This window comes from Lissotriton helveticus, chromosome 2_1 (genome assembly GCF_964261635.1).
Source record: "Lissotriton helveticus chromosome 2_1, aLisHel1.1, whole genome shotgun sequence".
In the NCBI taxonomy this organism is placed as follows: Eukaryota; Metazoa; Chordata; class Amphibia; order Caudata; family Salamandridae; genus Lissotriton; species Lissotriton helveticus.
Genome location: NC_136059.1, coordinates 1,235,244,276 through 1,235,316,364, shown reverse-complemented (window position 1 = coordinate 1,235,316,364; position 72,089 = coordinate 1,235,244,276). Strand labels below are relative to the sequence as shown.

Genomic DNA, 72,089 nt, shown 5'->3' with positions numbered 1-72,089 from the left:
TGGCCTTCTAAATATGGGCAAGCCCAATACGCTGCTGGTGCATCAAAAAAAAGGGACGCACCAGCGATACAATGGCCTTGTTTACTCTAGGGCCTCTCAGAAACTTTTTACAATATGAACTTTGTTGTCAAGGCTAGACAATTGGGAGTAAAAGTTCAGCTTTGCCCCATAATGGATCAGATTCTTCCACTCCAGACAAAGCAACAGGTTTCAATTTCACTACTTGAGTATAACTTGACTCACTGCCCTTAAATTGGACTCCTAAGCTAGGATTTTAAGAAGAAGCACCCAATCTAAGATGGTCACCCTGTGAATATGATGAAGTGGAGGACTTCTTAGATGAGAAGAATCCCATCGCAATGCAATTGGATTTGGCGTCCAGGAGGGTGGTTTAATTATTACATATATTTTTCCAGGTTTCTTGTGCTATGTTACCATTTCAGTTTGACTTTCACCCCTTCAATGCTGATGACGGCCGGGAGCCGTCATGGCACACAGTGCTTGTGTGCTGATGACGGCTCCCGGCCGGCATGACTGCACCCACGATCGGAATGTGCCGCACAGGCGCAGAATCGCGCCCGCGCCCAAGGGGTTAATGGTTGATTACCTTTCTATAGGTCACCAAGTCAATAGTCTTGGGCAGCCATGGTAAACTAAGGTCTAAGGATCTGAGTTAGAGGTTGGAGGGTGGTTTAGTCATGTTGAATGACAGAATATAGTGGGATTGTATTTTTACAGACTGTGGTCACGATTCTGAGTTTCGCAGATGGGTTGCTCAGTCACAAACATGAAGCATATCTTGTACACCATACTACAACTGAGTAAATCATTTGGCACATGTAGTAAGGCGAATGGGGTATATAACACACAATGGAGTAATTCTTCCTCCCTACTCTAAAACAGGCTGTTAATTATACTGAAATGCTGTTACCAAATATATCCCTTTGTGCATTCCTCTGTCATGTATTTGGCTATCATTTGACTTCGTAAAAATGATTCAATTAGTCAAAATGAGTTTTCAGTCACAATTTCTTGCATTCAGACCCCTGTCATACTTTTCTCATTGTCTGTCAGCAATCCAGCCACAAAACTGCAGCAAGTCGAAGAAAATATATATTCCTCACTTAAGAGACAGACAAATGTTACGTTTCTCAAAAAACATTCTACTTTTTAACTATGGCATTGTTTCTACGAAATTATTGTTCAGTTCAAGATATTACATGTTAATGTGTAGACAGATCCACAAACATTTTGGCTGATTTTAAGTATCATATGTGTACGGGCGACGATCATGAAGACAATTTTTTTTAAGAAGTAGTTAAAAATACAGGCATGATTTACTTATTCATCACTAAGAGTGAGCCATTACTTAAGTGTGAGAATGTCTTTTCCCAATCAATACTAAACTGCCCTAGATTCATGAGAAACCGTAAATCTGAGGCAGCACCAAAAACGTACGCCTCCCAAGGGGAGGCGCAAGGGAGACACAACGAGGAAAAATATTTTTATTTCTCCTAATTTTTCCTTTTTCTATTTGTGCTGCATTGTACTCACACACAGAAAGAGGAGAAAGCCTCCTGCGATTGTTTTTGTACAAGAAGATTTCCCTTCCTGCACAAAAACAATTATTATTGGTGCAAAGGTGGCTGCGGTGGCGCCTGGCAGACCATTGTGCACCGGCGCAGAAGAAAAGGACAGGAATGCACCGTATCTGATAGATACAGTTCATTCCTTCCCATGTCTTATGCCGTAGGGCAGCACAGCAGGAAGGGCTGTGGCGCTGCCTTACGGGAAAACCTCATAAATGAGGACCTTAGCGTTTGAAGGGTAGGCCTGTAGTACATCAATATTCCAGCTGTTTTTGAAAGACGGACAGCAGGTATTGAAGAACGTGACCCACACTGAGAGTTATTTTACTGTGCATTTAAAGTATGGAACCAAAATGAGAACCCTTCAGGCTCTTTGAAATGTTAAATCGAAGCACCAAACCAATAGGAATCGATTTGATGTATTTACATATGCAAACAAGATGTGGCATACCGGTGTTTGCATATGGTAGTACATGACAGCTAGACATCTTGGCTTGGCCAATCTTAGGGGCACATTTATCAAAAAACCATGCAGTTCAGCAAGCCATCTACGTGATAGGGAAGTGCAGGAATGCGTAGTATTTAACATTATATGGTGCATTTCTGCCTTTTCCCTGCGCTGGCACACAATGTGCCACAAAGCGCCAACGTAGGCACCATTGTAAGCAGGTTTGAAGAGACACTTTCCTGCACAAAAACAATCCTCTGAGGCATTTTCCTCTTTTTAAAGATGCAGCACACATAGATAGAGAAAAAAGTGGGAGAACCTCGCTACACTTCACCTGGGAAGGAGTAGCATTTTGACACATTTCCAGGTTTATCAGTGTTGGTAAATCTGGAAATGTGCCACAATCTATGGATGTATATAAGGTCGCCTTGTGTGGCTTGATATACCTTACTTAGCAGTTGCATCACTCTTGTGCTCCATTGCGTGGGCCTTGTGCCCCAATGCGTGGCGCAAGGGCGACACAACTGCTTGATAAATATGCCCCTAAGTCTGTGGATGAGCGCGTTCTAAAAGTCACTGACAGTTCATGCACATGATAAATACATTTGCAATTTAAAACCATAACTTTCTCACCAATATTGTACTGTTGAGGTTTTGTTGATGGATACCACCTATCTTTTCCTCTGTAAAGAAAAAAGAAATACCCCTCTTGAAACATTGATGATGGAAATCCAGAATACATTTCAAAATAGGATCTAGGTGTAAGAGAACGGTCCAATCACATCACACTAAAGTAAAAGTATGAGTAAAGAAATATTTTGGAACGTTTTTGTTGATTGATGATTGCTTCCCTATTTAGAGCCCTTATATTGATGAATAACTTTGAGAATGTTTTAGACTCTGCTACAGGAGAGAAAGGGCGCTGCAATTTTCAGTTGGGCATTTTTAAATACAATTTTAAGGTAATAATATTTTTACTGTTTATTATAATATGCCTCTGTTTCACACAGCTAATATTTCGATCAGAGTATGCTACTGAAAGTAAGAAATTTAATTTATTGACACACATCAATAGTAAACTATCCCCCACGCTGCCCCTCCCCCGCCTCACCGCCTCACACCACTCCCTCTAGGAGCCGCTACTGCGAAAAACTCGTAATCGTGCCCAGACTTCGTTCAATCAGAATATTCACATGCTGACCAGCAAGTGGCTTCCCGAGGGTTAGAGAACACTTTGTAATGCTACACTGTATTATCAAACTCTTGGCATCTCTATACTTCCTTCTCTTCTCTCATTCACATTTCAAAAATGAAAAACATATAGTGTAGCCAAATTCCTTTAACATGATATACAAAAGATCATTCTGAAACATTCGATTCATTATAAATGCGTGCCCATCCATGAGATCATCTGTTAGAAACAAACAATAATAAAACTTTACCTGAGGAACCCATTGCTTATCCTTGCACGCCACCTACTGGCAAATATTTGTTATTTACTGTTGACTGAACATTTGTAATTTTTGAACTGTTCTTTGTGTCCCAGACATTCTCTTTCCTCTTTTCGTCCTTTTTCCAGTGTTTAATTCTCTGCCCTAGTGTTGAATCTTAAGAGCCTTCTCTAGGGGTTTACACATGCGTGATCGGAGGAGTGAGTTTTAATATTCTAAGGTTAAGAAAGTGTCAAGTTACACTTTCCTTAATTCATTGCTGGTAATGTTATGAGCACATCAAGTCATCAATTTTGCATTTTTTTTACATTAGTTGAACCTGCCAACGTTGCCAAGTGTCTTATAAATTATTGTTTTACTTTTAGTAGTGCTTGATGCATTAGCATGTTTTCATTGTGTTCTATATAGTTTTGCAAAGTGAAACTTGATTTATTGCTAGCTAAACGTTCATCATTCTTTCATGGAACAATCGGGGTGGCCTTGGCACACCTCCACGTTTACTGAAACTGTACAAACGCCATGATATCCATTATTGAAAAACACAGGAATGCTCAGAGGACCAAGGAGATCATAATTAATACTGATGATGCAATGGACATTAATTAAATATAACTGAAAAACTGGCCAGAATAATACGTTTTTACTTAAGTCAAGTGAACCCTAGATGAATTGCACTTAATCAGGCATTAGATTGTTTCTTCAGTTGAACCCTGTTTCATATCTTTTCATTATTGATCAGTATGTATCACCAATATAAAATGAGAGGTGTTATATACCATTTCCAAACATTGGGGGGCATATTCATAAGATTGTGATGCAGCGCAGCAAGGGATCTTGCTGCGCTGCACTGCATGAAAGGGCAGGATTGTGCCATATTTAAAAGCTGTTTTGGCTGCCTAGCGCCATCGCAGGCATTGTTGCACAATGACGCAAGGGTGACTGTTGCTTGCAAGATTGCTTTTGTGCAGGAAGGATCACCAGATTTACGAAGCCGCTCAGGGCCACGCAAAGTGGCCTTGCGTGGCTTCACAAATCGCAGTTTGGGCTTGTGACTTGTGACGCGCTTGCACCGCGTTGCGTGTTGTAAGAGCGACACAACTCCCCTTCTAAATATGCCCCATAAGCATATTTTTGTGATTAATTTGTGTTTCATGCAGGTATCTGCAAAGTTGCTGTGGGTCTCACTGCATTTAAATATATACTGGCTCTTTGATGTTATGTATGCAATTGACTAGTTAATTACGCTTACCCCAAAAGCCGGAACACGCCTCGCTCCCTGAAAGAAAGATATAAAAAATGTATGTTTTAAAATGGGCTCGGCTATTAGGCTGTAGAGTACATATTGCCTTCAAAAGTTTGAAATTGGAAAGATTTACATAACAAAGAAGGGGAGGGTCTTACCAATTTGAAACCATTATGCTAATGTTTAGGTCAAGAATGGAATCAATAAAAAATAATTGGAAAAATAATATTCACAGAATTGATATAAAAGAATTGGTCAATTAATTCAGAGTCCACAAAACAAGAGCATTCACTAAGAACTCTTCTGTAGCCATGAAGTTCTCTCCCAAAAAGGGCATTCAGACAGAGGGGAAACCCTGTGAGCACAGGTAGATTAAATGATTTGCCCAGAATCACTGGATGATGAGGCGAGGCCAAAATTGGAATCTCTGCAACTCTGGCCATTAGGTCATATCTACTATTTAATTTAAATACTTATTATATGTATTTTTTTATATTTATAGAAATTGTTACACATGTGTTTTTTAAATCCAGGTTTATTATTTCTTTTTTAATAAAAATAAACAATAATTATAATAAATGATTTCTTACTGAAACGTGTGTGTGTGTGTGTATGTATGTATATATATGTATAGTACATTTAGAATTAATTTAATTCACATAAAAGATAGATAGATAGATAGATAGATAGATAGATAGATAGATAGATAGATAGATAGATAGATAGATAGATTTAATTTCATTAACATTCATTTATATGGGGTGTTTGATGATTTCCTACCTCCATTGTTTTTTATGTGAGTGTTGGCCATGTGTAGTGCTTCACTTACTCTAATGCTGGTCTGGAGTATATTTAAGCTTGTCTGATACCATTAGAGTTACTAGGGGAATTTGAAGCGGAGTTTGTGAATTTCAGTTGCCTTATTCTTATGTAGATGTTTTAGCATGTCAGTTTCTAAACCCCTCCTTACATTTTCCTAACCCCCTCCCCTAATCCAGTACCCTCTGCCCCTCCCATTTGCTGCTAAAACATAGACCAATGGGTGCGGGGATCTCTGCCATTAGTGTGGAGATCTTCACCGTGAACAAAATAGGTGAGACAGAGGTGAAGATCTCTGGCCATTGATTTGTTAATAGTATTTTGTAGTATGTGTAGCAGTGCTAGTGAATACTGCTTTTCATACTTAAAAATGCCGTTTGTAAATCATACCCTAAGTGCCATTTTTCTACAGCAGAAATCTAGAAAAAAAAACTGAATATGTAGCACTTGTACAGTGGGAAAATAGTTTACTCTTGGAAAAAAGAAAACGTTCCAGGTGTAAATGAGCATAATTGGTGTAATATAATCTAACATAATTACTCATAATTACCTCAAAATTACTTGTAATTATGCCTAATTGTGTGAGAAGCATAATCCAGCATTTAGAGCTAGTTTCTTAGGGCGAAATGCACCTTTGTGTCCAAAATTGATCAGAGGATATATTTTGCACTAATAAAATAGCACTAAATGCTACACGAAATGAACAGTAGTGGCCAGCAGCCTCTCTTAGTTCATTGTTCCTGCGCTCCTGCGATGTGATTTGTTCCTCAAATGAATCCTAATTACTCAAGCTGATGTAAACGCGTAATTTCGCATCACAAAAGTAATGCGTAGTTACTGAATTTACTCTCATTACACCAGTGTAATAAAAATCTCTTCCAGCGCTAGTGCAAATGCACATTTACACTGCATTTTTGTATGCAGAATGTACTGCCTTTTGGAAAATATGTCTGGATACATTTTACATATTGGCGTAGAAGTGTAGCAGATTTCCTGTGGAAGTTCTTGCATCATCTGGGAACCTCTAAAATGTTAGACCCTCATGAAACATATGAGTAACATCAAGGGATCTGATTTCTGACTTGTTATCTTTAGGCTTTTTGAACTGAGCTCTGGGGGCCTCATTTATGAGGAATTGGCATTGGGCAGTGCTGCAAGTCTTGCCGCGCTGCCCTACGCCAATGTTAAAGGGCAGGGAGGCACCGTATTTATGAAATACAGTGCATGCCTGTTCTTTTCCCCTGTGCTAGTGCGGATATGGGAAGTCTGCACAGTCGATGAACTTCCCTCTTCCATCTTCTTCCGCCAAGCCCCACTTAGGCACCACCCCCCTCCATGGCTCTACCGGGGGAGCCGCAGGAGAGCACCAATGAAGTGTAGGCATACACCTGGCTAGCAGTGGTGCCGTAAAGCGGGCCCGTAGTAGGCACCTTTGCATGCTGGTGCAAAGGTGCCTCTGTTGCAGGCAGGATTGTTTTGTGCAGGAAGGGGCACCTTCCTCCACAAAGTCAATCTCAAGAGGTGTTTTCATCTGTCTAGGCGTGTGCTGCAGAATACAGCACACATGGAAAGAGGAAAAAACAAAGAGAAATAAAAATATTGCTTCTGGTTATGCCTGCTCTGGGGAAGCGTAAGGTTTTGGCGCTGCCCCAGGTTTAAGTGATTTAGTAAATCTTGGCAGCGTCCAAATCCTTGGGTGCTGCGTGGAAAAACCCACTGCAATGCCCATGGAATGTCTCCTGTGCTGCTTTGTCTTTCTCCATATATATTCGGCCATGCAAAGCCACGCAAAGTGGTTTTGCGTGGTCTCATAAATATGATTGAGAGGCATGCACGGATGAAGCTTCGAAAAAGGTGACACTCAGCACCACAAGCCTCTCATAAATAAGCCCCAAAGTTCATAGATGCCAAAATAACGCAGACAGTGTTTGAACAACAAAAAAGGTGAGTTTTTTTATTATCAACTTAAATTTACCTACCAATGGTTGACCGGCAGCTGCAGGAAGCCCCTACAATTTAGATAAGGAAAATATCATTAGTATTATCATCACAGGCCCAATGCCTCATGCAATGCAAAATAATTCATTAATACTGAATATCAGAATAAACATTTTAGTGGTATAAGTGCAATATTTATTTACGTTTCAAAAATATCCAAATGTATTTTGGAAAGTGACGTTATTACTGCCATTGAAGTAGCACGGGGACTTTTTGCAAAAATAAAAATAACATTGCAGGAGGTTTGCAAGTCACGGATTATTGCGCAATTATTCTTCAGTTCACTAAACACAACTATTGTAGGATCTATGTTCATACTACATTCGCTAGAAAAAATGAGTTGATTTTCCAGTGCTGATGTCTACAATTAATGCCCAGTGAGGGATATTAGAAACAAAAGGCTGCTGAACAAACTAGCAGCACTTGAAACCGAAAGTGAGACAGGTCTACAAAGTCACCTGAGATTCGTCATAATAATCCATACTTGTAAAGCACGAACATAATACCCTTTAAGGTTATGAGGCGCTGGGGGTCGTTGGGGAGATTAAGGGAGTTTTTGCCTAGAGTCACGTGATGCTGAGGTGAGGCCGGCGCCAGGGATCTAACCGAAACCCCCAGGCTCCAGAGTCAGCCGCTTAGGCCGCTGCACAACACCTCTCCCTCATCATGAAGATATTCTTCACCTTTTAAGCCTATTTTTCGACAATAGTAAACTTTCGTTTGCCACTGAAACTTCTAAGGAATGTGCTGCTCTAGGCTAGAAGTTTAGCTGCATTTTGTAATTGTTCTCAAGTACACCACAGAGCACGATAATATAATATAAAGCAAAATATTAACACATCAAAAACATAACAGGACACAAACAGAAACTGAACCAATGATAAGCCACAGTACAGCATAAAAGCACCACACTTTAACTGCTTAACCGCGGCGCGAATTCCGCCACGGTGCGGCGGTTTCAAAGAGTGGGCAGGGCTGCGTCGGCTACCGAGGTAGTGCTTGCAACGGCCATTGGCCGACGCGCACAGCAAAGGGGTTAAAACCCAGGACAACCTAACAGAATGCATTGGGAAATGCGTGATTCTGTGTATACAGTAGGTGTATTATTGTGGTGCATTGTTGTATTGTGTTTTGTGTTGGCATGCTGGGTAATATCAGAGACTTGTTTAGTTTTGCTAAACCTTGTGGTGTTATTGCTGTATATTTGTTGTGTCGTTTTTACATTGCTTTGTTGTTTATTGTGGTGTGTTACTGTGGTAAAGTGTTGTGGAGTTGGTGTCTCTCAATTGCAATCCATCTGCTTGAATATGCACAAATATTCTTAATCAGAGAGCTCGAGATAGTGGGCGTGCTGTCAGAGAGAGCACGCAAAGGGGGGGGGTACGCTGGGGCCCGAGGTGATGAGTACAGGATTGAAATTGTACTCATCACCCGCTGTGGACCTTGTAGCGTGGGGGTTCCACATGAGCACCCTAAGTCCCTGGTCACCCGAGGGCTTGCAATATCCAAAGCAGAAAAGAGTAAGCTGGTGCTGGTACCCTGGGTGCCTGTGCCCACTGTTAGGGATCTCCTATCCACCAAGACAGATCATTTAGGGCCCAAAGTAGTCTCAGGGATTTTGGTGGAAGGTTGTGGCAGCTCAAGGCTTCTCAGGCTGCAGGTTGAAGGTTGCCTTTATTGCTGTGTTGGCTTGTGCACGACCAGGGTGGTGTACTCTGTGGCACCCAAGAGGACAATTCTTGAGTATCGGCAGTAATGGATCTTACGGCAGGGCAAAGCCACCAAGTTCCACAGTTCTGAGGACTGTATCCCCAAGTGGACGAGGGACTGCACCTTCCTGTACTGCCAAGGTGAGAACCATATAGGTTCACCTGTAATATGGTAGCTACTTGTGGGCTCATGCCCCTGATTTTTGGGATTCGGCTCTGGATTTGTGCCCATCGTTCCTTATGCTAGTCTCTAAGGATGAATAGCCCTCCTGATGACCATTTGGCCAGTCGAGTTCGGTGTCCATAGGATGGTAGACCAGAATCTAGTGAAGGTGGTGCCAGTGCAGCTTGTGTGTAAGGTGCAAGTCTGTAGTGAACTTAAGCTATGATAGATGGGAAATGATATAGTGAAACCCCAAATTCAAATGCATACATTAAGGTCCCACGAGATCCGGCTGGACTATAAAGTGGTGGGATAAAGTAATCCCCCAAGCAAAGAAAGTGAGATTCTGTTGTGAACCAGCCAAGTAAGGATAATGAGTTGTGGATAATCTGTTTACATCCAAAAGACAAGGATCTTAGATCACCATTATCAGAGTCAATAAGGAAATATGCATCATGACATTTTCTTGCAGCAAAGGAGGGAAAGACAAGTCGAAAAATACCTCCATCAGATAAGCCTGTAAATATAAGTATTGATTTGGGGGCTCAGAGAAGTATGAACTTTTGCAAGATCATTTGGCTTATATGAAGGAACCCCTGAACCATGATTGTCACCCTTGCCAAGGCTACAATTAATAACATCACTATCATTGATAAATGCAAGTTCTTGTACAGAAAGTACAGCCTCTGCATTGCTGTAGGTTCAAGGCAACTTAGTTGATATGGCATTGGGTCATGATAAGCGGAGTGAAGACAAAGTTACCTCACCATCGTTACTGAATGTTGGGGGAAATCAACTCGACAATGTTGTCGGCTCTACATTTGTAATCCTGCTTATCCAAGGCACTTTTAAAAGCATCTTGGAAGCCTTGGTTGTGCTAAACACAAATCAACAGTCCCATACTTCCTTACTACAAAACAATAAATATGGAATTACAAAAGGTAAATATTTGCCTACCTACTCTTATAGGGCCGGTACATGAAGTTCAAGAGATCAAACAGGTGGAATAAATGTGAGGGAAGATAAAATAATCACTGTCAGTAAAGCCCAAAGGTAACCTCCAATAATACTAATGAGGAGAAGGGCTCTGTATGTATCTATGACCCGCCTATGCTGGTTAGACTTAGAGTCTAAAATAGAAGATACCAAAAACACCTGCATTATATTAGAAGATAGTTATGGAAAAAAATGCATGGAACGACAAAGAAAATTCAAGCCAAAACCCTACTCAGACAGGTAAGGTAATGGACAGAAAAATAAAGGAGACAAATAAACAACTCCCAGCGCAATTTAGTAATCGAATTAATTTTGATGATGGGGCTTTTGCAAAATTGAAAATTAAAATCCCATCTGCTTCAAAACCATTCCACAAAAGGAAAATGCCAAAAGTTTCAACCCATGCTTCCCAGAAGAACAAAAAGGAAGGTCAGGAATCAAAGTCGGAATAAGTGAAAGATACAACATGTTCAAATTACCCAAAGTATCCCTTGGTGTTTAATATTCTCCACAAAGGGAAAAAACAAGAACACTGTGACCTCTAAGCAGACTTGTTCAATCAAGTTCCTAAATTATTAGACATCGGAACTGCTGACTTCAAAATCTGTGAGATGTTTGACAAATAATGATGGAAGAGAATTAAGTAAAGTTGATGTTATTTCTCTTTTTGCAGTTTATACAATTTGCAAAGCAGAAGAGAGCTTAAACTTCTTGGATTATCAGTGTCACTAAGTTCGGTAATAAAATCACAAAGTGGTTAGCACCAAGGGGCTTTAAGGCATACTGGAGGGTTGGCAGGTAATCAGGTTTGTTTTAACCAAGAGCAGAACTTTTCTTACAATCTTTCTAGGAATGTGAGGCTTTGTGTGTCAATTCACGTTAATACATCTAGAGAGATTCTCAACATCGTGGTTAACAATTAGAGAAATAAATGTAAAAATGAGGGTTAGCCTAGTCCACTAAATATAAGCAATTGTTTCTATCCCCATAGCAAATATGTTGAAACCATTCCCTGGACAAGCCAGGGCTGTCATAGCATACTGAATTATCGAGGAGCATAACATTATATATTTGGAATGTACATGACTATGATCAGTGTGTAATTTGTCTGAATTTCTGGAAAGCTTGGGAGCAAAGTTATTACTCATCTCCACAGAAGTTAGCAAGGGTGCAGTGATTATAGCAGGTGACCTCACTGCTAAAATAGATAATATTAGACTAGATTAATTATTGTATGATAAACTAGAGATGTATAATATTCAAGAGGCACATTTTCCAACTGGGGCCATAGGGAGTGATTCGAATGTTATTGGTGACTGGTTGAGCAGGGGCGGCCTAATAAGTCTGAATGGTCACTCAAACCTTGATAATCTGGCCCTTGCCACTTTTAGCTTTGGCTCTCAGTCACATCCATTTGATTATGTTTTTATCCCCTGCATTAAGTTTAGGCTGTTTAAGGATTTTAAGATGTTACATCATGAAGGGAGTGATCATTGAGTCTTACAGTGGGTTTTGTTACTATAGGAAGCAGTCTTAAGTCAAATAGTTTTACCATTACTAATGGACTTTCCTCATAGATTAAGTACCCGGTGCGTCGCAAAACAGTTGCAAGAACTATAAGGGCCTGATTACGAGTTTGGTGGTCCATAGGATTGCCAAACTCACGGTGGAGGCGCAGTGGCAGTCGGGGACCGGTGAACCAGTTCACTGCCCTCCATATTACGAGTACAGCAGTCGGTGCGCTTTGGGACCGATGTAACCGCCAGTGATCCACGATTCCTGGCTGTGCCGTGGAGGTCTGGGGAAGCAATATACATGGTGGTGCTGCTGCAGCACCGCCATGTATATTACATGTTTCCCCACCATCAGCCTTTTCATGGAGGTGAGTCTGCCATGAAAGACTGGCAGTAGGGAAACAAAGGGTCCAACTGTTGCCCCTGTGCATGAAGGAGGCGCACATGTTGTGTCCTCCTGTGTGCATATATGACTGTTCCTGCACAACCATGCCGGAACATGCATAGCCGGTCCCGCACCGATGCAGTTCTAAGGCTCACTTATAAGCCTTTAAACTGCACCGCCAGGGACCGCCCCATAGCCCGCCTGCCAAACCAAGAAAATATTTGGAGTCTGGTGGGCAGCGGTTGACTTTGGCTGCCTTGGAGCAGGCTGCTGGCCTGGCAGCCCACTCCAAGGCTGGCAAAGTTGTAATCAGGCCACTAGTGAGTTTCAAATCACATTCTCACCTGGTGCTAATTTTAATGCTTTCTCTAATAAACTAGATTGGCTTGTATCCTTAATGTACCATGTACTTAGAGGCCTACATATATTTTTAATTCTAAAGGGTAACACTAGGAATAGTTGGGCAACCAGACATATAGGAGGATAGTTTGATGAAGAGTGTTAAAAGTACAAAAAACGTTTAAGGAAATTACAGTCTCTTTAAAGGACACACTATTTGGAGGATCAAGACACTATTCAGACTGTTGCAAAGACAATGTAAGACGCTGATTACAAATATATATGTATGTTTTTATGATAGAAAATGGAGTGAAATGTTGGAAATCATACAGGATGGGGTTCAGCAAAAAGTTTGGGAGTTTTTGAATAATATAGCAGACGCACACACTTTGCTCCCCACTCATTGAACTGATGAAGAAGATTGGGTGTTACATGTAAAAAAAATACAGCCCGCCTTCTGTAAATGATCAGAGATATGCCTAAATAGCTGATCCAGAGACTCTTGAGATATTTTCTAAAGAACAGATCAAGAATATGATAGCCAGGTTTAAGTTAAGTAGAGTATCCAGTCTGGATAACATCCCAGCAATTGTACTAAAAACCAATAATGAATCTGAAGTATCTATTTCAATGGATAGCTGAAACGGAAATTATTCCGGAGTTTTAGAGGAGCTCTGTGAGAAAACCTGTATTCAAGAAAGTAGATGGCAGAATTACAGGAACCTATAGGCTAATCAGTCTTTTGGATGTGTCAGCAAAAAATTTTTTTTTAATATTGCTCAAAAGGCTAGAAAAAGAGTTCTTAGGCTCATTGGTTTGCACTATAGACTTTACTTGAAAATCTATAGAAATAAACCAAAGATTGTGTGGTTGTTTTGTGGACTCCCCCACGGCGTTTGATACGGTAGACAGGGGAATACTATGGGATAAATTGCGACTTGGAAGGCCCCAAGGCACCTGATGTCCTTGATTCAGGCGTTACATACCACACACTGGACTCATGTAGAGAGGGATCAATGGGTAGGCTAACTAAAACAAATACAAGTTAATAATGGCCTTTGACAAGGCTGTGTGTTAACCGCAATCCTATTTAGCCTATACATAGATAATCTCCTTACACATCTCAATTAAACAAACTCTTTTTCCCCAAAATTGGAAGCAATTCTTGTTCCCAGTTTGATGTATATGGATGACTTCTTCATTCTAGATTATACTTCGGGAAGCCTTCAGAAATCATTTGAGAATTTATTTTGATTAGACAAAAGTCCAAATTTCTGGAAAAAAGTACCCAATTTCAATTGGTATATCAATAATACAAAAATAGAACAAGTTATGTCCTATAAGTATTTAAGGTTGTACTTCACCGCCAGGCTGAATTCGAATGAACATCTACAGGACATAAGATTTAGGGCATTATTACAAATGGTCTGACTGGTGAAGGTTAATAGCATGTATGTGGACCTGTCACTTACAGCACTTTTAAAGGACTTTTTGCACAAAATCTCTCCTTTAGCACTCTAATTATCTGAAATATTATGTATAGCTAAAGGGATATTTTAGTCCCATTGGAAAACATGTGCTTAAAACAAGTTTAAATTTTCCAAAGGCGTCTATGATATAGAGTATTAGATGTGAAGTAAGGTTGTTCTCTTGGGCGTATATGAATTAAAATTCGTTTTTTAAATTATTAAATATTAACACTCGTTTGAATAGTCCTGAAAGAATAACACAGGTATGTTAGATTGAAGTGCAACAAAGCGAGTTAAAATGGGCTCTGGCTCCCAAGACAAAAAGTAAAAAAACTCAAAGATCACATTTTATCTGCAGAGATTTTTGTTAGTTGGGAGCCCTTTGCACATAAGAAGTTACTCCTGGATTCTGACTTATTGGAAAGACAAAGAGTACTTATATCAGAAACCCTCAATCCAAATGAATGTCTTCCCTGGGGTGCTCAGATATGTACTCATATCTGCCAGACCATTTTACTTCATCAGAAATATTTAAAGCCTTAACCTTTAAAAGGTTATTCACATTTTGACAGACAAAATACAGGAAAATAAAGGATACTGTATATACACTTTACAAAGTAAATATACTGTTATCATGTGCTAATTGATTGCCCTTTTCTGTTACTTAAGCATCGAAAATGTTTAGGACCATTATTTTTAAAATATGGTGCATTGTCTTGCCTTCTTGCAATTGATGAAATAGTGAGTTACCGTTACTTAAATGTGATTGTGGGTTTCTGGCAGTTCCTACGATCTCTGAGAAAAATGGTATCTGATGAACTAATATTTTTAATAGTTTTTATGTACTTGTATCATGTAAATTGATGTTTTAATCAGTGTTCATTTTTTGTTCTTGAACAAATTTTAAAACTCCCATCACCCAGCGTTCAACGGCATATGTTGGGTCGTCTCTGGGGCTGTACCACCATTCATCAAGCACCTGAAGATGTGAGGCAGCATGGTAAGACTGGACTTCTGCGGCTGTGATACCTCCACAGTATGTAGATTGAAAGCAGTAGGAAAACAAAGGGTCCCCCCGTTGCCCGTGTGCATGGGGGTGCATGAAGGGAGGGGCACATGTTGTGTCCCCATGTGTGCATGCACCACTGTTCCTGCATGGCGGTGCAGGAACGTGCATAGCTGGTCCCCGCAGCGATGCAGTTCTAAGGCTCACTTATGCTCCTTTAAACTGCACCGCCCCGGGACTGCCACATTTCCTTCAGCGCAGCCTGGATTGTGTCCAGGTAATAATTGCCCAGTAGCAGCATATACACTCTAAAGAATTTCACTGGGAAACCAGTTTAGGCCTGGGGCTTTTCACGGGTGCAGGTCTGGCAGGGCTGCATCCCAGTAGCGTCTCTTCGAAGTAGTGCTGCGGGGCAGTGTGGCGGACGGGGGTGGGGCAGGGTGGGGGGTAGTAAACTCCGGCATAAGGCCGATCGGAATTGAGCAAATAAGTAAATAAATAAATAGAATGAATTACATTGCGCACGCTGCAACGCCAAATCGGCAATGCAGCGTGCAATGTAATTTATTTTATTTATTTATTTACTCAACTCCGGTCGGCCGTATGCCGGAGTTTACTACCTCCCACCCTACCCCTCCCCCACCCTGCCCCACCACCCCGCAGCACTCCCTCGAGGTGCCGCTACTGGTGCATCCAATTCTTATACTGTGAGGGGAACCTCTAGCAACGCCCTAGCTGCGGCTGCCACAGCATTCAGGGGTAGATCATCTAAAAGCTTTGCGACCTGTGAGTCCATCAAAATGGCTCTAGTTGTGTACAGGGCTCGATAAAAGCCAGCAAAGCAATTGACCACCACACTTGGATTGGTAAGCACTGTACCATGTTCGCAAATAAACTTATATTTTAGTACTCAATGCTTGTCTTACATTACCACCCTAAAATTGTACTTTCATGTTACTTTGGTAACAGGGGTTTGTATCAAACACTACCTTACTTACCAACAAAAACACGTAACAGCTTCTGCAAAAAATGTTTTACTTTTTGTGCCTACAGTGTAAAATAAGGAAGATTTGACAGTATGGGCGTTATGACAATAATGTGGGTGCTAAGTTAAGCCACAGTCTTCTGCCTTTAGTTGGTGGTAAATGTCAGCTTCTCCCAAAAACATTTAAGGTAAGTGCCATTTGTTGACATATCTAAAAAAGGGACAAACATAACTCAAAAAAATATACAAAGTAACATGACAAAACAATAACATACACAAAAAAGTGTTGTAACTAGTGAGAGATATTTACTCAGTGTTTTTGTCTGTTATTGTAAAACTTGAATAAGGAATGTAAATACAAAAAAAATACACAAAAAGCACTTAACAAAAAACAGTGGAAGCTGAACATAGCACAACAGCTGCACTCCAATACAATAAAATCACAGTGCACTAAAGCAACATAAAAACACAGCAGCACAAAAAGTACAACAGATTATAATTGCAACATAATACCACACAACAAGTGTACACAAATGTTCTTTCCACACATTACCATCTCCAGACTCCTGAGTAATTGCATAGTTGTAAAATGTTGTTGGTGCAAGCACTGCCTTAAAGTCACCACCACGAACATGAAATGGTGCTAATAAAAAATGTTTTGAGATCTGGCCATAGATTTTAGATTCTGACATGTACATTTCCCAATCTTAACAAAAATCACAATTAAATGTCTCCTTTGTTCTTGATATCCAAAACTTAAAATATTCCTCCTGTGGTATGCGATAGTGTACAATTGTTGCAGCAAATGCAGTAGAAGGAAAGATAAATGTTTATATATGCACATGTTACCTTTGCAGATAACATTTCTAATGTGAACTCAGTACATGGATACATTTTACGCATACACATACACAAGGAAGTCTACAAGTCTTTCTGTGACTAGTTCTGGTGATACCTGTTAATAGAAGTTAGCGGCCTGGTTCAAACATATGAGCAAGCCAAAGCAAACTTTTTTCTGACTTTATCCTTTTGTGGATCGGACTCTAAGGTCCAGATGTGTGACCATTTTCTTGTGATCGCAAACGGGAAATCAGACTATTTCCAACGGCAAAATTGGTCTGCCCCACATGTACAAGCCCTATTTTGTGAGTCTGTAACCTATTACTGACTCTCAAAACAGTGTTTGCAACTTGCTATTAGGAAGGGTTGTGCCAAGGACGTCCCTTCCTAATAGCGACTCGCACTTCAATGTATGATTGTTTTGCAACCACAATTGCCGTCGCAAAACACTCGCACTTTACCACCTACTTAAAGTAGGTGGTAAGCCACTCACAAACTGGAAGAGGGCCCCAGGGGACCCCCTACCCTTTGTGATTGGATGCAAAATAATTTTTTAGGAGCAGGCAATAATCCCACGGACCACTGCCTACTCTTAAAAAATGCAATAGAAACGTTTAATTTATCTTTTTTTTTAATGCATCCCATTTTCCTTTAAGAAAACTGGCTGCATTTAAAAAAAAAAACCTCTTAATTTGAAAAGCAGTCACAGACATGGTGGGCTGCTGACCCCAGCAGACCACCATCCCTGGGAGTGCTAGCCATTCCCAATGGGGTCGCAAATTGCACCTGCCTCATGAATTTTAATGAGGCAGGCAATTTACGCCCCCATTAGGAATGGCAAACAGTGCCTGAGACACTGTTGTACATTACATTTTGCAAGTTGTACATTGCAAGTCGCAAAACAATGCAATTTGCGACTAGCAAATTGTAAGGGCCCTAAGTTCAAAATAATACCAGAAGAACGTTTACTGAGAATGATGTAGAGGTATATAAGAACTGCATTTGGACTTACCACTGGTTGACCAGCTATTCCAGGGACTCCCTACAGACAAAATGAGGGAAATTGAATTACTATTATCACCCCAGGATCAGTGACATGCAAAACTAACAAAAATCAAAGAAGAACCAAAATACCAAATTTAGTTGTCTGAGTATTTTCCAGATGTGCACAGATGTATTCTGGAAAGACACATTGTTCCTATTTCATTACTACTTCAATTTGCTTTCACTCCTGTACTCCTATTTGCCTCGGGCAAAACAAATTGAAGCAAATGTGCAAATTCATACCTCATTGCCTCATTTTCAGGCAAATAAACACATTAGTTTTAGACTGTTCATTTATACCACTTTGGTAGATACATAAGGACATCTACTTATTAAATAATATCACTCGTTTGAATAGTCCTGAAAGAATAACACAGGTATGTTAGATTGAAGCTCAACAAAGTGAGTTAAAATGGGCTCTGGTTCTCAAAACAAAAAGTTAAAAAACTCAAAGATCACATTTTATCTGCAGAGATTTTTGTTAGTTGGGAGCCCTTTGCACATAAGAAGTTACTCCTGGATTCTGACTTATTGGAAAGACAAGGAGTACGTATATTAGAAACCCTCAATCCAATTGACTGTTTTCCCTGGGGTGGTCAGATATGTACTCATATCTGCCAGACCCTTTACTTCATCAGAAATTTTTCAAATTTGTATACCCGGGGGAGGAGCCGCGCCAGCTACCAAGATGGCCGCTTGAGCATCGGATCCGCCGACCGCCACATCCTGACTTGCCATCCGGCACATTATCCTGAGCCCTGTCCCCACCATCGGGTGGGGGACCAGTGCCTGAGCCACCAGGTGAAATTTCGAACAAATTTGGAGCTCCGGTGCTCTTATACTGTCCTCCGAACTTTTTGGGCATCCGGGAAAACGACTGGAACCTAGCGTGTGGCAGCACCCGCACTGGAGTTCACCAACAACGGCGTGTGAGACCGGAAGTGCTCGGTGGCACTGATTACACAGACGTCGAGCTGTGCCGGCGGGGCCTCTGGGTCTCGTTCCTGGACTGGCTTGCGTTGTGCTCTCCATCTGGACGGACCTGCCCGCGCTGGTAGGTCTTGCTTGAACGGCGGAGGGGTTGCCCAGCCTGGAGCGACAATGGTGGCGAAAGGCGACACTGAGAAGCTGCCGCCGAAAACAACGAGGAGCTCCAGAGTGGTTCAGTCCAATAGACTGGAAAAATATAGTTTCTCCAAGGGCTCCCCAGTGGAGGAGAGGCGCATTCAATCGGGTAGCCAGGACGGTGTCCCCTCTGGTGAGGACCAGACGATGAAGGATCTAATGGTGGCGATCACCGAAGTGCAATCCTCCCTTGGCAGGGTGGATTCTAAATTGGACACAGTGACCATCGAGGTGGGCCTCATCCGTGCCGACCTGTCCAAAACATCGGAGAAGGTCAAGTCGCTTGAAATTAAGACAACAAGCCTCACGGACGATGTGTCGGAACTACAGCGGGAGGTGAAAGCCCTGACGGGGTCTCGGATTCAATTCGATAGGAAGCTGGATGAATATGAAGGGCGTGCGAGACGCAACAACGTACGTATCCTTGGGGCACCGGAGAACTCGGAGGGACAGGCCCCGGACCTTTTTGTTGAGGATCTTATCCTGAAACATCTGAAACCCAAAGGCCTCAGTAACTTTTTCACGGTGGAGAGGGCCCACAGAGTTCCTGGTGGACGCCCTAAGACCGGGGTTGCCCCTCGTCCTTTGATCGCACGAATATTGAACTTTTGGGGTCGGGACGCCATTCTGCAGACGGCTAGATCCTCCGGTCCCCTGGCCTTTGAGAACGCTACGCTGCTTTTTTTTCCCTGACTTTACTCAGACGGTCCAGAGGCAGCGACAAAGCTTTATGGCAATCAAAAGGAGACTGAGAGCCTCGGAAATTAGGTACTCTATGCCGTTCCTGGCCCGCCGTCAGGTCGAGCGTGATGATAAAACTTGGTTCTTTGACCACCCTGAGGCTTCGGCGGACTGGCTAGATCTTGTGCAGGGGCCGGCTACGGAGGGAGACACCAGAACGGACAATGAGTAACAGTGACTTTCCATCTGTTGGGGGTGATCTGAACTGGGTGGTGGGGGTGCTGGTCTGATTGGGGCGTACTCTTTTACCATCGATACACTGAATATTTTTGGAGTTATCCTTTTTCCTGTTTTCTCGAATTTTATCGATGGGATTGTTTGCGAGTTGGGATTGTGGAGGTTGGTGGCCTGTTGTCAGGTCCTCCTCCATTTTCTACTTTTAGATTACCTAGTTAGTTTCGGGAGACAGGCTGCTGGTTGGGGATGTGCATATGTTGCATGCAGGGGTGCAGGGTGGGGGGTTGGGATGTTAGTTCTAGTGGTTAGATTGTTTGTTTGTGTTTTGTTTATGACCATTGCATTCCATGGATGTCCCGAAATGCATTTAGACTATCCGGGGATGAGTATGGCTTCCGCTAGGCCGGGTTTGGGTGTGTCCGTCCTTAGCTGGAACGTGAATGGTTTGAGAGATAAGATCAAGCGCGCTATGGTGGGGTAATTAATCAGACGTCGGTCACCAGATGTAGTTTTGGTACAGGAGACCCACCTTCTGGGTAAGCGATGTATGGCTTTACACCGGAGAGTATACAAACTGGTGGCTCATGCCGGTTTCACCTCGGGCTCCAGGGGAGTCGGAATCTTAGTAAAAAACTCCTTTCCGTTAACTATACAAGCTCTTGGTGAGCTATTTGTGATTCATAATAAGGATCCTCCTAAGAAGTTGTGTAGAGAATCTAGAGGGTCTCATGGATGTTTTTCTAAGAAATGTCGGAGTCCGGAGAGGATTGGGGTGGGTAGGAAGGCTTATAAAAATTATTAACGCAAAAAAAGAGTGGGATGACCAGTTCTGGTTAGACCTGAAAGAGGCTAGTGCCGGGAGGGACCCGAGGGGTTTTTGGAATCTAGTTAGGTCAAGAAATAGGCCGGTCGACTCCTTGCTAACTCGTAATATCCCGGAGGAGGCATGGTTTAACCACTTCCTTAAACTGTACTCCTCCTCCCAGGCCGACCTCGGTGGGTTGTTTGTCCCGCCTCAAATGAGCCAGGTTGAGTTTAGTGAAATTCAATCTTTTACACCTAAGGAGGTGGAGAGGGTAATTTCCTCCCTAGTACCCCACAAAGCATCGGGTCCGGATGGGGTACCCAGGGATTTGTTTCGTTTAAATTTGACTGAATGGGGGCTACTCATCTCTTCATTACTCAATGCCTCCTATTGTGGTGCAGTCCTTCCTGACTCATGGATGGGTGCTGAGGTCGTTCCTATCTTTAAGAAGGGGGATAGGGACGACCCTGCACACTACAGGCCTATAAGCCTAATTGATTCATCCCAGAAGGTGGCAGGGAAGGTGGTTCTGGGGAGAATACTCCAGTGGATAGAGGATAAAAAAAATCTTTCAGATCTGCAGGCTAGGTTCAGGTCGGGTACTGGGACTATTGAGCAAACTTTCAGACTGATGCTTCTGTATTGGAAAGTGGTTACCTTGGGCAAAGGCAGTTTATATCTCGCCTTCATTGATCTGCGGACGGCGTTCGATCTTGTCCCCCGGAACCAATTGTGGAAGGTTCTGCTTGATTTAGGAATGCCCATTTATCTGTTATCTTTGGTGATCAAGCTCCATTCGGGGAACTTTGCTCAGGTGAGGTGGGGCAAGCAGGGTGAGAAGACAGTAAAAATACCGGTAAATAGGGGTGTCCGCCAGGGATGTGTGCTTGCCCCCACTCTGTTCTCGTTGTACGTGAACGGAGTGGTGGAACATCTTATGGAAAATCCGTCTGATTCACCATCCCTGGCGGGCAGGAGTGTTCCTACCCTACTTTTTGCCGATGACACCCTGCTCATCTCTAAGTCGCCCATGGGCTTACAAACTCTCCTCGACAGCTTTCAAGTTTTTTTGTGAGAAAGGGGGCCTTCAAATTAATACAGATAAAACCAAATATTTGATCCTTAATCCTCCGAAAAAGCTTGGGAAACCACCACTATTAAATCGGGTACATTTGGAAAGGGTCAAAGAATTTGATTATTTGGGCATCCGTCTGTCAGACACAATGAGGTGGTCAACGCACCTTCAAAAGATGCTGTTGAGCCATAAAAGGGTGGTGGGGGCTCTTCTTAAAGAGCAGCGTTCATCATCCTTTAAACCTATAGCTCCTGTATTGGACATCTACTCAGCCAGAGGAGTTAGTGGGGCACTGTATGGTGCTGAGTTATGGGGTCTGGAGAATTTTGACCAGTTAGCATGCTCAGAATCCAAATTTCTGAAAGATTTGCTGTCCCTCCCTTATAGTACCCCAACCTTACCACTATTTTTGGAATTGGGATGTCGCCCCATTAAAGACCAGGCAAGGCTGCGCCCTTTGCTCCTCTGGGCTCGCCTCTGGAGAGTCCCAGAACTTTCTAGTTATGCAGATGGTCTTAGGGAGATATTAGAACTGCCTGGATGGTCAAAGATTGGGTGGCTATGGGATGTAAAATCACTGCTTGGGGAGTTAGGGCTTTGGGAATCATGGTATTCTAGGACAGCCCCGCCTAAATCTACCCTAAAGAGGATTTATTGGGACTGGCTGTCGGGGAAAAGAAGTTCGAACCCTGATCTTTGTAGATCCTCTAGGGACTTTATCTTGGTAAAGGATGTGTTTTTTCGGGAATCCCATCTCGATGTAATATCAAAATCTAGAGACAGGGCCCTGTTTATTAAATTTAGATTGGGTATTTTACCATTGAGAGAATTGACACCTTCATGCTGTGAGTGGAATTGGTCCTGAGAGATAAGGCAGCATGCCCTGCAACCTATGAACTTTGCTTTTTTTCCCTACTGACGGTTGAGGAATCATGAAACACGTGTCTAGGGATATGAATTGAAACTAATAATACAGCACTGGCTATGAACACTTTGAATTGAACTGAGCGAGAAATAATGAACTACATGAACCATCATGCAAAAGGTAATTTCGTTGGGGCGTGTCTGGTGCGCTCCCACCTCCCTGAAAGTATCAAATTCCTGTGAGCTGCCGAGCTCGGGAGCCTGCACCTTCATGCTGTGAGTGGAACTGGTCCTGAGAGATAAGGCAGCATGCCCTGCAACCTATGAACTTTGCTTTTTTTCCCTACTGACGACTGAGGAATCATGAAACACGTATCTAGGGATACGAATTGAAACTAATAATACAGCACTGGCTATGAACACTTTGAATTGAACTGAGCGAGAAATAATGAACTACATGAACCATCATGCAAAAGGTAATTTCGTTGGGGCCTGTTTGGTGCGCTCCCACCTCCCTGAAAGTATCAAATTCCTGTGAGCTGCCGAGCTCGGGAGCCTGCACCTTCATGCTGTGAGTGGAACTGGTCCTGAGAGATAAGGCAGCATGCCCTGCAACCTATGAACTTTGCTTTTTTTCCCTACTGACGATTGAAGAATCATGAAACACGTGTCTAGGGATACGAATTGAAACTAATAATACAGCACTGGCTATGAACACTGTGAATTGAACTGAGCGAGAAATAATGAACAACATGAACCATCATGCAAAAGGTAATTTCGTTGGGGCATGTCTGGTGCGCTCCCACCTCCCTGAAAGTATCAAATTCTTGTGAGCTGACGAGCTCGGGAGCCTGTCTGGTGCGCTCTCACCTCCCTGAAAGTATCAAATTCCTGTGAGCTGACGAGCTCGGGAGCCTGCACCTTCATGCTGTGAGTGGAACTGGTCCTGAGAGATAAGGCAGCATGCCCTGCAACCTATGAACTTTGCTTTTTTCCCTACTGACGATTGAGGAATCATGAAACACGTGTCTAGGGATACCAATTGAAACTAATAATACAGCACTGGCTATGAACACTTTGAATTGAACTGAGCGAGAAATAATGAACTACATGAACCATCATGCAAAAGATAATTTCGTTGGGGCGTGTCTGGTGCGCTCCCACCTCCCTGAAAGTATCAAATTCCTGTGAGCTGACGAGCTCGGGGCCTGCACCTTCATGCTGTGAGTGGAACTGGTCCTGAGAGATAAGGCAGCATGCCCTGCAACCTATGAACTTTGCTTTTTTTCCCTACTGACGATTGAAGAATCATGAAACACGTGTCTAGGGATACGAATTGAAACTAATAATACAGCACTGGCTATGAACACTTTGAATTGAACTGAGCGAGAAATAATGAACTACATAAACCATCATGCAAAAGGTAATTTCATTGGGGCGTGTCTGGTGCGCTCCCCGAAAGAATTGACATCGACCTGGAAAATCCCGGTGCAAACCATTTCCACATGTCCCTTCTGTCCCCAGAGGACTGAGTCGGTTCCTCATTTACTTTTTGAATGTCCTGTCTATAAAGCCCCTAGAACTAGATGGCTAAAGCCTATTTGCAAGGAGTTGGGTACGATGCATTGTATGGTAGCTCTGAAAATTTTAAAGCACGACACTAGGCCCTTATTTGTGTGTGGCATTGCAAAATTTTTAAGTTGGGCCTGGGTGATCAGATCAAGAAGGCTTAAACTAATTATTTAATCTGACTTATTAATTGTGTCTGTTTTAGCTAATTTATAAATGCAATTTTTTTTAATGGAAATCTTAAAGAATGTACTGTTTTGAATTCTTTATACTATGTACTGCTTTTTAAGATTTGATTATCGAAATAAAGCCTATTGACTGACTGACTATACAAGCGACCTGGTCTGATAATCGAGGTAGATACGTAGGCATATCGGGGCTCTAGAAGGGACGGTTGGTTACGTTCCTCTCTATATATGTTCCCCCAGCGTTGCAGTCAGATAACTTTCGCAATCTTAGCAGGCTGTTTTTGTCATTGCCCGTTGGTATTATCGGGCTTGGAGGAGATTTCAATTCGGTGTCTGATGGTGAGCTTGACAGGAACCCCTCTCGTGTGTTGTTGCCCTCTCGTAGGTGGCTATCGGACTTCCTCTCTGCTACTAGCATGGTTGATGGGTGGAGACTGCGGCACCCTGGTGCATTGGAGTATACACATGTGTCTGCGGCGCATCACTCTTTCTCTAGAATAGACTATGTATTGGTGCCTGCGTCACAGGCAATGTTTGTTCGGGAGGTGCGTCACCTCGCTAGAGGACTATCAGATCACTCGCCGATTTGGCTTCAACTTACAATTGGGCAGGGCAATGTGGCTGGGATAGCAACAAATAGTGCCTGGAGATTGAGAGACCCTACCACAAAAAAGGAGTTAGTATGTGCAACGGACAGATGCTTCAGTGAGAATTCAGGGACGGTCGATTCTAGCTGCTCCCTCTGGGAGGCCTATAAGACAGTTGTCAGGGGGGAGGCGCTCTCTCTTATCTCTGGGCAGAAGAAGAAGAGTAGGGCGGAAATTGATAGGATTGAGGCGGAGCTTGCGGCTTTGGAGAGAGAGGTAGCTGCTAACAGAGATTTGGGGGCGGTCCACCGCCTTGGTCTTCTTCAAGATGAGTACAAGCGCTTGGCGCGTGATAAGGGGAGGGAACAACAGGCCGCCACGCAAAGTAGAATTTATGAACATGGTGATAAGGCGGGGAAATTGATAGTGTGGCTGGAAAAGGGAGACTGGGGGTCGCGACAGCGGGCTCGGGTGTCATGTCTGACCCGCAGACTATTGTGGATGAGTTTGCTCGATATTATGAGGAGGTCTATACTTCGACAGGCCTTTATACTGTGGAGGAGAATGCGGAGGTTATCAGAGATATTCCGATGCCCGTACTGTCCGTTGAGCCTAGAGAGTTTCTAGATTCCGCGATGACCAATGACGAGGTCGCAATGGCTATCCGGGGGGTCCACTCCGGGAAAGCCTCGGGCCCGAATGGTATTCCAATAGAATTGTATAAACTGCATGCGGACCGTCTGGCTCCTTTTTTAAAAGATATGTATATTGAGAGTAGAGAGAGTGGCGTACTACCCTATGACCAACGCATAGCCAATATTATTGTGATTTATAATGATGGCAAACCTAGATTGGAGTGTTCCTCCTACCGACCGATTTTTCTTCTTAATGCGGAGCCCAAGGTATTGGCCAAGTTGCTTGCCATCCGATTGGTAAAGGTAGTTTCTGGATTGGTGCACCCGGATCAATCCGGCTTTATGCCACGCTGTAATACTGCTCTTAACCTTTGTAGACTCCATGGGGTGGTGGCGTCCGCTTCTCGCATTCACGAGCCGGCGGTACTGTTGTCACTAGACGCCACTATGGCGTTCGACAGGGTGGAATGGTTTTACCTGTTTGCAGTGTTGGAGAAGCTCGAGTTTGGGCCAGAATTTATACGCTGGATCCGCCTTTTAAACTCAGCTCCGCTGGCCCGAGTGGTGGTGAATAACCATAAGTCCCGCGATTTTCAACTGGGGAGGGGCACCCGTCAGGGATGTCCCCTTTCGCCACTTTTGTTTGCCCTGGCCCTTGAGCCGCTCGCGGCTTGGGTATGCTGGGACCGGTCAATTAAAGGTCTGCGATGGACTCTGGAGTGGGAAGATAAAATTTCGCTCAATGCGGATGATATGCTTCTGTATCTGACTTACCCCCGGCAGATCCTCATAGTATTTATGGATATTTTGGCAATCTACGGTAGGTATTCGGGTTTCGCTATTAATTGGGCGAAGTCGGTTCTCTTCGCGTTGAGCAGAGATCCCCCTAGAGTCCCCGCTAATTGTCCGGTAAAAATCGAACTGGTTAGTTTTCGTTACCTTGGTATATACATTTCAAAAGATCCTAAGGAGCGGTTTGATGCCAATCTGGGTCCCCCCTTGTCTAGACTCCGTTGTGATATTGCAAAATGGAGGGAGTTGCCGCTTTCCTTGCTTGGTCGCGCGGTCTTATTTAAAATGAAGGCGCTTCCACGTTTTTTATACGCCCTGCAGAACTCTCTTGGCCTCGTCCCTCAGTCCTATTTTAATGAAATAGAGTCACTGCAATGCCAGTTTCTCTGGACCGGGAAGCCGCAGATCGCACTATCCAAATTGATGTTGCCCTGGTATGATGGTGGGATCGGACTTCCTAATATCAGGAAATATTATTGGGCTTCCCAGTTGACCCCTATTAATCATGCGGTCTATGGCTCGCCGGCTGACCCCGGTTTTGCCATGGATCGTGTACAACTGCCGGGGGGGACTTCCTAAGAGTCTTGTATGCTAGACGTGGCAGGTACCCTCTGCCTGGTCCGACGTCGATCTCGACGCGGGTGTGGCACGAGGCTAACCGTGCTCTTAAATGGGTCGGTAGGATAACGATGGCCACGCCATTGTGGAGCTCTGAAGCTTTGGGTTGCTTGTGGAAGTCGAAGGGCTTTGATCGCTGGGACTTGATCGGCATCTCGCAGGTCAGAGATATGTGGGGTAAGGAGGGGATTTTGACCTTTGCAGAATTGCAAGACAGGCACCAACTGAATGATAGTGAGAGGTATCGATATTTACAGATTAAGCACGCGCTGGCGGCGGCTGTCCCATGTGGTGAGAGGCCGCCGCTGGCCTCCCCGCTGGAGGATCAAATTCTGGATGGGTTCCTCCCCACCAAGGCGATTTCTCTGGTTTCCAAGAAACTGGTTAACCATACTGAGGATCCCCTAGTCAGGGTCAGGGAACAATGGATTGCAGATGGATTGGTACTGGTGGATGAGGACTGGGCAGAGGCTGTTTCCTCCCCCCGGGAGGTGGCGATCTCCATGAGACTTCGTCTGGTACAGCTTAGGATTCTCCATCGGTCCTATACCACTGGCCCCGGTCTGTATCGTATGGGGCTCGCCTCAAGCGCAGATTGTCGTAGGGGATGTGGTCTGCCTGGAACATTTTTGCATATTTTGTGGGAATGCCCGATGATCCATAATTATTGGAGTAAGATACATGAAAAAATGAGTGAGGTGTGGAAAGTATCGATTTCACATGAGGCACGTCGTTGCCTGCTCAATGTATGGGAACCTACCGACCTCTCCACTCATGGTAGGATTTGGGTCACCCTCGTATGTATGATTGCCAAGAGAAACATAGCTCAGTTGTGGAGCGCTGGTCGAGCTCCTCAGTTACAGAAATGGATGGAGGACCTTGACTGGTGCATGTTCCGGGAGAAATCAGTGTATGTTGCTAAGGGGCGACCCCGCAAGTGGAGGAAAATTTGGGACGCTTGGAATGCTTATCGTGGTGATATCTGCTCTCCACCAGACATTGACCCAATTCGGGAGGAACTGGATGTGACCTGAGCCCTTTTTATGTACTCCTACATAATTCTGTAATGTTGGAAACTATGCTCTCCAATTATGCTCTGCTGATGCCTTGGATCAATGGTCATGTTTTATTGTTTGATGTTTATGTTAAATAAAAAGAATTTAAAATATTGTATACCCCTTAACCATTAAAAGGTTATTCCTATTTTGACAGACAAAATACAGGAAAATAAAGGATACTGTATATGCACTTTACAAAGGAAATATACTGTTATTCATGTGCTAATTGATTGCCCTTTTCTGTTACTTAAGCATCGAAAATGTTTAGGACCATTATTTTTAAAATATGGTGCATTGTCTTGCCTTCTTGCAATTGATGTTATAGTGAGTTTCCGCTACTTAAATGTGATTGTGGGTTTTTGGTGGTTCCTACGATCTCTGAGAAAAATGGTATCTGATGAACTAATATTTTTAATAGTTTTTATGTACTTGTATCATGTAAATTGATGTTTTAATCAGTGTTCATTTTTTGTTCTTGAACAAATTTTAAAACACCCATCACCCAGCGTTCAACTGCAAATGCTGGGTCGTCTCTGGGGCTGTACCACCATTCATCAAGCACCTGAAGATGTGAGGCAGCATGGTAAGACTGGACTTCTACGGCTGTGATACCTCCACAGTATGTAGATTGAAAGCAGTAGGGATACAAAGAGTCCCCCAGTTGCCCCTGTACATGGGGGTGCATGAAGGAGGGGCACATGTTATGTCCCCATGTGTGCATGCACCACTGTTCCTGCAGGCGGTGCAGGAACGTGCATAGATGGTCCCCGCAGCGATGCAGTTCTAAGGCTCATTTATGTGCCTTTAAACTGCACCGCCCCGGGACTGCCACATTTCCTTCAGCGCAGCCTGGATTGTGGCCAGGTAATGATTGCCCAGTAGCGGCATATACACTCTAAAGAATTCGCTGTGAAACCTGTTTAGGCCTGGGGCTTTTCACGGGTGCAGCTCTGGCAGGGCTGCATCCCAGTAGCGTCTCCTCGAGGTAGAGCTGCGGGGCAGTGGGGTGGACGGGGGTGGTGCAGGGTGGGGGGTAGTAAACTACGGCATACGACCGACCGGAGTTAGGCAAATAAGTAATTGAGAATGATGTAGAGGTATATAAGCACTGCATTTTGACTTACCACTGGTTGACCAGCTATTCCAGGGACTCCCTGCAAACAAAATGAGGGAAATCGAATTACTATTATCACCCCAGGAGCAGTGACATGCAAAACGAACAAAAATCAAAGAAGTACCAATATACCAAATTTAGTAGTCTGAGTATGTTCCAGATGTGCACAGATGTATTATGGAAAGGTACATTGTTCCTATTTCATTACTACTTCAATTTTCTTTTACTCCTGCAAATTCTTACCTTATTGCCTCATTTTCAGGCAAATAGACACATTAGTTTTAGACTGTTCATTTTTACCACTTTGGTAGATACATATGGACACCTAGTACTGCAGCTGGACTTATGATATCTACTTGTGCTCAACAAGGGGTATTCATGTGAAATCTTCTCCTGACCCACCCCAGCACCATTGACATAAAGAAGACTGAGGGCCACATGCATCAAAGCATGCATTTGCGATTCCAAAATTGCGATTTTTAAGAAATCGCAATTTAGGAATTGCAAATGCTTATGCATGTAGGAATCGCAAAATAAATTGCGATTACTACACATTCCTTAATTGCGACTTACAAATTGCAAGTCGCAATGAAGGAATTTCTTCCCATTCATTCCTATGGGCCTAGAGGCCCATGTGAATCAATGGGAATTGCATGCACAATTTGCGAGTACCAAATAGGTACTCGCAAATTGCGCATGCAATTTCAAGGGTGCAAGGGTGCCAAAAGGACACCCTGATTCACCCCTGAAATTGCAATGTTAATACATGTTGCACACACACATCCTTGGAATTGATGGTAATTTGCATTTCTTAATTGTGAAATCGCAATATTTTTTGGGTTAATGCATTGCTAAATGCAATCGCAATTTAAGTAATCGCACATTTAGCAATAACTTAAATTGCGATTTTTGCATTTGTGTTTGTGCATCCCAAATGCAAAAATACAGGTCGCAAAGGGGCAGATTCTTTGCAAATCTACCTCTTTGCAACCTGTATTTGCAATGATGCATGTGTCCCTTAGCTACTGCTGAAACTTCACCTGCTCTATCTATCTGTGGCATCGTTACTTCAAAGGGTCTTTGAACCCTTACTACAATCCGTCTGAATCAATACATTTTTATTCTATATCTGTATGCTTTCTTCTTTCCCTTGTAGTGATGTAAAGCATCTATGCATTGGGAAACGATTGCAAGGAGCAAGGCAAGAAGATTGAGAATATGATCATCATGGCCATGAAGTCAGAGAAGGTTGAGATTTTGTGTGCATCAACGAAACAACATGGTGGTTGAAATATATATAATATGAGCTCTACATATAAATATAGGAAATGTATATGAAAATCAAGAAAGAGACACATAGACTTTGGCCTGTGAATAAAGGAGAATGGGTAAAATATGGTAACACACAGTATGTGAAATGAGGGAGAATTGACTTTACAAGTTCTTGATTCTAACAAGTATACTGCTGAAAATGTTATCAACGTTATACAAGGCACTTAGGCCATATCCTCTCATGTCAAGAACATTCATTGTGTGACTTTCTGATATTAAAAGGTGTATGCTGGCAGTTAATTCATAGGAAGTACTTTTAAATGTTGATTTTTATCAATGATCATATTACTGATAAAATAGAAAATTAAACGTGAGTATGGTATTGTATGTAAGCATTCTTCTTACGTATGTTACACAGTAATTCTCAATCTTCAGAAGAGTTTGGCTTTTCGGAGTACACTGAGCAATGAATACTTTTAGCAGTAATGGTCAAACACCTTTGTTCAGAAAGGTTAATTCTTTTTTCATTATACACATGGTATTCTATGAACTATATTGCCTGGAACTGGCAACACTTTAATTTTTCTCAATGTGGCAAGTGTTATTTAGTAAATAAGGAAATGCTTTACCCTGTCGAAAAGCTACAATAGTTTTTTCTTAGATCCTCACCCATTGTAATAGTGGCATGCTTCATCATCGGGTCTCATCTGGTCCCCAAAATCAGAGAGACAGTACCACCATGTGGTGAACTGTCATTATAGCAGGTGCTGAGAATTAAGTACTGGTGCTGAGCACCGGGATCAATCGGCTCAAATTAAGCACTGCATCAGAAACTAATATAGAAGAATTACCTACAAAGAACTGGTTCCCACAGCAATGATTGTTTCTGTGGTACCACGCATATGAGCTTTCAAGATTCCATCTCTTGGAAACACCATAAAACATCCCCAAGCTATACATTTGTGAATGCAAAACTTTCCCCAATGTTTGCAGAATTGGTGGGTGTATTAATATAACAATTATATAAATTGCAGGAGCAGTAATCTATAACCCCCCAGGCCAACAAGTTAACTTTAGTACCAAACTGCTCACCCAACTCCTACCAATTTGCTTAAAATATAAAAACTGCCTAGTAATCGGAGACTTCAACATACAGTATGAGAAAAAGGACACCCTAGCTGTCTCCCAACTGGAGAGTGACATGGGGATCCTCAATCTTAAAAGTGGATAGAGGGTCCAACCCACATAGCGGGTCATACGCTAGACCTACTCTTCACCAACATCGAAGCCACAAATATTTGTCAGGTAATGCCACTACTCTGGACTGACCACTCTCTCATAATTTTTACACTGGACTTACCCACTAAATCATCGAAACCCAGGGCAACCCACCAGATCTCTAACCGAGCCTGGAGGCTAGTTAATGATTCGACTTTTGATACACATTTCCTGGATGCTAACATAGAGTTCAGAGACGATACCTCAGTATGCTTAGACGCAGCCACTCTCGAATCTGAGATTTATCAAATACTAGACAAGCTGGCCCCTATTCGGAAATCCAGGAAACGACCCCCATACGGAAAAATGGTACACCCCACAATTAAAAAACCTCAAATGGAGTGCCAGAAACTAGAACACCTATGGAGGCAGTCCAAAAATGAAGCTGACAAACTAAGCTATATGCTCAAGCGGAGGTCCTATAATCTCTCCATAAAAAATACAATAAGAAACTACTTTTACAGTGCATCCAGGAAAATTGTAACTCGGCCAAGGAACTTTTTAGAATTGTTAAGGAACTTAACGAACCGTCTAGCATTACTCAAACCCTTACCCCTTCGGTAGAGGCCTGTGAAAGAATCAGTGCCTTCTTTACTGAAAAGATCAGAACGATCTACTCCTCCTTTAGTCCCCAGAGCCCCTCTAGCATAACAGACGTAGTAAATACCTCTATCGCAATTAACGCAGTAAAGACCATTGGGGCCGTCCCCGACTCGGAAGCCACTCCAACCTTGGGCAGTTTCAAGCCCTTCACAGCAGATGAGGTTCTGAAAGCTATGAGTACAGTAAAATCTGGCTCTCCACTGGATCCCTGTCCCCACTTTGTTTTCTCTAAAATTGCCCCCACGCTCTGCCCCTTGATTACCCAACTCTTGAATAAGTCCTTAAGAACCGCCATCTTCCCGGACTTGTGGAAGCATGCCTCAGTGATTCCCCTTTTGAAAAAAGCTGAGACGGACATCCACAACCCCGAAAATGATCGTCCCATTTCCCAGCTCCCATACCTTTCTAAGATTCTGGAGAAACTGGTGAATGGCCAGTTGACCAGTTACCTGGAAACGAATCATCTCCTGGACCCCTCCCAGACAGGCTTTAGAGCAAATAACAGTACGGAGGCAACGCTGCTGGCAGTGTCGGACAGTATCAGGTTATGCACCGACCAAGGTGGGGCGGTGGCTCTGATACTGCTTGACCTGTCGGCAGCGTTCGACATGGTCTCCCATAACTGCCTGCTGAACATCCTCCAGGAAAAAGGAGTTCACTCTACTGCCCTAAGCTGGCTATACTCATTTTTGAGAAACCGCACCCAAGCAGTACATATGGGCCAATTCCATTCTAAACCCAGCCCCATCAGTTGCGGTGTCCCCCAAGGGGCCTCACTAAGCCCCACCCTTTTTAATGTCTATTTGTCATCTTTAGCTAAAATTGGCAGGAAGTGGGGCATTGGCATCTGCTCCTATGTGGATGATACGCAACTGATGGTGGCTTTAGACGAAAAACCAGACATCACCAAATCTAAACTGCACAACTGTCTCTCTGAAATGGCACAGTGGATGCATACACATTGCCTGAAGCTGAACGCCGGAAAATCCGAAATCCTTCTGTTCGGCAGCACCAAACGAGTGTGGGACCCTACTTGGTGGCCACCCACTTTAGGTAGGGCTCCTACCCCAAAACAACACGCCAAAAACCTGGGCGTCATTATGGACGACGCCCTGACCATGAAGGATCATGTGCGATCCCTCTGTGGCAAAGGCTTCGCCATCCTTAAGCTTTTAGCTAGACTATTCCCATGGATACCCCTGGATTTCAGATGCTCGGTTACACAAGCTCTGCTGGTCAGTCTCTTGGATTATGGCAACACCTTATTTGTAGGCATGAACGAGCATCTATTCACTCGCCTACAAGTACTGCAGAGCGCAGCGGCAAAACTTGTCTGCATCAAAGGAAAGCTTGAGTCTGCTTCAGGCTGTCTGAAGAAATTGCACTGGCTACCAATGCGTCAGAGAGCTGCTTTTAAGCTGCTTAGCCATGCTCATAGAGCTCTTCATAAAACTGGCCCCATAATACTGCAGGAGAAGATCGAATTGTATGTTCCCACAAGAAATCTACGATCCCTCCAATCAGCCCTCGGCAGTACAAGACGCATACATAAAGTAAGGACAGGAGGCCGCTCATTCTCCTATCTAGCAGCCAAGAAATGGAATGAGCTTCCTCAGGACTTAAGACACACCGCCAACTATCTTCAGTTCCGAAAAAAACTAAAAATATATATTTTTCCCAAACTCTAATGCATCCGCTTCTAACGTCAGTTCCGCAGAATTATCAGCACTGGTATAAGCGCCTTGATATCCCTTGGGATGAGTGTCGCGCTCTACAAATAACAAATAACCTGAACAGTGAAACAGGAAAATAAGTTTGCCCTTGTTAATGAAAGACAAATTGCTGGTCGTGTGTCTTTGTCAAAAGCTTTATCATTGAGATAACTCGTTCTTTATCTTTTTTTAAATGTTGTTTTTTTATAGTGTGAGTTCCCAATGATGTTGTTTGTGTACCCTGACTTGTCTCTATCCTTCAGGGTGAGGGAACTTGCGTGGGTCAGTAATGCATTGTTGGCATTTAAAATTATTGAATACTGCAGTTTTCTACTTTCTTTGAATGATCCTAGTACATCAATCCCCTTTTCTCTTCTGCTCACCAGTCTACCTGGTTGAGCATGCCCAGACAGGCCCTGATCTATATGAACAGTTCTACTATATGACCTCATGCTATCTAATGACAAATTGCTGGTTTTGTGCTTTTTTTAGCAGGTGATTTTAGCATTGATTTAACTAGCTCTTTTAAGCTTTTCTAAATTGTTTATTTTATACTGCGTAGTTTCCTATTTTGTTGAGTGTGCTTCCTGACTTGTTACTATTCTTCTGGTTCTGGGTGAGGTATTTGTGTGGGTCAGTGATTAATTGATAGTTTTTCCACTTTTGTGCACTGCACTTTACTTCTCCTGTTAGGCAACCATTTTCCTCTGCAGCTCACTGGCCCAGTTGTTTGTGGGCTGGTGGAGCATATGCAGAAACACCGTCCACTCGCGTGTCATGCCAAAGCCAAATAAAAGCAAGCCCATCTGCAACCATCCATGCTCCATTCATAGTTGTCGCCCACACCCCTGGTCTGGAATACCCAGCTTGCCAATTCTAGCCCTGGGAAGAGACCTGTCCTTGACCCACATGCAGCTGCCCAACTGGATAAACATCATAGGCTGCTCTCTAATAAAGCCCCAACAAACAGCACTCATTTTCAGACTTATAAGAATATCAGGCTGTGCACCACCCAACTAAACACTAGATCGCTAGTTAAATACAATGACAACATTTACCTGTTCATGCAAAACCATGCTGTTGATGTTTTATTCATAACTGAGACCTGAATCAAAAATATCTATTTTCTGGAGAGTTCACTTGCTACATCTTGTGGTTATGGTGGCCAGAAGATTAACATGGGTTTGCAATCATTCAATCTGTATCCCTGACCTTTTGCGCCCTGGTCACTAAAGGTGTGCTCAGATTGGAACATGTCTTCCTCAATATTTCTGCTAGTGCTTGTTCTAACCACATAGATACTTTGGAGTACCACCCTCAGGGTAACAACACTCAGATAGACACTGAGTTTTCCAATTGCATTTCCCTATATGTTGTGGTTGCCTGAAAACTCCTGGCTGTGGAGGATTTCAATATATAGGCTGACTTCCCTGATCATCCAGCCACTAATAGGCTGTAATGAGATATGTGTGACTTTAGGCTTGAGCCAATTAGTGTCTGAGCCCAAACATGAGGCAGGACATGCTCTGGGTATACTTTTGCCTCTGCAGACTTTGTATCCAATCTAGTGTATTCCTTTGTTCCATGGTCTAATGCGACTATCTTCTTCTCTTTGACTCATGAAGATGACAACCCCATCACCTTGTCTCACCATGCCACCATCAAGGCTAACGTCAATTTCTCTAAAATTGACAATTCTACAATCATAGCCCATCTTCATATACTGCCTATGTCCTGCCTGATGATCCATCATCCAATATTGATTGCAGCAATATGTAGTTTGCCGCAGCCGAGGATGCGTTGGCCGCAATTAAAAAGGTTACTCTCTTATAGACATAACCCCTGGCTCCTTGTTTTACTTACCCTCTCCTGGTAGCCAAATGAGGTTGTAAAGTGTTGGACAAGAGTGGTGGCACAACTATTCTCTGTCTTCAAAGGGTTTTTACAAAGCTACTGCCAGAAATCACAAGAAGGAGATCATTATGGCCGGGACACAATTCCAAGAAGCTCACATCTTGGAGGCAAGCAGCACATTTTAGGAGATATTCAAGATTGAGCAGAAGTTTTCCAAACCTCCTTGCTCTCTCAAATTGATATCTCTGCTGGAGCTTTTCAAAACTCTAACCAACTTCATTAGGGATACAATTCTGGCTATCTACAATACTTTAATTTAACATTATTCTTCTAGCCTGGTCATGCAGTCTCCAGCCATTATAGACTCATTGTAGTTTCCAATCAAATTGCTATCTGACTTTATATTGTGGTATTCAGACCACATGACCCAACTGATCAAAGCAATTACATCTGTTTATTTTAATGATCTATTACCTTCCAGAATATTTAATCAAATAGTGCCAGTAGTTTGTGCCGCAGATTCAGTCACTAATTAACTCTTGCACTACTTCTGCTCCAGTATAGCCAGAATGGAGATTTTCCTGTGTTTCCCTCTTTAAAAAACACCTCTTTAGGTGCTACTGACTTAAGTAACTACTGACAAATATGGTTACTACCTTTTGTTATTAAGGTAGCAGAGAAGGAGGTAAGCACACATCTATCCTCCCTGATCACCTCTAGTTCTCATTTTGAGCCTGTTCAAGCAGGTTTCAGTACATATCAGAGCACTAAAGTGGCAATGATAGCAGTAGTAGTGTAGTAGTGGAGAATGAGCTCCACATGGGCATTGCGGACCTCATTCTTGTGCTGGTTACAAGATTTCATTGGGAAGAGCTCATTGGGTGAGCTCTAAAGTTGATTTTTTTTCCCTTCTCTCGGATCATAGTTAGAGGGTATTGTTTGCTAACTGTCTGCTCTTCTGTAGCCAAATTTCCTTTCTGAGTTCCCCAGGGCTCCTCACTCAGCTCTACTTTATTCAACCTCTACATAACTTCTCCAGCCAGGCTCATTCACTCATGTGGACTATCCTCCATGTTTTATGCTTATAATATACAGCTAATTCATAGGCTAAATTGGAATTCCATAGTAGCTGTTTCCAGAGGCACTAAGCCAATATTTTATACCTTAGAATATAGTTATAAATGTCAGCTTCTATTCTGATAACAAACTCTCCTTCAAGCCTTAGTTTTCAAAGGAGTCATTTGCTTGCTTGTTTATTCTTAAAAATGGTGAGGAAATTACTGCAATATCTCACTAGAAACAAACCAAAGCGATGTATCCACTACAAAATTTATTAATTAAAAAGGATACACTCATAAAGCAGCAGAAACAAAAGAAAAGATGATAAAGAAAAACATAATAAGGATGAAAGCAAGAAGACAGAACTAGATGAGAAAATGAAGATAAAGTGGAAAATTGGTGATAGGGTTCAACTGATATGACAGAATGGGAGAATAAGGAGTGAAAACACAGAACACTTAAAAAGAAACATTTTACCATCTCTCAATAATAGATAATAACCAAACACAAAAGTTAAATAATATAAAGGTAAATAAATACCAGTGAATAATGAGTTTCAGCGTTCATACCAATAATTTCTTAATTTTCAAAATAATGTGCTAAAACTGAAAAAGGAGCAAGAATTTACATCTGGTAGATTAGGCACGCACTCACGTACTAAACACCCAACTTCGGCCCCAAAGAGTTTGGTTTATGCCTATTACGAGCATCACCACTTACAAAGATAAATATACTCATATAAAATGTTGCAGTGCTAATTTAGCTTACCGCTGCTTGACCGAAAGGAAACAGACCCTGAAAAAAAGTAAAAGCAGTGTTATACCAGTAAAATTATTTTCTTAATTCCATGTTTGCAACAATGTTTTTATCATGTACTAATGCCATTTTAGGAGTCTGTAACTTTGTATTGACTCCTAAAAGGTATTTGTGACTCCATACCTAATAACTGTTTCGAAGAAGTGAATTGTAGGCATCTCTTCTGAATAGTGGGAAGAGGCTTAGCACCACATTCCTCTGACAAAACATCAACGTGTTTATCAGGTCCCGTGTGGCATATATAGCGTCCGCCTCCTGGCCTCTTCCTCTCTAGGGGTCTTACAATGTTAACCTACCCGATCACTTACCCTCTATTTTTCATTTATGACATGAGTAAAGTTGTGTGCATATGCATTCATTACAGTGTTTCTGTCCCACTGTTTTGTGTTTCTATCAGAGTTAGGGGACAATCCACAGGATTTTGGTACATGAAAACCTCTAATTGAAGGATCCCAATGGGAGTACTTTATACCAATTTCCTATGAGTCATTATGGCAAGACATCAACATGTAAGAAACTGTGTCTCATTTGTCCTACAGGTGGTTGCAAGCCTGAGTAAATGGGGGTTTGGCCCAGTAATGTTACACCCTGAGCACAAGTTTTGATTCCTTGACTATGGGGTCCAGAAATGGAGTGAACCCCAATATGTATAGCACCTGATGTAGTGCAGTCCCTGTGCTCTTTTTGTAAACAGGTGGGTAGCCAGCATAGGTTCAATCTCGCTGGTCCTCCTTGGTTCATCTGGAAGATTACCCATAACCATAGCTACTTATGTATAAAAAACCTGCAGCAAACCATGCATTCGTTCTTTCAGCTGTATTTGTATCTGTGGTCCCCACCTAAGCATCTCCTTCTCTGGCAGAGACAGACATTCTAGTAGAAAAGCCTAAGCTGACCTGGTGGACAATAGTAAATATCTCAGAAATGTGAGCCACTGCCATGCAGGAGTAGGGAAGTCCACCTTCATAGCAGATGGACATCTGCTGTCACACTCTTGATCATTTCGAATGTGTCTGGAAATTTCAGTTGACCAAGAAAACCACTTTTTCTTGAATATAGGAAAAGGTATGTTGATACTGCCCAGCAGTGTAGTGCAATTTAGAAGTGTCCTTACTCGCTCTCACACAAACCAAATACACGAAATTAAACAATGATGATTCAAGTTTGCTCAACGGCTATAAACATAGGAGAAAAATGTATATTTACTTACAAAAAATGGATTCAATGGGAAAGCCTAAGGAAAAAAAGAAAGAACATCATGATTGGCTTTCATGTTTTATGTTTTATCTTTATCATATTCATTATGAATTCCTGAATTGGGCTGTCATGAATAATGGATTTTCTTGCATGCCAAGTGTCATCCTAATATGTTTTATAATCCCACCCATTTATCATCACAGATATTATAGGTCTGGGGATATTGCTATCACATCACAGTCATCGGCAGTGAGCAACATAAACATTATGTTGCTCGCAATACGAGCTATGCTGGGAGGGTCAAAACCTGCCACACGAATGGGGCAGATACATTATGCTTTTCATGTGTGTTAGGACATTTGCACGTGTTCTGCATTTGAGTGGAAAGTGGTCAGGAATATTCAACCTTTTCTGTATTGGGAGCTACTTATGTTCAATGAAACGCATTGAGAGCAACTAATATTTATTAATTGTATATCATTTCGATTTTGTTTATAAGTATAATAATTCAACCAGCAAAAGCAATCTGATTTAATAAGCTGGGCTGCACACAGGTCAGCACCTGAGAGGTAGCTGGAGAGCTACAGTAGCTCATTAACTATTTGTTGGAGACCCTTGCGGGCTAACCCAATAAGAGTGTCCATTCAAAGGTAGGGTGCCATTAAGTGCCAATTGTCTTTCTTCCACACCTTTTTGCAGTTGCAAATAAGACTTTTGATTATTCATCAACATAATGAAATCTATGGTGCCTTATTATAAACAAAATGGGGGAAAGAATCAGATAAATTGTATTCATGGGAAAAAAATCTGCAACTAACAGAATTAGTAACTGAATCCACAAACAAAATGCTGTTTTGGTGTGTGAAAATTGTATTGAAGCAAAGTTGAGCAAACGTCCCAATAATTGTGAAGTTTTCCATTGGTGCCAGCATTGAAAGTAACTTTTGAAACTATGTCCACCCATTTTATATAACATATAAGGCCTCCCATTTGGTAACTCAGAGACTGAGCAACAAGGCATACAATGTTTCTACTATAGTATAGATCCGTTCTCAATGTCAAATCTTCAAGGAAGCAAGAACAACATTCATATAGAGAAATACAATATACCCATTCAATGACTTGAGCATATAGAGGGCACGGATGACATCTTTTAGGTGATCCAAATGTTTGTTTCTAGGTGCCGAAAAGTAAAGAAAAAACTATTATCCTAAAATGTATATTCTTCCAAATTAAATTATTAGGATTATGCTCAGCTTCAGACCCTACAACGCAGACACTTGATAAATCAGATTAGCATAAAAGGGAAAGAATAAGTACCCTAATATTCATTATTCAAGGACAATAAACAGTTACTTTAATTACAGCCATGTATACAGTACAGTGGGGTCATATTTTTATAATGTATTGTCGGCCTTGATACCATGAAATGACGATTGAGCATTTACAAGCTGAGCGAGCATAGTTTCAAACTAAAGGCTTTGGATCACGGAAATCGGATGTCCTCCTGTCAAACCCTGAACGAATATTTCTCTTTTGGGGGGTCATCCTGTAAATTCCCCATGTCATACAATATTTTTTATATTGTGGTGTTGAGCAAGAGGGGAGCATATCAATAAAATAACCATTGTCATATATGTTCAGATCTGCTGCTACTTTGTTTGCCATATTTTCTCAATAGATTTTAATATTTACCTGTGCTGGATCAACAGGAATTGGAATAGGGATGGGAATCTAAGAGAAAAGGAAAACATGCACATTTAAAATACTTTACTGTATATTTTGTTCTAGATGATAAATTCCACTCTGCAATTTCCCTGGACCTGCCACTTTCCCCTTTCATGTTCCCTTCCCTTTACCCCCACCAATGTACAGCACTCCATTGCTTTGCAGCTAGACTTGCTCTCATAAATGTATATTATTAATATGATCTACCTTTCAAAGTTGCCATCGAGGGCTATGTTTTCTTTAGTAAAATAATTATTGAACTATGTGCTTATCATTCAGTACTCTGACCTAACTTTGCTATGATATGACATTAAGATATAATCTGCCTCATTAGGCATTTTCTGACACCTAATTGCATACTCAATATTAGGATTCTGATAACATAGAATTGATTAAGTTATATGAAAGGTTTACCTCAGGACCGAGAGGATTCAGCGGATTGATCGGGGTGAGTGGGTTCAAGGGATTGACAGGATTAAATGGATTCACAGGAAATTGTGGAAATTGTGGAAATCGTGGAAATTGCGGAAATTGTGGAAATTGTGGAAATTGTGGAAGTTGTGGAAATTGTGGAAATACTGGAATTTGTTGAACTGGTGGATAGAAGACCTTGAAGGGAAAAATATTTGTTTTCATTAAAAGGCATTGATCAGTTACGCAGCTATGCAGAATTTAGTAATCTTGGTAAAAAACGACAAACACAATGAGATTACCTGTCCGCTTGAGCTGCCCCCATATTTTTCCAGCTTAGGGAAAAATAGATATATCAGTGTTAGTATTTCAGGTGAAATATTTAAATAATAACTTGTGTTATATTCACAGTGCGCTTTTCATTTGCAAACATAAAGCATTACTGGGCATAATATAGTCAGCATTACATCTACATTGGGAACATCAACCAAAATTAGCCATGCTCAGTTAGCCAATATCAATGTTTCTATGTGACTTATGCCTGAATCATCTCCGATTTTAGCCAACCAGGGATTCTTCTGACATTGACGACACTATGAGTGGACTGCCAGATACTGATAAACTGACGTGATCATTATTGGGTTTACAACAAATGCATGTAGATTTTCTCAAATGAGCTAATGACATAGGAAAAGTGTTCATTGAGAGGGCTATTATGGCCAAACCATGAGGTGGACTATTAATATAACTATCCCTCAACTTCTAATCTACCAAATCATCATAATTATTTTCCCTAAAAAATGTCGATTTGGGTTTAACTTTTTACAGGTGTGACCACAACCCCCCCCCCCCCATATGTTTGTTTAAAATAACTTATTGGTAAAATCCATGCAAACAATAATTTGAATGCCACAAATGATATCTCTGATGATTTGCCTGCCATATGTATGAGTTGCGACCTTTCAGAAATGGGGATTCTGTTTGCATGGGGTAAGTACCTAAGCCAGACAGAACACACCACTCTAATCAGGGTAAGGGAGTTACAAACCCAAGATAACCCCTTCTCACCCCCTTGGTAGCTTGGTGCGAGCAGTCAGGCGTGTCCCAGATGGCAATGTGTAAAGCATTTGCACAACACACACACAGACTAGTGCCACAATAAGTACACCACACAAGAGACTCCTCGCAGGATAAAATTAAAATATCTCATATAATATATATAACACATAGACCACAATCACATAAATCACATTGCCAACTAGACAATTGTCATAACATCACCGGTAGTGCAATACAGTAAATACTTATAGGTTGCACACGTCATGAAAACATCCTACACCATCACTGTACACAATATGCAGGTTGTGACATGATATTCATTCTCCCATCATTGAAAGGAAAAATGACATAAATCCTACTATCAGGGCATGAAAGGCAGCAGTTAGTTAAGGAGAGAAACACATAAATCACCAATTGAAAGTAAGAACGCAAATCAGATTAGGAGTAAGCACATGCATCAACATAAATCACCAAATGACCCTAAGCATAATAACAGTAACAGTCATTCAGTAACATAACCACCTGAAGCGTGAAAGAACGATAGGGCACATAGTACCTGTGCTCCTATTATGTTAGATTCTGTGAATTTGCACCAACGGTACTGCACCGAAGCAACTGTGCCCCTACTACAGAGAATATGGTATATTCAGTGAGTGCCCACTGGAAAATCACCTCAGGCAGTTTGTTTTTTAAGTCACAAAGCGGGGATCCTCATTGAGGTCTCACCCCGAGAATTGCAGTGGGGAACCAAATGAAGGCCACTGCCGAAGAGCAAGTGCTCCCAGGTAAGGGGAGTGGGCACACAATGGTGGAAAGCGACCTCTTCTGCAAATACAGCACCACCAACGTAAGAGTGCGGGACGGCATCACCCTCTTTTAGGGATGTCAGGCTTTCCCACAGGGCATGGGGCTATTTTCCTCTTGAGACCCTTGGGAAAACTATGCCGGTGTGTCGTCGTCAGGTTGACAGGCCCCACCCACTGGTGCGGTCATTTCGGGTGCTTCCCTGTTGCCGGGCAATGCATTGGGGAGACCGGCATAGGCTTTGTGCAGCAAGCTGGTGCTGTTGTCATTGGTGCATTCAATCAGAACACCACCCCCTCGCAAAGCAGATTACCTGCCCTCTAGAACGGGGCAGGGAACGCACCTCAAGCACCACTGGAAATCAGCAGTGCGCTCAAGGCAGATTAGGAGCGCTTGGAACAATGTCTCACACTTTTCCGATATGATTTTGGGGACAGAAGCAATGCACCTTGTCTGCTCTGACAGAAAAAAGGAGCGCCCGCCATGCTCTATCTTCTGGTAAGATTAGGGAAATATAATGCGCTCTCCTAGCACTTCCTTCTTGTTTTAAGATGAAGAACAGTCCAGTCCTTCTCCTGCTCCGAACAGAAGCAGCAACTGCAGGCCAACCCACTGCTCACACAAAAAGGGGCATTGCTCCTCACACAGCTCTCCCAGCTCTCCTTCCATGCAGGATACTTTTTGACCCCTGAGACTTCCAATAGGAGGCAAGCTCTGCATCAAGCCCTTGGAGATCTTGTCAAGCAGGATACCATAGCAGGGCAAAAAGAGGTAGTCCTTTTCCTCTGCCCACAGATAGAAGCAGCAATGACAGGCCAACCCACCCTTCAAATATTAAAGGGCAGCACTCCTTACACAGCTGTTCAGCTCTTCTCCTTGGCAGGCCCTCTTGTTTCCAGGCGTGATCTAAAGTTCTGGGGTTTTAGGTCCAATAGTTATACCCCATTTTTGCATTCCAGTCTTTGTTTCAGAGTCCCTGAGCTCAGTACAAACCTGTTCTGTCCTCCCTGGTCCAGGTGTACCACAGTGGGTGAAGACTGCATTGTGCAGAGGAGTCACAGCCTATTCAGGTGCTAGTGAAAACTCCTTCACCACTCTAAATACAGAAAGGTTTATTCAGCCTAGCTATGAGTCAACCAGGAAAGGCAGGACACATCTCAAGCCCCCTTGTGACTGTCTAAAGGGAATGCACATCCCTAGCTCCTGTCACTCCAAAACCAGATGGTGAATATACAAACAGGCAGAGGCACACAGAATGGTAAGGCAAGAAAATGCCCATTTTCTAAAAGTAGCATTTTCATACACACAATTTAAAAACCACCATTACTTACATGCGTTATTAAATTCTGAGTTCATTGAGCCTAAACTCCATTTCTCATCCTGTAACAATGAAAAGTTACGCTTGTAAGATGTTACAAGGCAGCTCCCATGTTAACCTATGGGACAGACAGCCTTTCAACAGTGAAAAAAAATGCACAGTGTTTCACTATCAGGACATGCAAAATACACCAGCACATGTACTACCTTTCACATACACTGCACCCTGCCCATTGGGGTACCTTGGATCTACTTTCGGGTTGCCTTACATGTAAATAAAGGGAATTTTAGGGTCTGGCAAGTGGGTGCGCTTGCCAGGGCGACAGGGCATTAAAAACTGTGTGTACAGTCACTGCAGTGGCAGGTATGGGACACATTTACAGGCCTACTCATGTGGGTGTCACTACCAGTGCTGCAAGTCCGCTAGTAGCATTTGATTTACAGTCCCTGGGCACATACCATGCACTTTACTAGGGACTTATCAGTAAATCAAATACGCCTATCATGGATAGCCAATCTTATTCATAATTTACATTGCGGGCATATGCACTTTAGCATTGATCAGCAGTGGTAAAGTGCCCAGAGTTATTTTGCCGACAAAAACAGGGTCAGAAAAATAGGAGGGAAAAGACAAAATGTTGGCGATAAACCTGCAAAAAGGGCCAGGTGTAACACAACACCCACCAGCCTGAAGCCAGGGGAGACCAATCAATACCTTGATGTACTTCCTGAATTGGGGCGACAGAACATGGCCCTCAACATCAGGGGCATACTCCAGTTCTACACCTTCCTGAACCCAGTTGGCTCCCTCTGTCCACACTCTCAGGGCCCACTAAGCTAACCCACTGGGACCCTTTCTCCTCACCTGCAGACCCCATTTGTGCAGTGCCTAAACTTACTTAGCTCACAAATGTGTCCCAGCAGGCAGACAGTACCAACATGGCAGACACAGTGGTGTGGCCCGGTCCATCCCAGGGGAAACTCTGTCTACCAGGGCAGCAAGCCACAGTGGCCACTGACAACTGTCAGTGATGAGAGCCAGACCTCATGCCTCTCAGGGCTCTCTAACCCCTGTGGCATCAGAGAGTGTGGGGTTGGTAGCCCCATGTGCCTTGCATCCTTTGTCCACTCTCCCTCCTGCCAGGTCAGGGCTGGCATCCTGACACTGGAACACCAGTGTCTGTACCCTGAGGCTGGACAGGAGTTAGGGGTGAAGCTTCTCTACCTCTGCCCCCCCCCTCCTGGAGCTCTGCACCCTTCCACCTGGTGTGGGACGTCCAAAGACAAACTGGTAGAGGCACAGATAGCAGCCGCCCCTTCCTACAGGTCATGGGGAACACCCAGAACGTGACCCTTCAACCCAGGGTCTGTACACTTAGGCTGGACCTGTGCCTGGCAAGACAGGACTTCCGTGGTAGAACCAACCATTTCCTCAAGGGAAACACTCTCCTCATGAGTCGTGCGAGAGTCAACCTAGCAAGGTCTCCAACCTCCTGTCCATCTGACAGCGCATGAAGACCCTCCATGCTAGACGTGGCCTCACCAGATTCAGTCCTGGGGTGCTCTGGCCTCAGAACTGTTAACCCCTGACCCACTGGTCTTCCCACTGGGAACTGTCGCCCCTGCCACTTTCTCTGGACTCATGCACCCACTCCACTCGGAGTGGTGCTGCCAGACATCAGAACTGCTGGGAGCCCTCCTGACACTATGGGATGCCCCTCAGGGTATAGCCTCCTGGTACATACTAGGCCACCCTCCTGGTGCCCACTCATGGAACCAACCAGGCTCCTGGATTGGGTTTTGGGCACCCTGGGACTCAGCCGATCACCACTCCCTCTACTCAGAACCAGGACATGGGAGTCCTAATGCCAACAAAAATAGGGTCAGAAAAATAGGAGGCAAAAAGTTTGGGAATTAACGTGCTAAAAGTGCCAGGTCTAACAGGTCCTGTCCTTCTTTTTGACAAAATGTATTGGACAACTCTTTAAGTCAATGTCATCCATCTTTGTAAAATGAATCTTCATCTACACTTACATTTTAGATAGACAAGCTTATGCAAACATTATAGAATAAGTCATAAGATACTTTCTTTGAATGTCACTGGATGATAAAGGATATACCTAAGGAACTGATGTAATTATTTTTCTTTCCAATTTCACATTAATTTGTGACAGGAAACTTAAGGGAAAGATTTCGTAAAATAGCAAGGTTTTCAGAATTTAGTATTCTAGGTCGCGCTCTGCCTATGGGATACGTCTTGCATGAAATCTCTTTTAAAAGCTGCTTGACTGGATTTGTGGTGTACGGGTTTTCATGCAGACTGTGTGGTACCAAAGTTATAGAGAACCTAGAACCGATACTGTAAACCATTTAAAGACCAACAATAAATGGTTTCTGTTTACCTTTATTAGAAGCAAAATTAATATAGAAATAAATTACAACACTGCTTTCATCAGTTAAACCGGATTGGCTATAGAGCTTTAAAATTTCAAGACACCCTCCTAATATTTTTAGATTTTATTTTTATAGAGCTTGCAGCATGCACAGCAAACATGGTATATTCTCTACTTGCTTTAAGAGACTTTGGTTCACCGTCCCTCATCCATTGGTTTCTATTTCTCCATCAGTCATTGGTTTCAGACATTGTCAAACATTTACTGGCTCTGAGCCTCCTTTGTAATGCAAGAGGGAATATTATGCATTCAGAGAGCAGCCAGGGAGCACTGGAGAGGGAGCATAAGCACTTGAAAAAGTAATGTTATCGAAAAGGAATCCCTATTTTCTGCATTGCTCATATTTTACATTATTTTGTTTCCTCTCACTCCATAGTACATAAACAAGCACTGGCAAAGTCAACGCAATGCTATACGTACGTCAAACATATTGTTTTTGCCAAACTTTCCAAGTCTAGACTGCAATTTTAAGCTCGAAATTAAGCACAGACTGTGCGAGTAGGTCTGGTTTAAAAGTTCCTCTTCAGTTACTGGTGAGTTGAAGTACTTAATACTTCATCATATTTGCACTCATGCATTCATCCACCCACTTACTCATTCTTAAATTCATCCACTCACCCACAATATACAAGCTAAGCAGATCAAACCAAGGGCAACTATCAAACGTTTTATCAATGAACTAATGGAGCCAATATGCTTTATAGTTAACTTGTAATTATCACTAACTTATGATTACTGTATTGATCATAGACATTCCCACAAGACAGCCATCAGAGATACATTCAGAGAATTAGAAATGTACAATAAATTCCATTTGGTCAAAATATATGCAATATACATGAAGATTGCCAAACAAGGCATATCACTGTGCAGATCTTCTACTTCCAGGGATTGCCATGGTGGATAATCAAAGTGAAAACCCCTTGCCTACTATGGAAATCTATGACATACAATGTGCACAAATACCTGTCTACAGGCAGTAACACACTGTAAAGTAATCCATCCTCAAAGTCCTACTGACTTCAACATATGCTTTCACAATAAAATTACAAATATGTACAGAGTAACAGATGGCCAAGAAATAAAATCCCGCCCACCCCCTCAAAGGACATAACAAGTGAAAATCTTCTACTGCCAGTGTTTGTCAAATGGAGAAATCAATAAAAAAATATATTATTACTACAGTAACCTCTATGATTCCACCTGACAAAATATGTGTTTACATACTTTTAACACTTGCAGTACCCATCCATTCTTAAAGGCATGTTGGCTAGAGCACATACTTTTCACAAAAATAAGTTGAGCCTATTGCCTTTGTCGTAACCTTTCATACTAAACAGATCAGACCTAGTACATATGATATAACTTTATCCAATGTCCCAGATAGGACTTTTGCTAGGGTCAATGTAATTATGCATCCTGGGAGAAACCAAATTATGTGACAGGGATATCAAAATTATGCATTAGGAAGAGGAAATTATGTTGCATAATGTAACATTTTTTGTGACAGTATCACTTTAATATTTTGTCATTTGTCTGCATATTAACACCATCGGGGCAAAGCTTTCTCCTAATTAGAATCAGTTTATTACATAAATGCAGAAATCTCCAAATGAAAGGTCACCAGTTAACCTCTGAAATGGGCATTTTAGTGTGCAAAAACATTTGTGGCAATGTGTTTAGTAACTTGTGATTTGTTTGAACTAGAAATATATTTTACTGTGCACGTTATGCAGAAGATGGTGGATTATGGGCAAACTGTGACAGATCGATAACTATGGGGGAAGTGTCACGGGCAGAGAATCATATCATTCCAGTGCAGTGGTCTTACACAAAAATAATCTCCCCTCAACGCAGGCACCCTTGCACCATGGCGCAAGGGTGCCTGTATCCACGCATGGCAGCCAATTGTGTGGCAGCGCAGGGGGGAGCACAGGGATCCGTCATATTGTTGTGGATATGACTGATCCATGTGCGTCTAAAGTGACTCAGTGCGTAGCAGCAAAATGACTTGCGGCACCATACTGAGTCACTTTCCTATAAATAAGGCCCCCAGTTCGCAATACAATACATACTCCACCTAAGCAGCCCTACTGGGATGTCCATCAATGCAAATCACTTATCACAAATGTTTGTCAGAAATGACAATCAACACCAAACGCCTTGGTTACTATTGTCATCTGTGAGATTCCATATAACAAAATACCTGATTATGATTTACCAAAGTGCAATAACAATCCACTCTTACACACCTAACGATTTTAACAAATGCATTTCTGAATAAATATGTCAAACCAGGCCTACCTAATTTGTTGTAACTTTTCATAAGAACAGATCATACTTTCAGTATCTGCCAAATTACATCATGGGCTTTTTTTCCCATAACTAATGCAAGCCTACTGTTTTGAGAAAAGGTTTTCCAAAACAGGAAAAGTGTAATGCAAGTACTCTTTTTCGGGGAAAGCACACCATTTCTGCACAATCAAAAGCTTAGGCAAAGGGAATCAACAAGCAGAAGAAGCTAAAGCCCCTGGTCAGTGCTTCTTTAAGATTTTATGTTTGTGTTTGTCATGCCAGGTATAAGTTATAGCTGTGCTGTCAAGCCAGACCTAAAAAAGCAAAGTGGACCCTCAGGAATGTTTCAAAAACATTGAACACAAGACATAAAGGTCCTGAAATGTGTGATTGTAAGGTCTTCTAAGGTCTTCTCCTTTAGGTTGTCTGAGCTACTTATATTGACTTGCAACTCAATAAAGATTAACAGCTTGATTTATAGTTGGTGGAAAGGGTACTCTGTTGCCACAGTAACATAGTACCCTTTCCACCAACCTGAAGGTCAGCCCACCTCACTTAGAGTTGGGCGGACCTTCAGTGTGTAGACAGCGGAGACTACTTTGTCTCTGTTGCCTACACTCACCCCCGATGGCATTAAAGGGTAAGATCTGTCAGAGGATTGGCCATGTGTCCACTCACCCCATTTAGAGTGGGCGGACGCCTGGCTAGTTTTCACTGCTGATCACCACCATGAAAAATATGACGATAAGGAAATGAACCCTGTTAAATGACCACCGAATGATGGAAGAATGCTCTCCTGTGGAGGGGGTGTCATTATGTTTTAAAGTTTTCAAAGAGAACTTCCTACTTTGGGATTTTCTTTTTGAAAAAAAAAGTGGTACGTTTGATGTAAGGCTCTGCCATATTGAACGAGCCATCCATCACACTTGCATTGGATTCCCAGTAACCACCCTGATGGCAGTTCCTAGAAATGCAGAAGGTGAGCAAAGGGGTGAGTGGACATCTCTAAATATGGTGGCTGAGGTACCATTACCATGGGGGGAGTAAAGTATTCTGCTGTGGCGATGGTAATTAGTCTGTCCGACAAGAATTAAATCAGCCCCAAGAGATTTTTTTTTTTTAAAGCAGCCTCAAACTGTTACCCAAAAAAATTGCACTCAGTAGTGATGGGATTTGAGGCAAGAGGGTTTTCTGCACAGTAGTCTGCATTTAAAAAGAAAATGTATGGTTGCCCAAGGTAGGTTGTAAAATATTTGGGAGCAAAGATGGAAGACTGCACGGATTTTAGACAGTAGCTTTCTAGCTTATAGTGTGGCTAATCATTTTGCAGATTGTATGGTCCAGAAGACTACAGACGTTTAAAAGTCCTTAAGGGAATTTGTATTGGATCCTGAAGTCCACATGAAGCCAGTAAAGTTTAAGCAAGGTAATATTATTTCATTTTCATATTTTGATAAACTGAAGGCCTGGCTCCAAGAAGCTAAAAAGCACTTCATAGGGACCATTTTTATGTTTGGTTTGAATGAATGCCTGTTGGATCAAATATCCTTGGCGTTGATTTTCACCCAACTTTTTGTCTTCCAGCCTCCTGTTTTTGCTGACTACGTATTTTCTGGGTTTAGGACTCTTCACACTTTACCACTGCTTACCAGAGCTAAAGGCTTGTGCTCTCTCCTTTAAACATGGTAAAATGTGCTTACACCCACCTGACACATTTAATGTACTTGTAAGCCCCTAGTAAAGTGGCACTATATGTACTCGAGGGCCTGTGAATTAAATCCTGCTGTGTGCATAGAGCGCTGACTGTACCACCAACTTAAGTAGACCTCTTAACCATGTCACAACCCTGCCATTGCAGCCTGTGTGTGCAATTTTAAGCAACTACCCAGTATGGCAAAATTGCTGCCTTGATTTACTCTGTGTTGGGAAGGTGTTCCCGCAAAGGATTTTAGTGCATTCCTAGATTTACTAAGGATAGTAAAACTGAGAATGTGTCAAAAAGCTATGCAATCCCAACAGAGACATAATGAGGATAAATATGCTCATTTCTCCTCGTTATTTTGCAGCACACATAGGAAGAGGAAAATGCTAGTAAGGATTGTTTTTGTGCAGGAAGGATTTCCCTTTCTCCTCAAAAACAATACTGGCTGTAACGCAGGCAACCTTGCACTATGGTGCAAGGGTGCCTACACTGAGGCTAGGCACCACTCTGGCCATATCTTAGTAAATATGGCACATTTCTCCTCTCTCCAATTGATGAAGTGCAGCAAGTTGTCTTGCTGTGTTGCATTGTGTTCTATTGCATTTTACTGTGTCAAGTGTTAGTAAATCTGGGCCACTGTCTGCAGTGAAACATAAGGGCAGGTAATTCAGAAGAAACTTGATAAAATATAACCTAATGTATGTAATAAGTTGACTTTTTATCTACTTTTTTGTAAAAAAAACTCAGTGTATTGTATTTATTTCATTTAATTTTAAACACCATACATATGTTTGATGAAAAAAGTGAACTTATTGATTGCATATGCCTTTTCAAGTATGGTTGGCATATTGCTCCATTGTTATAGTGCACTAGGTTTATGATCTTGGTGGCCTTCATGTAAGACCTTAGTGCATTTTGTGAGCTGTAGTGTTCATTTGTCAGTAGAATGGTTAAAAATGATGTGGTTTGGTCTAGATGGTGAATCTGGAAACACTTGACGTGCTACATGTAAGTACTTGAATGACGAAGGCCTTACATAGTATTTCTACCAGTGCCTGCTCATGCCAGAGACTGTGAAATGGAATGTGCATGCAAAGAACATAGTAATGAGTCCTACAGCTAATTATTCCAAAAAGGAGAAGGATTGGACAGCCATGGCATTTTCCTTCACCCAGTGTGCATGCATTTCCAAGGAGAAGCCAAGGATATATTTTCCTCTTTATATTTCATTTCTTCCAATAGGGGCTAAAGATATAATGCCTGCAATGCATTTTGCAGTACATGAAGTAGTACTACAGCAGGACTGTATATTTATTACAAAATGCAGTTCACAAATCTACAAGTGCGAACCTCCATCTCTTCCTCTCCTATTTTTCCCATGGAAAGATTCTTGCATGTTTACTACTTAGGGCCTTATTCTGATGCGGGTCGGAAAGCTTTCCCACCGAGGGCCTAATTCTGATGCGGTTAGGAAGGCCTCCTAATGGCATTTGCTCCTTCCAAATCGGATCGGGAATGACCCAGGGCCCAATTATCATGCAGTTAGGAACATATGCTCCCATTGAAGTCAATGGGAGTCAAACCAAATCGTATCGGGAAGCATCCGGGTGCATTGTACTCCATCGGTCGGACTGTCCCGACCTGAGTGGTTTGGAAACCATTTCCAACCCGATTCAGTCGGGAAGCATTTCCAACCCGCATCAGAATCAGCCCCTCAGTAGTAACTGTGGGTGGTATAAGGATGAGTGGCTTTAAAAAGTTTAATCCTAATTACAAAATGGGACAAGTTTAGGGAGGAACAAGTAAGGGTACAGGGTGGGCTAAGGAGTGAGTTTAGGAAGACAGAATTAACCACCCACAAACTAGTAAGCCAATTACTATTCACAACCTCCACTACAGCCAAAATCGATCCAAAACAAAAGTAAATGAACACCAGCTCCTACTTGGAGTAGGTTCAGCACCACTCATTGCCAATCACTGGTACAGCAACACCCTCCTATAGGAAATAATGGCTTCCATTATATTTTGTGGGCGCATGTTACTTAAAACGGGATTTGCTTGAGGAAAGAATGTTCCTTGTGGTACATTTTCTGTCTGAACTTGTCTTCCGCGAAAGTGTTTCTGCTCAAATCAGTCCCCTACTCATAATATTCCTGAAACTGAAAACAGTATTTCATATCGTATGCGGACATAGCACACACTTTGCACACCCCTTCTCTATCTCAACTGTTTCTCTGCATTCAAGAAATGGTTATTGTTAAATCCTAACTCAATGATCACCGTTATTGTTCCCAGAAGATTCTAAGGCAGAGTCAGCAATGATGATACATTAAACGTGTAAACTTCAGCTCAACACATCCCTGTGGAAGATGTTCACCAAACAAGTGATCTATTTAGCCCTTGCTTGGGCCATGATGTAATGCAGAACTATCCAGCAATAACTTGTTCCTTAGAGTTCATGCTCTGCCATAAATGTATTGACAGGTACATGTACAATGGGAAGACACAAATGCTTTTAAAGATGACACTTTACTTACAGGGACTGGTATGGAAAAGGCAGCTCCAATAAGACATGCAAACACAGCTGTTTTCATGTTCACAGATATTTCTGTAGAAACACAACTTGTGATTAAAGAAAGGCAATTTTTTTCATTTAACCACACAAGCAAAGATACAAAAGTATGCTGCATTTGGTTTTGAGAGTAAAAACATGCATACGGTCCCAATTTCGGAAGTCAGTTATAATTTACAGCTGGTGCTAGTTATCTCGATAATTGTTGGTGGATTGTACCTCCTTATCGTACTAAGTATTGCTATCCAACAAGATTACACTTTTGATTGTCTAAAGGAACATGGAACGTATAAGAAAAGGCACTTATGCCAGCTTTCTGAAGCCATTTTTATATTTTTGCATTGTGGAAAATGCACATGTTTATGGATAGGACATTAGACTATATTTAACTAACTTTGAAAATAATTTCTTCTATCGTTTAAACTATTTCTTCCTCTGTAACCCTATGAAAACTGGTATTAATGCTGTCTGCTGCTTGCTCCAACACATGCACCTAAACCCTTAAGATGTAACAAAGGTGTGCAGAAGTTGTCAGGAAATACCTTTATACATGCTTGTGAATACCCACAAAGTACCTTATTTTAGAGTTTGGGGACAAGATAATCTATCAACACGTGGTGGATATTCTATCCGCTGTGTCACAAGTGTCATGGTTTTTAATGCACTTCAAATACAGCGGATGGGATAACTGCCACGTTTGTGATGGAGTATCCCGTCCCACAAATTCTAATTAAGACCATAAACTACACTGAGGTGGTACTCACTATATCCAAATGGCATTTAGCTTACCACTCGTTTGTATTACATTTGGAATTGACTAAAACGTTTTCTTATGTATACTACACCCCTGTACAAGTTATGCGCACATGCATTACGTTGTTCACTCATTCAAGCAAACTTTAATAAATTGGGGCCCAAATCTATTTCCTATGTTGTTCAGATACATCTTTATCCAGAATAATTGTTGCATCCACACTTTATTCATTTTGCTAAATCAATACTACTTTTTTGGATCGAGTATATCAGACAGCAAAGCTGTTTGTTTGCAAAATACCTATTGTCAATTTACCAAGAACTACAAGTGGACTTAAAACTCATTGTTTGCCATTAGTTGGCTTTATTGTCACACTCATCTGCATGCTTCTTATTAGATGGCTTCCCTTGTCTGTCTTGTCTTTGTACCTCCCCTAGAGCAAAGTCTCTTATTTACAAATAGGGAACTAGTATTCTCTTTTTGCTTCAGCACTCCATGAGAGTGCATGTGTTTTGTAGCTGTCTCCATTGTGTGCTTTTGTTCTTTGCACTCCATGTTATTTTCTCTTGTGCATGTGCTTTTCTCCCCCACATCTGTGTTGCTCCCTCCCTCATGTGCTTCTTTTCCCTTCCTTCTCCACCACCTGTTTCTCCTTTTGCCATGCTCCAGACAACTTTTTCATTGTTCTGTTATTTATTTATTTATTGACGCAAAACAGCAAATTTCAGCTTTTCCTTCTGCATCAGTAATATATATTTTTTTTACTGATCTATCTCTGGTCAGTAAATACAAATAAATGGCTCCAGTGTCACAGACATGCGTCATGACGCATGCAAGCACATACCTTCTGATGTATGCATGCTCATGCAAATTGTTGCCGCAGATTCGTATTTTATTTCTTTCATTCATGCTGTACAGCATTGGTCGTACTAATGCTATACAAAATTAGGAAAAATCATTGGCAGAGCCAAATATAAAACTCAAAGCTACACTCTTTTGGCTGTGCCAAAGCTTATTTACTTTTTCAAGCATCCCCACGAAATGTATTCAGCTGCCTATTGTTGAGGTAGTCAAAACGGCCTGTCTGACGTGAACACACACTGAACAGCGCGCTCAGCAGAAAACCCCATAATTCATTTGGGGCATTTTCTGCAAAGCTGTACACTGGGCATATTTATTTTTGTTGCCCTGCAGCATAAGTTTAGTTCTGCAAATAAAATACATTTTGCTAAACAGCGATCTTCATTCCTCCCATTTAAATTGATTGGTACAGAAGTGTCCATTGTTCAGAACGACTCACTCGACGATAAATCTTACTATATTTACATTAGTACTAAATCTAAGTCTGTAGTTTATGATCCACAAATGACAGTGAAGAGAAAGCCGACGCCAGTTACCTGTGCTTTTTTCCAGTTCTTGAGGGAGGAGATGCTTCACAGTAGATGCAAGGTGCCTCTCCTTCCACAGTATTTAAACACTCCAACTAATGTCTGTGGTTAAAAGAAAACCACCGGCAACATTTCTGAGCCACAGAGACTAAATCCAGGCCTGATAATCATTTTGTCGCTCGCAGGTGCGGTCCAAACCTTCACCCGCCGCGGTGTATGATCCACAAAGGGCTTCAGTGCGTTTCAAAATGAGTCTGTACAAAATGACATTAAAAGCCTAAAGTGGTGTGGATTGTTTACTTGCTGGACACGTTCTAACCAGTCCAGAGTCTCAAAAACATTCGTGCTAATTTTTGTGGTGAAATCATGAGCATTTGGGTAAGAAGAAACAATTTGAGAAACCACTTGGGAATGGGTGCATTGTCCTAAGGATTGGTCTCTTGAAATGCCCCTCCAAATGTACGCCTTTGCAATGGCATAAGCCAGTTAACTTTCTTTCTTCGCTTCTTCACTGTACACTTCAGGGCATATTTACAATAAACTGGGGAAGCGGGGTGTAACTCCAAAATTGCTAATGTAGAGCTCCGTCAGTTTAAAAACGCTGGGATGCACCGTATTTACAAGAAAGTGAGGCACCCCTGCATTTCCTCTAGCGCTGGCACTAAATCTAGCTGCCTAGCGCCACGCAGGCACCCTTGCACAATTGTACAAGGGTGTCTGCGTTGCAGGGAATGATAGTTCATTTGCAGGAAGGTGTCCCTTCCTGCACATAAATAATCCATGATGGCGATTTGTAACTTCTACGTGTGCTGCTTTGTGCAGCATGCATTGAAGTTATAACTCGTCATTTTTAAATGATTGTTTAAGTGCAGGAAGTGAAACCTTCCTGCACATGAACATTCACTAATGGCAATTTGGTGTTTCTATTTGTGCTGCATAATGCAGCAAACATAGAAACTTGCAAAAAACACAGTTGATGGACAGAATGTAGAACATACATTCACCCCAGTACAAGGATCTGGGCCTAAATCCATCGTTGTTTTGCACTCCACACCACCCTTGGTTAGACACTGGCTATATGCAAATCAGCTCTGACCCTGTGCCTCATGGGAACAGTCCAGTCCGAACTACCAAGCCATGTCTTTCCCAGACCGGAATCAAGCATCCAAGGACCGGTTTCTGGCTATCAGCCTTCATTCAGCCTGGATAGCTTGACTCCAGTGGTGTGGAGAGCCTGGGACTCACGTCTGAGCATACCCAGCCCACTCGGGGTGAAAATTGCAAAAAACACAGTTGATGGACAGAATATAGAACAATGTCATACATTCACCCCAGTACAAGGATCTGGGCCTAAATCCAGCGTTTTTTTGCACTCCACACCACCCTGGGTTAGACACTGGCTATATGCAAATCAGATCTGACCCTGTGTCTCATGGGAACAGTCCAGTCCGAACTACCAAGCCATGTCTTTCCCAGACCGGAATCAGGCATCCAAGGACCGGTTTCTGGCTATCAGCCTCCATTCAGCCTGGATAGCTTGACTCCAGAGGTGTGGAGAGCCTGGGACTCACGTCTGAGCGTACCCAGCCCACTCAGGGTGAAAATTGCAAAAAACACAGTTGATGGACATAATGTAGAACAATGTCATACATTCACCCCAGTGCAAGGATCTGGGCCTAAATCCATCGTTTTGTTGCACTCCACACCACCCTGGGTTAGACACTGGCTATATGCAAATCAGCTCTGACCCTGTGCCTCATGAGAACAGTCCAGTCCGAACTACCAAGCCATGTCTTTCCCAGACCGGAATCAAGCATCCAAGGACCGGTTTCTGGCTATCAGCCTTCATTCAGCCTGGATAGCTTGACTCCAGTGGTGTGGAGAGCCTGGGACTCACGTCTGAGCATACCCAGCCCACTCGGGGTGAAAATTGCAAAAAACACAGTTGATGGACAGAATGTAGAACAATGTCATACATTCACCCCAGTACAAGGATCTGGGCCTAAATCCATCGTTTTTTTGCACTCCACACCACCCTGGGTTAGACACTGGCTATATGCAAATCAGCTCTGACCCTGTGCCTCATGGGAACAGTCCAGTCCGAACTACCAAGCCATGTCTTTCCCAGACCGGAATCAAGCATCCAAGGACCGGTTTCTGGGTATCAGCCTTCATTCAGCCTGGATAGCTTGACTCCAGTGGTGTGGAGAGCCTGGGACTCACATCTGAGCATACCCAGCCCACTCGGGGTGAAAATTGCAAAAAACACAGTTGATGGACAGAATGTAGAACAATGTCATACATTCACCCCAGTACAAGGATCTGGGCCTAAATCCATCGTTTTTTTGCACTCCACACCACCCTGGGTTAGACACTGGCTATATGCAAATCAGCTCTGACCCTGTGCCTCATGGGAACAGTCCAGTTCGAACTACCAAGCCATGTCTTTCCCAGACCGGAATCAAGCATCCAAGGACCGGTTTCTGGCTATCAGCCTTCATTCAGCCTGGCTAGCTTGACTCCAGTGGTGTGGAGAGCCTGGGACTCACGTCTGAGCATACCCAGCCCACTCGGGGTGAAAATTGCAAAAATCACAGTTGATGGACAGAATGTAGAACAATGTCATACATTCACCCCAGTACAAGGATCTGGGCCTAAATCCATCGTTTTTTTGCACTCCACACCACCCTGGGTTAGACACTGGCTATATGCAAATCAGCTCTGACCCTGTGCCTCATGGGAACAGTCCAGTCCGAACTACCAAGCCATGACTTTCCCAGACCGGAATCAAGCATCCAAGGACCGGTTTCTGGCTATCAGCCTTCATTCAGCCTGGATAGCTTGACTCCAGTGGTGTGAAGAGCCTGGGACTCACGTCTGAGCATACCCAGCCCACTCGGGGTGAAAATTGCAAAAAACACAGTTGATGGACAGAATGTAGAACAATGCCATACATTCACCCCAGTACAAGGATCTGGGCCTAAATCCATCGTTTTTTTGCACTCCACACCACCCTGGGTTAGACACTGGCTATATGCAAATCAGCTCTGACCCTGTGCCTCATGGGAACAGTCCAGTCCGAACTACCAAGCCATGTCTTTTTTTTGCAAACAAAGAAACAGCAAAAACTAGAAGAAGTTTTGTCAGGTAATACCTGGGGGCGTATTTACTAGAAACTGGCGGAGCGCGGTGTTATGCCAAAATTGGCAAAGTAGCATTCCATCAGTTTCAAAATAAAGATATGCACTATATTCACACGAATGTGGCCCACCGCTGCATTACCCCTAGCACTGGCGCTATAAAAGCTTCCTAGTGCAGGCCCCCACAGCGCCATGTTGCAAGGGTGCCCGTGCTGCTGTGGTGATTGTATTTGTGTAGGAAAGGACACCTTCCTGCACATAAAGAATCTTTACATATTTGCTCTTTTCTGAGTGCTGCAGAATGCAGCACACATAGAAAGAACAAAATATGAGAGGAAATGAAAAATTTCTCCTTGTTTTGCCTGCTTAATACCAGGTTATCTCTGGCGATATTTTTGGCGCTGCCTCTTATCTTGTAAATATGGGGCAGCGTCTAAAAGCAATGGGTGTTGCGGCAGAACACCCATGGTAACTCCCATTGCACGCCCCTTTTATACTAAGGGCTGCGTGAACTGGGGCATTATTTACAATGTGTTGTTAAATTATGTTAGTTGGCTTAACATCGCCTTGTAGTTAAGGCAAAGGAGTTAACAGCCCCAGAAAGTTGGAAAAAGGGATGTTCTGGTGGCAATAACTCCTTGTAAATATGCCCCCAGGTTTTCCCTATGCCATAGTTATGTCACCCTTGTAAATAGGGGGCAGAGTCAAAAGCACTGAATGTTGTGTTGGAATGGTTGTTGCACCCACCGCAATACCCATTCCCCTCCACTTTCACTCTAAGTGATGCATGAAAAGGGGACTTATTTACAAGGTGGCATTAAACCACGTTAAATGGCATAACCTTAACTTGTAAAAAAGGCAAAAGGCTTATCGCCACCAGAACCCCATGATAGTTATGCAGGAGGGCAATAGAAAGTTGGACGCAATCAGAGTAGAGATTGGCACTATGGGTTTAAGATTAAATCACAGGAGAACACAGTGGTGAAGAGGAACAGCCAGGGAAAATGAGTGTGATAGAAACAGGAGGAAAGGGAAAGACTGCCAGGAGCTAAGACACCACAATTATAGAGCGGAGTGCACTCCATTTCATCCATGTAATCAATATCATCAGTATTGGCAATAGAATGCGTGCATTCCGGAAACGGGGTCCGCCCTCCATCCGCGTGGAAATGTAATTGACAATGGGTTAGGGAACGTAATTTCGCTCCCATACCGGAAGCACTGCTGAAAGGCTTTGTCGCACAAAAGATTCAAAAAATTGATCCAGTTTTGTAATTTTAATCCATTTATTCCAGCTCTCAATTTGTAATTCCTTTTCGTCCGTCACATGAAAAAATGTTATGTATTTAATTCTGATGCGGTAAATATGCCCATCCGGGCCTTATTTTTACGGCAGGAAACATACATAGTTCATCCTCAATAGTATCATATTCCCAATGCATTTCGGTTGCTTTTGTCAACCTTCGTCAGGGGTACACTACAAATTCAAACAACAACATTTTAGACTTCATGTTATAAAACGCATATCATATCATTGCAATATCATTATTCGTTGTGTACTTTGTTAAAAAAACCTCAATCAGCGCTTTCCCCCTAGTGCCTCCCAATGCTAAAGTACTCTACATCAACTCTCCTCCATTGCTGTTATACTTTACAATCCCACGTTAGAAAACATCTACGAAACTGTCTCCCCACTAGCTTAGATGAGAAAACCTGCCCATTGCCTCTCGTTCCACATTAAATAAAAATCCCTCTCGTACCTGTGAAGATTTTCGTAAACCCAGTTCTCATTCCTCGAGCCGGTTAACGGCTCTGTCACATTTGCCACCATTTTAAGCTCATCACGTTTTGGGACCCGCCCCTTACTGTTTCCTGAATTTTACCAATTTACTACGGGACCCATAAACCACTGGTACGGCTCCTGTATGTTGAGATCACCTATATGTGAAACCTTAATCTGTCCCCTCCCTCGATTCAACAGTCCCTCAGCATTAACTAAATTGCTCCGCCCACCCTTACGATGTATAAATTTGCGCCTATTCAAAAAGATTACATTCTGAGTTTTAGTAAATTAAAAAGTACACATATTAAACAGGACTTGCAAGGTTAAAATGCATCCACTAAATAACTGTATGATATAACGTCTCTCTCTTGTTTATGTACTTCAAATCGTCTTTCACGTTCATTGCTGTTTTGGAGCAGTTCAAACTTGCTCCCCATAGTGAGGAGTGTAGGTTTCACATGTGACCTTGATTTTCATTCATCTTAACTTTTTAATCCGTGGGTGCTACTCCTGGTTGGGCTGTCAAAGTACATCACAATTATAGAGTGGAGTGCACTCCATTTCATCCATATAATCAATATCATCAGTATTGGCAGTAGAATGCGTGCATTCCGGAAATGGGGTCCGCCCTCCATCCACGTGGAAAAGTAATTGACAATGGAGGAGAGTTGATGTAGAGTACTTTAGCGTTGGAAGGCACTAGAGGGAAAGCGCTGATTGAGTTTTTTTAACAAAGTACACAACGAATAATGATATTGCAATGATATGATATGCGTTTTATAACATGAAGTCTAAAATGTTGTTGTTTGTAGTGTACCCCTGACGAACGTTGATAAAAGCAACCAAAATGCATTGGGAATATGATACTATTGAGGATGAACTATGTATGTTTCCTGCCGTAAAAATAAGGCCCGGATGGGCATATTTATCGCATCAGAATTAAATACATAACGGTTTTTCATGTGACCGACGAAAAGGAATTACAAATTGAGAACTGGAATAAATGGATTAAAATTACAAAACTGGATCAATTTTTGGAATCTTTTGTGCGACAAAGCCTTTCAGCAGTGCTTCCGGTATGGGAGCGAAATTATGTTCCCTAACCCATTGTCAGGAGCTAAGACACAACATGAAGTGGAACTGAGTTGCTGAGTCTAAATTCAAGGAACTTCAAGATACTGAAGGCAACAGTTTTGAAACATCTAGAAAGGACTGGCCACCTTTCGAGATCACTGTCCGCCCAGAGCACTGTGCTTCCTGAACTTGTTGTCGCCAACAACTATAGAAGAGTTTCTTAGCCTAAGGTTATGGCTAATAAGAACATTCATGCCAAGGTATATCGGTGGTTCATACATTTTGTTTATCTAATTATGATAATTCCTCTGAGGAGGCCAAACCAATCCTAGATATTCATAAAAGATTTGTTTTCGCAATTTACAGAGTATTTTTCACAAAAAATCTAGTGGTAACATAAAAGCCCCTCCCAAAGACCCAAGATAGTATTCACCGGACTGTGAGCAGGCCAGGGATGTGGTGAGAAGATCTATTAGGGGCCGTAATTGACTCGAGATTTGCACAGCCTAACCGGATAAAAGTGTGCAATCATTCTTGCAAACAAAAGTGGGAGGATTATAATTGGCAGGACATGCTCCAGGTGCTTAAATAGAATGTTTTGCCAGACATTTTGGCATATTATTGCAACTGGGACAACTGGAAGCTTTAAACCCAGGAGGAATAATAACCCACCAGAACGATGGTAGGAACATTTTGCAAAACTATACTCCCAGGCTCCAGCTATAAAACAGCCCCTAATGTGGTTGAGAAGTATCCCAAGCACGATGAGATCAAGCTGGGAAATGGTATAACCAGTGAGATATCTTTCAGTCTAGAAGATACCCTCTCTGCTAATAATAGTCTTAAGGTGCTAAAGGCCCCTGGTCCTGATTGCATTTCTGTTGACCTATATAAATCAGAACCTAGGCTGTGGGCTAGTTATGTGAATATCCTTCCTAACGCAATAGCAAGGGGGGAGGAGATCCCGGATACCAGGAGGGGGCAGAAATAACCCCTATTTTTAAAAAGGGAGATGACAACTGTCCATCTAACTATAGGCCTATTAGCGTAGTAGATAACCTTAAAAAAATATTCACCAGACAGATTTTAAGTAGATTACAAAAGTGGATGGAAGATCAGAGGATTTTAACTCCCTTTCAGGCAGGATTGTGTGCTAAAGTTTGCACTTTAGATTAGGTTTTTTAAATTTGCCCTCCTTTATTGGAAATATGTCCTGCTGGGTAACCAAAAACTCTGCTGCATTCAATTTGATACCCAGCGAGAGTCTTTGGCCAGTACTAGCCGACATGGTAGTTCTAGGTGGTTACCTGAATTACTAGCCAGGTTACATGAAATAAATTACGCACAGGTCAGGTGGGGTGACGGAGGTGGGTTGACAAAGCGCATCCCAGTTGCCAGAGGGGTTTGAAAGGGGTGCATTCTGGCGCCCACCTTTTTCACCCTATATATAAATGATGTGGCCGAGGAACTGACAAAGTGTGTTAAAGATTCTCTTACTCTCAACAGGGTTAAAACACCAATACCCCTGTTTGCAGACAATTAATTATTAATCTCCGAGTCAACGATAGGGTTACAAAATCTGCTAAATACATTTTTGGAGTTCTGCGATCACAGTGGTTTGGAATTGAATACTTCAAAAAACAAATTTATGGTCCTTGGTAAGAGTGTCAATAAGAGTTGTTCAGTAGCTGATCGCTTTAGAAAGGGTCTTTATTTTCGATTGTTTGGGCGAGACAGTGTCGCACAAATTTAGGTGAGTTCACCAAATAAACAAAGGAGCTCTAATGATATCTCATATGATTAAGGCCATTTTAAGTTTCCAGAAGAATACATACTCCCGTTCCATTTCCCCATCTTTGGAAGTCTATTGAGCGAAGGCTCAGAGTGCCACATTGTGTGACGCAGAAGTCTGGGGCTACAGTAACATGACGTAAGTACCCTTTGGTCCTACTTTATTTTGACACAGGGATGAAAAGAATATCTGATGTGGGGCATTTAAAGTCACTACTAATCTGGATCCATATCTGGACTACCCCAGAATTAGCTAATTATAGAGATTGCTTGAGTGATGTAAAGAATATGGATCGTGTCTTGGAGATACCCTGGTTAAGGTTTGTTTGTGACTGGTGTAAACAAATTTGGTCTCAGCAGAGTGTGGGACTTGCCCAAACTACTGTGTAAGGCAGACAACCAGGTCTTAAAATCATCTTACGGGGCACTAGTGTGGCAAGAAGTAACAACCAGGGGCACTACAGGCCACCTTACCGAGAAGTTCCTGGCATTTAAACCTACTCCTGTTTTGAAAGTTACATGGACAATATAACACCACCTTTGGCCAAGAGCTTGTTTATCAGAGTGAGAACAGGTTGTTTGCCCCTTCGATCGTTCAGAAAAAAATTGAATAATGTTTCCTCGCTGGACTCATGGCTAGCTTGTGGAATTAATTTGAGACTGTAGACCATATTATGTTTGTGTGTCCTGAATTCCGTGATGTGCATAGAAAATGTGTGCGCCCTATCTGCTTGGCTTTGGACGTACCACACCTCAGAGAGGCAAAGCAAATTTTGACGACTGACACACCTTGCCCTGTTGTCTTTTACATGCACTGGTTTTTGTTCAATACCTAGATAAAGTAGGAGAAGCTTCTGAAAGTATTGTAAATTTAGTAGTTTAGTACATAGGTTGTCCTATGGAAACCATTTTAATCATATATGTCTTAGGTAAATTGTGTTTTATATAGTTATTACGGATTGGCCAGTCCAAATTTAAAGCACTTTTTTTGTTTTTATAATAGTGTACTTTATAAATGATCATTAATTTTATATATTTTTGAAAACAGGGTTTAGTTTTAATTAATAAAAAGTAGACGTATAAATATAGGACTATTAATATGCGGGACTATCTTGATATTTTGACAGAAACAGCTGTAATGAAACAGCACTGCACTTGGTCTGCTGGGGTTACGTTTTATGATTATATTTTAACTTTTTATGTGAGTATATTTATGTATTAAGGATATTTAATGAAGTAAAATTGTTGCATGTATTGCATGGATGTTGTGTACCTTTGATGGCTTTTGCAACCAAAAAAAGGATCTTGATTGATTGATTGACTGCTCAACTCCTGCCATGGCACTTCGAAAGTAGGAGGTGTTCTGTGTTAGAGGCATTGGGAAAGCAAAACACTGAGCATGTATGAAGAACTATACACTACTAATGATTATCGCTCATGGCAGCCCTCTCCTGGCATACAGTGTTTGTACTGTTACTACACAGAGGCAATGACTTGATCTGTATGCAGCTGTTCTCCTCACACACACTCAGGGAGTCCTTTCCTGGACCTCGCTCCATCCAACGCACTTCTCTTCCTCAAAGGGCACACTGGTCTTGGCAGGCAGGCAGGTTCTGGTGCTCCAGAATCCAGGACAGGGGATCTTGGTTTTCCCTATGTGTTGTCCCTTCACCCAGCAAGGAGAATAGTTGGCCTTGGCCCCCAGTCCTGGTCATAGGCCTAAGTCATGCAGAGCTTCGCCTTCTCACATAGCCCATCTGCTTCAAAGATAACACATTTTTGGGACACAAAATTGTATTTTAAAGTCTGCATCTTTAAAGTTTTACATTGGAGTCTGCTTCTTTTGTAGTGGGTAGTTCACTTTTTCTTCTTTCCGGATGAAAGGTTGTCTGTCACATCAGGCAAGTCTCTCACCCCTATTCTGTATGATTTCTTTATCAGCCCCATCACCCTTCCTGAGATGTGTCCAGGCACGCTCCATTTGATTGATCACTGAATACATAATAAGCAGCCTTTTGAAGTGTAAGGAAAGTCTCTCCCCCTTTCTGCCAGTGTGTGTCCTACCAACCTCACTGGAATGCAGTAATACACAAATCTTTCTGGGCGTTTCATTTCCTCTTCATGTCTTCACCAGGCAGGTTTGGTCTTCCCAAAATGGAACCCAGGTTCTCCATGTAATTTAGCATTTCAGGCATTCTAACTCAGTGTACATATACAGCACACTTACTGTCCAGCCTCAGCAGCGGCTGCTGCCAATCGAAGATAGGGGGACAGAACCCCCCCCCCCAAAAAAAATAAACGTACCTTCCCTGCTGGCCCCCACGATCTTCTGCTCCTATGTCGCGCTGCTCCTCTGCTCCCGTCCCGGCACACAATTACCATGAGTACTGGCTCCCCACCCCTCGCAATCCCAGTTCTTCTCTCATGCTATTACTCCCAGCATGAGAGAAGCGCTGGGATTGGGTGGAGTGGCCTGGTTTTGTGCTCCAGTAAGGACTGGGAGCCTGTGCCCTTAAGCACTAGGACATCTCCAAGGAACAGCCTGGCGATATCCAAGTGTGCATGTCAGTTTGGCCGGCCGTGGACGGCTGGCCAAATTGACATGTGCACTTTCAGTCCCTAAGACTCCTATTCTCCGTGATGTGTGATGCTGCAGCATGGCCCCACCCGCCCTAGACTCAGCGGACTGGTAGTAAAAATAAAATGACAATAAAATTGTTTTACTGTCATTTTATTTTTGTTCTGTTTGCTGCATTTCGGCAGTGGGGCGACGATTCTCTGCCATAGATGAGGAGCTGCCCCTGTCCAGCTTGGTACCACCTCCCTGTATTGTACCATCACAAGCACACATATCCATTCAGCACACACATTCAGTCTGCATGCGCTGTTCAGCACTGAAGAATTTTTGATAGTGTATCAGTGTGTGCTACCTGCAAACACACACCGCCAGCACACACACTTACCATGTGCGCTCTGCAAAAAACGTCACCCTTTGTGTATTGTACTTCACGGAAGTACACATACTCCCAGCAAGTGTTTTAATTGTGCATGCGCTGCACAGCACTACATCTTTAATGTCATGTATTGATTGCAAACATACATACACTCAGCACATGCACTAATCCTACATGTACTACATAGTATATGTATATGTGTACTGTACCATTCCCAGGCACACATACTTCCAGTGCGAAATCAATACTCCTGCACCGTGCTAAATTCCACATCTACCCAATAAAGGCCAAGGATGAGTTAGTACACAGCAGCTGAACTCTTCAAAAGGTGAATGAGCCTTTAGGCCTCACTCCGGTGACACGGGTTAAAAAAGGATCTGTTCACTACTAATGATCACTACACAGTGTACTGCAATCACTGCGCTTGTGCTGCTTAACTCCTGGTGAACAAATGAACTACAAGTGGTTCTGTTGGGTGACCAATTTCTTAACATTCCATAATAAACATCTAACAAGAAACACACCAAGAGAATTATTATTTGATTTTAACGATTAGTATATTATTCTTTTTATCTTTTTTGTATATGCAAGGCTGTCACATAAACATGTTCATCACTGAAAAGACAAGTGCGTGACTTATTGGTATAAGTTACATACTTGTCCTGTTAAAATCAGATACTAATTCTCTTGGTGTGTTTCTTGTTACATATTATTCTGGATTGTTAATAAATTGGTCACTCAACAGAACCACTTGTAGTTCATTTTGTAAATTCCCAGGTTCTGGGGGACACGGGGCTACCCCATTCCAGTTCTTTTGTAACTCCTGGTGAAGGCAGCTACGTTGCATTACTATGAGGGTAGAGCTTTGAGCACCCCTCATGATCCAACAAGACTGTAATCCATGTGACAGAGCTATGTGATGGCGCACATGCATGATCCATGTTTGCCTATGACAAAAAAATCTGCATTAAGTATCCGGACAACAGTACGGTTGGGCACTCAGACAGTTGTACACACCTATTTCCATCCTAACAGATGGCCCTCCCATATCAGAATACCCTGAACCATCTCCTAACCTGGAGAGGTTGGATGTTCAGATTTGGTTAAACTGGCAGGAATGTCTGTCAGCATTCCCTTGCCTCAGTCTGACTCTGTGCTCCACCACGAAGTCTAACCCTTGCATAGAAATAGACCGCAACTTGGAATTCTCTCCCTTCACAGACATCAACCATTTCAGTAGCTTATGATCAGTTTGCACCACAATCTTAGTGCCAAAAACATACAAACAAAAAGTATGCAAGGCCCACACTGCGGCAAAACACCCCCTCCTGATAGTCGCCCAGTTCTGCTCTCTGGGTAGCAATCTCCTGGTAATAAAGGCTACTGGACACATTCTACCTTTGCCATCTAGTTGAGCTAACACCGCTCCAAGTCATTTGCCAGAGGCATCGGTTTGTAGAATGAAAGGTTGACTATGGTCCGGTGCCTTCAGTACTGGTGCAGTGCATAGCATCTTCTTGAGTTCCTCACATGCCTTTTGACACTTTGCACTGCATATTACCATCCGGGACTGCTTCCTAAAGGTCAAAGCAGTCAATGAGGCAACAGTACTTCCATAGTCTGCCACAAAGGTCCTATGGTACCCACTGAGTCTTAAAACGTCTGGGTAGTAGGTACCTCTCACTCCATCACAGACTGAATCTGGGCATCCACCTGTGAACCTTCCAGTTCCCCACCTCATGCCCAAGGTAGATTATAGAGCACTTCCCTACCTGACACCTAGGGGTCGATTTCGATTTCGGTCGGAAGGGCTCTGAATCGGATTCGGTTTTATCTAAACCGATCCGGAACCCTTGTTTCCGACCGACTCGTTCCCAATTCCAAACGATCAAGTATGATACCTAGAAACCTTTAGCATTGATCGAATCAGTCCCGAAAGGTATTTGGAGTGATAGAGCCTTTCCGTAGCCAATTCGTACAGCTCAATGAACTCGGTTTCTGAGCGAGCAAGTACGATGAATCATTTGGACAGCCTTTCTGATTCGGTTTGCCCTGATCAAAAAGGCTGCTGGAATCGGTATTTGGGGGCCCATAGCAGGGCCCCCTTCACCAGAGGCCCTCCGAATCGGGTCTGTGGGGGTATCCATGGGTCCCCTCTTCCCAACCATGCACAGTGTGTCAGGCACCAAGGGGTGTCCGTCCCAGTGGGTACGATTATCCCCAACCACCCCCTTTGTCTATGGGATCCTGTGTATGCGTTCGGTACACAATCAATGGGAGTCCGACTGAATCGTATACGCACGCATTCAAATTCATCGTACTTGTTTGGTCGGACTCCCCCCAATCTGAGTCTTTCGGAAAGCATTCTGGACTCGAATCGTTCGGTTTGCTTTGCGAACGAGATTGGAATCGGGCCCTTAGTTGCCTTGATGGACAATATTGCTTACTGTATCCTTTCCAACTCCTGTTCCAGGTGCCTCAGGTAGTTCTTCCATGAATTGCTGAACACCGCAATATCATCAAAGTAGGCCACACAGAACTCTTCCAATGATGTGTTAACATGGTTCACCTGGTGCTGAAAAGTGGCAGTATTTCAACCCAAAGGGCATCCCATTAAACTAATACGCACCCTCTGGCATAGAAAGTACAGTCTTCTCCTTAGCAATTGTTGCTAAAGCGATCTGCCAATAACTGCTGGTCAGATCCAAGCTGCTCAAGAACTTTGCAGTACCTAACCAATTTGCAAGCACATCTGCTTGATGGATTGGATGGGCACCAGTTTTGTATACCTTAAGTCAGTAGACCCTTGCTTCGGTAGCAGAACCACAGGGCTAGACCAAAGACTATGAGATCTCCCAAAGACTCTCTGGTCCAACATTTTGGCAACTTCTGCCTTCATTTGTCCTAGAACTTGGTCAGACATTCTGTACATTCAGCCCTTCACTGCAGACTGTCACCTGTGTGTATATCATGCACACAGACAGATGTCAACCCTGGCATCAGCGAGAAGAGATTGTCAAACCATCTTTAACACCTCTCTACACTCTCTCTGCTGCTCACACGTTAACTCTGGGACTAATTTAGCCCCTTCCACAGTGCGATCCTTAATGTCACTATGCAGAAGTCAGTAAGAGGCTCACTGTGTTCCTCACCTTCATCTGCCCTAGCCATGACGTTCGTGGTGTAGTCTCTGTATAGTACGTTATTAAAATTCTTCCTGATGTATGGGCCACTTAGATTAGTTCCAGGCTTGCTGCGAGTTAACTTTTCCACCCAGAGCATGTGCACAACAGGCACACTGCTCCCGGCATCATTGTATGAGTATGCGCACACCAGTCTCTTACCCCGACCCTCACTTCCGGGTTACTCATAGTGATTAAGGACGCTCAACATGTCCTCCTCGATCATGTGGACACATCACTTGGGTTCGTGAATTTCACATGATTCCACCTGCATTTACCACTCTGAATCAGGTAGGGTAGGTTGCATTTATGTAATTTAGGACCACCGAGCCTCTCTACCTTAATTTTCTTATCCCATTCACTCGTTCTAATACAATTGGCCCATGTTTCATCCACAGGGCCGCCTCTCAACTGTAGAACGGCAACAATTCTGGAGTGCTTTGGACCAAATGTCCCAGTTCCCCCATGAGGGACTCTACCCACTAATTTAATTTTACAACCACATTCCGGTATGTCTACCAACACTATGTTTTAGGGCCTTCCCTCATCTCTTATACACCAATTCTAAATAGCTCTCCTTCTCTGTTCCAGGGCCTCTGTTACACCGAGGTACCAAGCATCCAATCCTTTGAAGGTCCTTGGACCAGATGTCCCTATAGTTCCTATGGGGTTGACTGGGCCGGTACACTGACAAATTATCGACACTCAAAATATCCTCATACAAAAATATTGTGACCTAAATATTGATGTAAAAAATATTTACATCCTATACTTATAATGGTAAGTGCAAAAATATCAGGAAAAAATATTTGTGTCATAATATAGTTGTACAAAATATTGTTATATATGTATATAATATATATATATATATATATATATATATATATATATATATATATATATATATATATATATATATGACATCCATAAATTTTAAATATATAATAAATAAAATTAATTAAATAAAATTAGATTTAATACACATTTAAACAAATAAACTTCATTTAAAAAGTTAAACACACAAATTATAAGTGATATATATATATATATATATATATATATATATATATATATATATATATATATAAATATTTACTTTAAAACAAATATTAAATTAATAATGTTAATGTATTTTATCATTTTAAAATTATATAATAATGTAACAAATAAATTTGACAGATTGATGAAGGCTTCCAGTAAGCCAAAACGCGTCTCTTGTCTCAAGGGTTGAGGGTGACCTATGACAATAAACTAATGCCCTATCCTCACAGCCTGAGGTTCGTGCCTGTGTGAGCTGGATGTTGTTCTCATATATATATATATACATATACACACATATATATATACATATATATATATATATATATATATATATATATATATATATATATATATATATATATACACATACTATACCAATAACATAAAAAGTTTTCGAAAAAGCATACTATTATATATTAAAACATTAAACTATTCAGAAAATTAAACTTACATTTCCCACTCCAGTGAGTGCAACAGTAGGGAAAGTGTTAGATAGTGGAGGGATACAATTTACTATTCCCACTCCAGTCAGTGCAAAACTAGGGAAAGTGTTGGATAGTGGAGGGTTAAAAATTACTATTCCCACTCCAATGAGTGCAACAGTATAGAAACTGTTGGATAGCGGAGGGGAAAAAGTACTATTCACACTCCAGTTAGTGCAACAGTAGGGAAAGTGTTGGATAGTGGAGGGATACAATTTACTATGCCCACTCCAGTGAGTGCAGCAGTAGGGAAAGTGTTGGATAGTGAAGGGATAACATTTACTCTTCCCACTGCAGTCAGTTCAAAATTAAAATACAAACAAAATATCATCGACAGAATTAAAAAAAAATGTTTTAAGTACGTAAAAAATATAAATATGCTAAAAATAAAAATGTATTTAATATTAAAAATAAAAACACATTATAATGTTAAATACATATCACAAATACCTACAAATATTATATTAATCCTCCAAACAAAGCTCCTGCCGGACTCGGTGAGACCCGTGGAAAGTAGCGCGCATGCCGGTGGAGCAACCGGCAATCCAATATTTTGCATAAATCAAAAGTCAAGCATGCTCTCAGGAAAGACCAGAAAACACAATCATCAGAGTGTCTGTTGTTTAATTCACAACGCGTTTCACCTCGAAAGAGGCTTGATCACGTGAAAAGGTCAGCAAATGCAGCACAGCGTAAATAGTGTGTAGAACATAAACATCAAAATAGGACTCTCGTGGTCATGACAATTGCAATCTTGGAACGGTACATATTGCTGTGAATACATTGGAAATGCAGCCAACAAAAACGAATTACTTAAAATAAAGTATGTTGAAATTTACATGACTCATAAACAGCTAATACTGCACATGCTAAACAACTGTACAAATATTGCAGCAAAAAGTTACTTACTGGCCAACAATGCATACATATTTACAAATGAAATTACTCAAGAGTAAGAAATAAAGGTTTGAAAAATTCATAAATCTCACTTGATTCAGTGTCTAATAGAACCCAAGTGCCCC

At 42.3% G+C, this 72,089-nt stretch overlaps 1 protein-coding gene across 1 annotated transcript; it reads right to left on the bottom strand.

Moving 5' to 3' along the window:
- Positions 1–37,883: 37,883 nt before the first annotated feature.
- On the bottom strand, positions 37,884–69,533 carry LOC144820229 (uncharacterized). The gene is made up of 7 exons (XM_078677831.1): positions 69,515–69,533; positions 53,444–53,514; positions 41,579–41,611; positions 41,280–41,474; positions 40,833–40,871; positions 39,151–39,174; positions 37,884–37,919 (listed from the first exon to the last, which is right to left on the bottom strand). The coding sequence occupies exons 1-7, from the start codon at positions 69,531–69,533 to the stop codon at positions 37,884–37,886; spliced, it is 417 nt and encodes a 138-aa protein (XP_078533957.1).
- Positions 69,534–72,089: the final 2,556 nt, after the last annotated feature.

Coding starts and splice junctions, on each gene's coding strand:
- LOC144820229 (XM_078677831.1), bottom strand. Junction 40,872..41,279: donor TGAATCCTCTCGGTCCTGAG/GTAAACCTTTCA, acceptor CTTTTCTCTTAG/ATTCCCATCCCTATTCCAAT. Junction 37,920..39,150: donor TCCCATTGAATCCATTTTTT/GTAAGTAAATAT, acceptor ACTTTTTTTCAG/GGTCTGTTTCCTTTCGGTCA.